A 70,467-nucleotide genomic window follows, 5' to 3' on the forward strand; every position below is an offset into this window, starting at 1 on the left:
TTTTTTAATGCACTTACCTTCATGTACATTTAAATGTAATTTATTAAATCAACCAGTTTAAATGTTTTCGTTAAATCGTGTCTAAGATATTAAAAATATCAAGATTGAGTTTAGTGAAAATAAGTGTGAGAAGTCCGCCACTAGGGGCGCTGTTGTCCCTCCTCTCTTCAGGAACCAAATAAGGAAATGACGTGCAGCGCGTGCAGAGATGGTCCCAAATAGAAAACTGAAGCAGTGACACCGGGACCGGGTCTGAGAGAGGTCGAGGAGGGTGCTGGACCTGGAGCTGACACATAAACGAGGTTAGCGTTATTATAAAGAATAACTTTCATACAGTTCAGAAACACAGGAGACGTTAGTTTCATGAGGTGAAATCAGAGCTGTCGGCGCCTAACTAGCTTGTCGGCTAACGGTAGTTACAACATCTAACTTTGCACGTGCAGGGCCTTCAAAGCGTCACTTACACTGAAATTAACAGGAGAGAAGTGATTTATAAATTGTCTTGTTATTGTTAAGTGTTATGGTGAGGGTTCATGTTGAAAATTAAATGAATAGTTGAGTAGTTTGTTATTAGCTAATAACCAAACTAATACAAGTTAGTTAAATGTCTTGTATATAACGGTTCCATACTTAAAACTATTCACTTCAACTTTTCCTGACATTTGAGCTTTAATAGCAACTAAGTTTAGTAGGTTTAAAATAGCATGAACTATGTGTTTAACACATAATGTAGCTTCTATGGTCTTACAAGGACCATTCTATATTGTATATTTCATTAAAATTAATTTGATTTGATTTTATAATCGTGTCATGCATAAAAGATCATATCAAATATCCCAAAACAGTATCAAAAGACACCATTACTTACAAAAACAGTCCAGAAACCTGAGTTTCAACATGCATAACAAATCATACAATTAATACTGTTTCTAATAATTATATAATTAAATTACACCATGTGTGTAAAAGCTCAAAGTAATAAAAATAAATGTAATAAGCTCTCAGTTTTCTAAAAGAAATATGACTTGCATCTAAACTTTAAAGAAAGCTGGTGCCTTAAAAATTTATTGAAAAAATGTCTTTTAAAATTAATTTTAAAGACTGAAACCCTTCTGATTTTTTTTCTGAGCTCTAGAAACAAAAAGTAGCCAAATGATCAGCATTAAAAATTAAACAACCCCTCTGCTCTGTGTCAGTACAACAAAACATCTCAACATATTAAACATACATTTAATTTATTAGAAGAAGATAATGTGATTAATTCTCAACCTTATTTGCATATTTCAAGCAACCTGTGGTCCTCTTATTGACCCTGTGTTGTAACACAAACACTGTTTACTTCATGTTGTGGATGTTGACCCTTTGTTGTATGAGATACTACACAAATAGACTGTATAGCAGCCTCAGTCTCATTCTGCTCAGCTGTCTGTGATGTTGGTCAGAGTGTCAGGGTAAAGTATGCCCTCTGCGCTGGTCACAAGACGGATGCTGACAGCTGAATTACTGCCAAGTGTTGCCAAATTTGGCTGCAGCTGGAGGGTATGTGTGAGTGTGTGAGTGTGTGTGTGTGAGTGTGTGTGTGTGTGTGTGTGAGTGTGAGTGTGAGTGTGTGTGTGTGTGTGTGTGTGTGTGTGAGTGTGAGTGTGTGTGTGTGTGTGTGTGTGTGTGTGTGTGTGTGTGTGTGTGAGTGTGTGTGTGTGTGTGTGTGTGTGTGAGTGTGTGAGTGTGTGTGTGTATGTGTGTGTGTGTGTGTGTGTGTTCGTCTCACTAAGCAGGTGACAGACCCCCCCTCCCCTCCACTTAAAACATTGCTGAAGTGGGAAGTTTGATTATACATCCATTCAGATACAGCCCTCCACAGAGCTGAATGAATATGGATGAATCACTCCTAATTACAGAGTTGAATGGAGCCACACAGGTGGCTGACGGCTCACGTTAAACAATCGAACATGTTAACACCACAGAGACAACACTGAATATTGTAAAGACCATCTGACAGGAAATACATTTTAAAAGCAGGGAGGTATTTTTATGAAATGGCAAAGACACACAGCACAAGTAGTAAAAACATGGATGCTGGATGAAAGATAAACATCAAATCATGCAGATGATGATATTACCACTCTGTCAATAATTCTGTATCAGACCTATACCTGAGCATAAGAACAAAACAATTGGATCTGGCACACCCAAACCAGAATCAGTAAGATAAAATCATGTTTGGAAACATCAGGAAATGTTGAATTTCAGCCCGAAGATAATAATAAAAAAATCATAGTGGATTTTAAATATTGACTTTGCAAATGTTTAACAAGGAAGGGAATGCATTCACTATGTTTGTTGATACGCACATTGAGCTTCCAATGGCACCTTTTAAGAGACCGTTGGTGTTCATTAATAAGCATACACTTACAAATTGTCTTAACTTTATAGACATCTATGTCAGTCATGGACAAACTACTGTGGAGCTCAGTTGAGGTTGACTTCAGCTAACTTCTGGTGTGAGGTGTTTTTTTTTCTGAGTAGCAAATAGTAGTGAACCTTGTTATCTGTGGTCTATAACAGGATGGGTGACATAACAGAACATGAGGGCCGCTTCTACGCCAATGCAGAGGACTACTGGAGGGAGGTTCCCCCCACAGTGGACGGCATGCTGGGAGGCTACGGCAGCATCTCCAGCATCGACATCAACGGATCCAAAGCTTTCCTGCAGAAGTTCCTCGGTGTAAGAATCTCTGTCAGCTCACACAGCGATAACACATTTGCTGCAATCACCAGTTTGATGCCTTAAGATCTGACCTGGAAAAATTTAAAGAATTGGAACTTGACTTTAACACAACTTGGAACTTTGACATACAATATTCATTTAAAGCATATTGCTTTTTTTTGTCTGTTTTCAAGGAAGGGGAGGGAAAGACGGGGACGAGCTGTGCTCTGGACTGTGGCGCCGGCATCGGGAGGATCACGAAGCGTTTACTGCTGCCTCTGTTTAAAACTGTGGACCTCGTGGATGTGACCAAGGAGTTCCTGGACAAAGCCAAGACGTACCTGGGAGAGGACAGCAAGAGAGTGGGGAACTACCTCTGCTGTGGGCTGCAGGACTTTGTACCTGAGAGTGGACGCTATGATATCATCTGGATCCAGTGGGTCATTGGTGAGTCTGCCACAATAGTTACCATCAGTGGAAATTATAATAAATGCCTTGAAATATATCATGTTCTGGGTGCCGGTTTAGCTCAGTCGGTAGATCAGGCGCCGCATGTACAGAGACAAAGTCCTTCATGCATCGGCCCAGGGTTCGACTCCGACTCGCAGCCCTTTGGTGGATGTCATCCCCACTCTCTCTTCCCCATATTTCCTGTCACTCTTCACCGTCCTATCCAATAAATAAATGAAAAATAATCTTTAAAAATAAATATGTAATTGTCTTGCTTGACTTGGCTCTTGTTGGTCTAGACTTGGGACCTTACCTGAAATGTTTTTGTCTAGGTGTAGGACTTGTTTGTCTTGTTATGGACTTGTATTGGGATTTGTGGTTCTCGACTTAGGACTTGACCTGAGAGATGTTGGTCTGACTCAGGCTTTGTTGATTTAGACTTTTATTGGGGACTTCATTTGGAATTTGTTGGGAGGGTCTAGGGAGTTGTTGGAAATGCCTTACCAAGGTATGTTTGGTCTGACTTGGAACTTGACTTGGGACTTGTTGCTCTTGACTTTGGTCTATATTTGGGACTTGTTGGCTATCTGGGACTAAGGACTTAGGTCTTGACTTGGGATTTGTTGGTCTTGATTTGGGACTTGACTTGAGCTCTGGACTTGTTGGTTTTTACTTTGGTCTTGACCTGAGACAGGATGGTCTTGTCTTTGGACACGCTGGCCACAACTTGGGGGTCCTGACTTTGGACTTGTTGGTCTTACTTGGGACTTTACTTGGGACTTGTTGGCTAGCTGGGACTTAGGACTTAGAACTTTGGTCTTGATTTAAAGATTGTTGGTTTGACTTGGGACTTGTTGGTTTCACTTGGGACTTCACTTAAAACTTGATCATCTTGATTTAAGATTTTTTTGGTCTTGACTTTGGATTTGTTTTTCTTCACTTAACTCTTCTTTGTTTGACTTGGGCCTTCTTCCTCTTGACTTGGGACTTGACTTTGGATTTGTTTGTCATGACTGTGGTCTTTTGTACATTTGACTTGACCTGAGATGTGTTTGTCCTGAGTGGAGACACGTTGAGACACGTTGAATAACAATAATCTGGTCCTGACTTGGTGTTTGACATGGCACTTGTTGGTCTGGACTCTGGACTTATTTTTTGGGTCTCGACTTGGACCTTGTAAGTCTTCACTTGGGACTTGAGACTGGTTGGTCTATACGTTGGTCTTAACTTAACCCTTGTTTGTTTGACTTGGGATTTTGATTTAGATTCAATAGTCTTGACTTGAAATATGTCTTGACTTAGGACAGGCCCATCTTCTTCATTAAGCTCCTTCTTCACTTTTTCCCTCCTCAGGTCACCTGAAGGACGATCACCTGGTGGAGTTCCTGAGCCGCTGTCAGAAAGCTCTGCGACCGAACGGCCTGATCGTGATAAAGGACAATGTTTCGTACGAGGGCGTCGTCCCTGACGAGGTGGACAGCAGCGTCTGCAGAGACCTGGAGATCGTCCACCGTCTGGTGGGCAAAGCGGGTCTCCGCATCGTCCACGAGGAGCAACAAATGAACTTCCCAAAGGAGATCTACCAAGTCCACACTCTGGCTCTCAGATAGAAGAGGGGCGGCGTCGTATACAAAGTGTTTCTAATGTGGAGAGGATGTTTTTCTAGTCGGCAAACCATCTGTTATCTGTGTGGAAAGGACCTGCTTTGTAAACTGTTAGCATCTTCTGCTCTGAGCTTATTGAGTATTTCTGGGCTACCAGGCCTTACAGGAGAAATCTATTTTAAAACTGAGCCTTATTTTTTACATATTTTTGGGTCTTAATGACAAATGGGTACCAAAGTTTTGGATTTATCCAGTAAACTGACATTACAGAAATGATCCCTTGTGAGATGGACCTTAATTTCATCATCGTTCCCTTCAAAGCCACCAGACTTAATGGGAAAAAACAGCAATTTTACCTTGTAAAACACCTGAGTTGTTGGTCTACAGCTGCCTTGATCTGTTTGTTTGTTTGTGTTTTTGTGACTTTGGCGTTTTAAAATGTTAGCTTGGATGCAACACAATATTTGTGTTACTCAAAATAACACATTAAAACCTAACTGATGGAGGCAGCTGTAGACCAGCAGCTCCTCTGTTCTGTGAGGTAAAATGACTGTTTTATCAATGGAGTCTGGTGCCTTTGCAGAGAGCGATGTAACGTCTGTTTCTGGTTAAAACAATCATCTTCCTCTGTAACAAAAAGGTCTATCTCTGTAGGGATCCTTTCTGCCATGTTGTCACACACTTAGAATAACAGTCTGGATGTTGCAGACGTTACAGCCTGTTGTGGAGCTGAAGCAGAATCCAGGACTCTTTTTGAATATTAGTTATTTGGACCCCCAGATATTTAAAAACAGGGCCCAGGATTGCAGGTTAAAATTCCTGTCTCTTGCTTTTGGACGGTCGGCTAATAGAGACGCTGATGCTGTTCGGACATGAAGAAGTCTTCAAGCTGCTGTTTCATCACCAGACTGTAAACTGCATCATCAATCTAACAGACTGTTTACAGACTGTCACCACTCGGCCTGATATTTATTTATTACCCACGTTGAAAGAGTGTCTGTTTCAGAGCTGAGTGCGATCAGTTTCATTGATCAGGAGTCTAATGTGGCAGCACCCTCACCCCCTCAGACTCCACTGGAGGCGTTGCAGAGAAGCAGTTTGAGTTATTTATGGACACTGTCGATGTTTTACAGCTTATTGAAAACGTGTTTGCAGGCCTTTCTGATCAATATTGCTACAGACTGAATGGTTGTATTTTACAGGTTTTTAATTGAAGTGTCTTTGGCCCAAATCCAAGCCATGAATATTGTGTGTCTAATGCAGTGTTTATATTCACCAGAATGTTGATTAAATGCATCAGACAGATTGGAATACCAACAGAATCCGGCTGATTTTCACAAACGTTTTGATCCAAATACAGAGGGTCCTGGTTCAGAAACATTTATTGTTTATGATACAGAATGTAATTTAACCAGTAAAACAAAAGGCTGCTGCTGCTGCTGCTGCTGCTCTGTTTTGTACTCTGATCTTTATATGATATAAAAGGAGAGATTTGTAATGGAGGTCGTATGCTGCATCTTCCATGTTCTCTTCTTCACTCCGAGCTCCAGTAGAGATCGGCTGGTGGAGCCGCAGTATGAACGTCCCGCCCCTTCCTCTACCCGACACACACCTTTACCTTGTGTCCTTGGCGTGTTGGAGCCCTCAGGTGTCCTTGGTTTGTTGGAGCCCTCAGGTGTCCTTGGTTTGTTGGAGCCCTCAGGTGTCCTTGGCGTGTCGGAGCCCTCAGGTGGGCTCAGTCTGCAGCAGAACAGCTTCTTGTGTCGGTCTGAAGCAGATATTCACGCTGATGGAAAGTTCAATGACTGTAGTGTTAGTGTTAGTTACGTCTCCTCTCGCCGTTCCTCCTCTACTCTGCTACTCGGGAACAGAACGCTGCAGGAGCCCCATTTGTCCACAGAGCTGTCAATCATGAGGCCATGCCCCCTTTTTATAGCATCAAATAACTAGTTAAAAGTAAACTTGTCAGAAAAATGAACACTTGGACATAAATCAGCATGATAAGTACTAACTATAATGACAGAAACCATGTTGGAGATCCATCTGTTAACATGGAGGAGGCGGGCTTTATGAGCTATACTGCAGCCAGTCAGCAGGGGGCGACAGAGAGGGTTTGGCTTCACTTTTAGGGAGCTGTCATGTCAGCCATTTTTTTATACAGTCTATGGTGGTCATTTAGAGCAACTATTAACACTTTAACCAATTATACAAACCACAGTGTGTCTTTTATAAATGCACGCTTAAAAGAAAATCCAGCAGTTTAACTAAAATTTAAAAAAATGTGAGGTGATGTGAGGTTTCTACTGGGAGGAATGACTACTCTAGTTGCACCGATCACCACATGTAAAGTGTATGAGAATGAACCTACAGTTTTTAGTCTGTGTGACACTTCACTAAATGTAGAGATTAAATCAGCTTATTCAAGGTTAAAATAAAGTGGAGACGACCTGAATCCTGCAGAGACAGTCGGACAGTCGGGTCTTGATATTAACGATAGATTTGCTAAACAAAGTCTAATTTTTAAGTCATATAAATAAATAGAAATTTTAATTAGAAATGACTATTATTAAACAAATATTCGATCATGTTTAGTGGGCTGTTCTGTAACTAATCTTATCAGATTAGAAGGTTGGCCGCTCCATTTTCAGTGAAGTACAAGTAAAGTAAAAAACGATCACAGCCGCCTCATCATGTTTTTATCTGATGTTTATTATATTTCATACACTCACATGTTTACTGCTTCATCATTGGTCCATTACAGTGTGTACTGTGTATGTTTTCAGTTTAACTTCACAGCATTATTAAGCTAGAATTCAGTCATTCTGTCACTTTCACTTCATCAGTTCCCTTTGCTCATTATATATTCAACATTTTGGCAGTTTTATTAAACCAGTAAGTGCATTAAATAGAATACGATTCTCCTGTTCAAGGCAGGTTAACTTTTTAGCTTTATTTATTGAGGTTTTTTAGGAGTCTAAATCTGACGGTTTGCAGTCTGAACACGTCTTTTGTCTCACTTTAACTCTGATGTTACTCAAACAGGAACAAATCACTGTTTCAAACCGCTAACGTGTATGTTTAGAATAAGTTACTAGATAAAAAGGTTTGCTGGAGTTTGGCAGAAGAGGAGACATCTGTATAAACATGTCTGATAGCATTTAGTGATTGTGAGACATGTTGATAAGGCGATATATGAGGTTTTACTTTGTCCATAAACAAGACACAAATCGAAGGTGAAAGGTTAACCAATGATTGATGATATCAGGAGGTCGTAAAGAGTGAGGATGTCTCTGCTGTTGTCCTCACACGGTGCCACAAACGCTGTAACACAGGTGTATGATGGATGAATCCGCTTTGTTTGTATCATGCAGTCAACACAGCAGCAGCTTAATGTGACTGAGGAGTACCAGGCTGAGGTCATGTGATCAGGACCAGGTCTCACTCTGGAACCGGCCCGTCCTCTCCATGGCCTCCAGCATCTGCTCGGCGTCCTCTGAGGACACGCCTCCTTCCTGCTGGAACGCCTCCTTCAGAGCGTCACACACACTGGTCGGCATCTGTTTGGCACTGCTGCAGAGGAACAAAACAAATCCACACTTAGTCTCAGTGTTTGTGCAATCTATTTATAAAAGAGCGAACAGAACATTTCAGCACAACAACAGAAACTCTGAGTTTGAAGAATGGGTCCAACTTAGTCAGGCTCTCACTGAGTCTGCCAGCTTTGGTGAGTCTAGCTGAAAACTACAGTGACATTAACCATTTGAAATCAGTTGGGCTTGGAAGGCACAGTTCTTTTTATTCAGCCCGGAAAGAATCAAGCAAGCTTTTTGGAATCAAGTCAAAGTGAGCCGGACAGCCGTGGGGAAGCAGCACTCTGCAGCAGGACTTCTTATTCGGAAAAATCTTAAATAAAGTTTAGAAAATAAAGCCGCACATGCCGAGTCTTCATTATGTGGAGTCAGGCAGGCCCAGTGTTTCTGCAGATTCAGAATAAAGTCTTCAAGAAGCTGAAACTCTGAGAGCTGGTTAAGGCCAGTCAGTAGAGCAGGCGGCCCATGTTCAGCGGCTAACTGTCCTCGATGCACTGATCGCAGGTTCAACTCCCCGTCGCTGGCCAAATCCCGATCTCCCACTCAGACTCACAGACTTTGAGGCGCGTTCCCGAGAAGTGTGTGAACACTTAGTGCCTGAGGGCTCTGATTTGGACTTTTCTACACCAAATTGCAGACTTTCCATGAGTCCACATATCCGCAGACTTTCCTTTGGTAGTTACCCAGAGTTCATAGCCAACTTAAGGTAAGATAAGGTAATCCTTTATTTCATCCCACAACAGGGAAGTTTACTGTGTTACAGCAGCAAAGTGGACAGTGCAACATTACAACAAAGGGCATATAAAAATAAGTAAATAAGCGTATCCTAAAAAACCATGTACAGAACTAATAAGATGAGTGAAGAGTTTCGCACATGTTGAGAAGAGAGATGAAGTTTTGCATTGGTGACGGATACAAACGTGACTGTCCAGCCCCACACTGAACGTAAAGTAGTAGTTTTCAATAAAGTTTGAACAAAAAAAACTACATTTAAAAAAAGCGAGCATGGAAGTGACGGGAACTGCAAATACGTTTATCTGTCAGTGACGACATGTAGGTCATCACTTCGTGGTTATTTATTGCACATGTTTAGAGATAAAGAAAGGATGAACATTAATGATAGTTTTCATAGTTTGTTAAAATATGTAAACACTGTAAGACATTATTATCTTATCTCTACCTCCCTGTAATGTTTGTTTACATTAAGTTATGTTTTATATTTTAGATTTACTTGAGTAGATTTACCTTTCAGATATGTTTATATTGTGATATATGTTAGTTTATAATTTAGATTAATATAGTTGAGGTTATTATTTATTATTGCTGTTAGTTATTTTTACTGTGTATTTATGTTCTCCTGTGCTGTAGTCGCTTTGATGACCTGCTGCTGTAACGTACAATTTCCCAGTTTGGGATCCGTCCATCCATCCTACATTTCTGGGCAACGTGTGATGTCATGATAGTCCCATTCCTCATTTTTATGCAGTTCTCAAACGCTCGCAGACTCGCGCACTGCACGCCTGACGTCGTGAAAGTGTGTGAGGGTTCAGCTGTTAGGCTTTAGGGTGGAGACTGGGATTGGGCCTTCGATCATTTGGTGCATGTCATCCCCGTCTCTCCTCAGCTGTCCTATCTAATAAAAGCAAAAGCCAAAAAAGAATCTCTAAAAAAAAAAAAGAGGCTGATTCTCCTCTCTCTTTTTTAACTGAGGCACGTTTTAACTGAGGAGATGTGTTTGGAGATTACTTCAGCGTTTTATGATGACTGTAGGTTTTGTCCATTTCTTCACCTTTAAGCCGTTTAGGACAGGGTCCATTAATGGCCAGTTACAACAAGCAAGCTTCACTGCTTCTACAGACACCTGATTTTAAAGAGTGAACATATGCTGAATACCCAGAGATGAACAGAGACACTTCGGACTCACCCGGCGATGTAAAAACAGGCGTTTTTATTGGCGATCAGGTCCCAGAGGAGCTCAGCGTTCTCCCTCACACGGTGCTGCACGTACACCTTCTCCTCCTGACACACAAACATGTTTACTTATTAGAAACAAAAGACACACAGCTTCAGGAGGAGTCAGAGCATGGAGCAATGATCAAACATAGTGGTGTGTAATGAGAGTGTGTGTGTCTGACCTGATCCCGTGAGAAGGCAGTGAAGAGCGTCAGATGTTCGGCCTTCCGCATCTCCTCCCACTCGGTACTGAAGTAGAAGTCTTTGTGCTCGGAGCGACAGCCGAAGAAGAGGACGTTTGCTGAGCGGGAGGAAGAGGAGGAGCGTGAGCTGAAGACGTTTTCATTTAGAGAATAAGAGAGAGAGTCAGAGAGGTAAAGCTCTCACCGTGTTTCCCCTCAGACATCCTCTCCTGCAGAGCCGACCTGAACGGAGCCACTCCTGTTCCTGGTCCGACCATGATCACAGGAGTGTCGGGATCTTTGGGGAACTTCATAGTGCCCTTCTTCGTCCACAGAGGAACAAACACCTCCTCTGTGACAAAGATTACAACACTGAATAAGAGTTCACAGGGCTTAATCAGATTCAGGTAACCTCTGTTGCTGTAACACAAGCACGTGTAAGCGTGTGGAAAGACCTCGTTCGGGGTTCAGGGAGGCTAACCAGGTGGAGCAGAGGCCTGTTCGGGGTTTAAACATCTTTGTTTTATAACGAACCACAGCGACCACGATCTGAAGTCTGTGTGGGTGAGCCTGTGAGGAGAGGAGGGGTTTATTTTGAATCTTTTATTTTGTTTTACATATTTTGCCGTCTAAATGATTTATACTTTTGCAGTGAAACAGGCTGTAATGGCTGCAACATAATCCTTCATGGGTCAAAGTCTCTGTAGGGATCCTTTCTGTCATGTTGTCACACACTTAGAATAACAATCTGAGCCTGTCAGTGGAAACAACAAGAACTTTTAGTGGACGACCTTTGACCCATCAAGGATTATGTTGCAGCCATTACAGCCTGTTTCACTGCTGCAGGATGAACACATCGACTGAGACATTCACACACTGTTTGTTTGTTTTTGTTATTTAGACACCAAAATATGAACAAACAGGGCCCAGGTTTAAAAATGCCAGAATAACCCTTTAAATAGCGACTAATGAATAATGATCTACCTGCAGAGAGGAGGCGATGGAGAAGGAGCGAGGCTGGATCTCAGGGAACAGATCCAGGAGATAGTCTGCTTTGAGTTCAGCTGTGGTGTGAGGGAAATCTGCCAACACCTGCAGCAGAAAGACGAGTATGACACACTCGATAAAGAGGTTAAATAACAGGTTTATATATTTTCATAGCTGCACAGAGGTTTTAAACGAAGCTAAAAGCTGAATTAAAAGCAGAGTTCTAACAGGAATCAATGAAAAGTGTATGAACCTCGAGCGCGGTGCGTCGGGGTCGGTTGCAGTAGCTGTGCAGCTCGTCCTGTCCGGCCGCTGAGCTGAACTCCAGCAGCTTCTCCTGCTCCAGCTCGTTGGTGGCGAAGGTCGACAGCAGCTCGAAGAAGGAGCGGCGAGGCACGGCGGCGATGTCCAGGTAGCTCTCCACCAGGTGACGCACAGAGCAGGGCTGAGGGAGCCGGGCGGGAACTGAAAACACAAAGAGAGAGATTGAAAGTCGAGGATGTTTTGTATTTTTTAATTTCACTAGAAACAAACAGTCATGGATAAAACACACACACACACACACACACACACTCCTACCTGCAGTGTTGTCTGACGCCCGCAGAGTGAACTTAGCCTCTGGATCAAGTCTCAGCAGCTGACAGAACTGCTGGACGTCCTCTGGTGCGTTACACGGACGCATCATCACCACGTCACCGGCAGAAAACCTGCACAGCAAAAATCACAACCACTAACAGGGTCAGAAAGGCTTTAACCTTTCACCTCGGGTGCAGCAAAAGAAAAAATGGCAAACTTTATGAACATTTCAACATCAGATGGTTACAGGTTTATTACTGATTTTTAGTAACTCTTCTGCTCCGATCCCAATGGGAGGGGAAAAGTGTTTTATTACAGGTATCAGAAGTTTCTCTCTGTGTGTTAATAAGATCATTCTTTATCGATCCCCGGGGGGGGACATTCAGGTGCATCAGCACAAGTCAAAGTAGCAGGAAGGTAAATACAAATAGAAATAAGAATAGATCAAATAAAATAAGAGGTATATACAACTGTCACAATCTAAAGTGACATGTGTGGTTAATAGCAGCAGCATTTATGGTACAATAGAAGCTCCAGCTTTTACATCAGTCTAACATCCTTCAGCTCAGAGCTGTGTGTTACTTACTCTATCGTTGATCCGGAGATGTCAAACTCGATGAGCCTCACTTCCTGAAAGTGTGACACGTCCGTGACTCTCCTGTTGGACACCAGTCTGCAGGGAAAGGAGGAGGACTGGGAGGGGACAGCAGGAGTCTGTAGCCGGTCCTCTGTTATCCCGTTTACATGAACATCATCCAGGAAGTGGAAAGTGAACGTTGGAGGGAGTCTGACATAAATGACATGAGCAAAGAAGAATCCAACTGAGCAGGAGTCGATAAAGTAACAACAGAAAGAGACACGAGTCAGATCAGGAGGAGACTCACGCTTCCTCGTCTCTCAGAGGAATCACGTCAGACAAAGACGGATGCAGAGCGAAAACCTTCTCCCAGAACGATGTGAGCCACGGGTCGATCACAGCGTCCGACCTGGTCAAGCAGAGTGTTAGGTTAGTAAAAGCAGCTCATGCCACCACCTGGTATTCACCTCTTTATCCGCACAGTAGAGAGAGACAGAAAACGTGCAGAGAAAAAGAGAAATTCTGGATGAAGTCAAATCCGACAGCACAAATTCCAGCACTGCTCCGTGTTTCAGGAACAGGATTCTTTTTTCCAACCACAAACTTTAATGAAACGCGACACTTGTTCCTGTATTCTGGTTGTCTTTGATTGTGAAATATGAGCCGGACGTTTTGTGCTGATTTTCTGAGGCTGCAACTGCACACTGTCAGCAGAAGCAACAGTAGTTTATGTCAAACAGCAGCAATTAAACTAAAATAGATTTTATTAAGTTTGTGCAAAAAATAAAATAAAAAATCTTTTTTTTCAGTTCTTACGTGACTAATGGCAAAAACCGAACACAACTATTCACTAAAATCTGTGACGTAGGTTTGAACAGAAGTTAAACAAAGAAAGGTTGAACAACATTTGACATCTTTTACGAGCCGTTTGTCTTCTGATGATCTAAATCAAATTCCCAATAAGCAGCAGAAGGCCTCAGAGGCGAATTCTAACCTGCTGTGTGCAGTTTTTACAGCCATTACAGCTCAGCAGAGCACTGTGTATTACAGGTGTTACAGCCGAAAGAGCTCAGTGAAGAGAAACAGGATATGTGAACTCAAACTAATGTTTTCTTTCACAAAGAGTGTAAAAAACACACAGTCACAGATTCAAATGTGGGGGGAAAAAATCTGTAAAAACTTAAAATAAGTATTAAACTTCTGTAAAAACAAACAAACTTGATAAAAAAAAGCTTTTTTTAGAAGCCTCTCACCCGAGGTCATGTTGGTCGTCTGCCAGTCCAGCAGGCAGCAGCGCACTGGCTCCCAGCTGCAGGAGACGCTTATGAAGCTTCTTCGCCACAAAATTGAACCTGAGGACAAAAAAGTTTGAAGCTTGTATAAAAAATGAATGTGAGCGGTGAGAACTGTTCACTTCAAAAGAGGACTGACTTTGGATAGGAGGAGTCCCCGAGGCCCAGCACGGCACAGTCCAGCCGACTCAGAGAGCCGGCAGGTAAAGACTTCCTGAAGAGAAACCTCCAGAAGTTCTGGGAGGAAACACAGAAGTGAACATCTGAACATGTTTGGGTGTTTAGGTGTCGATGTATTTGATCTGTATTTTTACTGTTAAAAGAACAAGGACGTCACAACACAAGACATTTATCTGTTTATTCACCTTCATGTTGTCGGGGGGGTCTCCTTGGCCGGTGGTGGCGCAAACAAAGACAACGAGAGACTCTGAGATCAGGTCGGCCTGTTTGAAGAGAGCAAAAAAAAACACGAAGGATCAAAACTTTCACGTGATTCTCGTTAAAAATCCTAAACTAACAGGTGATGGGGTTCATCACCAGTGCAGCACTTGGATTCCTGGATCTGGTTATGTGATAATAAATTGTCAGAGCCGTAACAGTCTCCTCTCCTTGCTGCTCTTAATAACAACGCTCACCACGTTGTAGTTGTCCAGAGGCAGAACTTGAACCTGCAGCTTCCTCCTCTGAGCCTGACGGGCGATCCTCTGAGCCGTGTCCTGAGCCGTCCCGGTCTGACTCCCGTACAGGACCAGCAGAGCGGGCTGAGACATGATGACTGGAAGAGATTCAATCACAGTTAAAACGAAACCTCACTTTTCTGCTCAAATCAAACCTTTGCTGGTTCCAGCTTCTTACATGTGACAGTTTGTTTCTTTTCTTTGTCATTTATGACCGTAAATAAAAAGTCTTTGTGTTTTCGGCTGCTGGTTGATCAAAAATAAACATTCAGACAGCATCACTTTGGGCTTTAAAGGGTAGGTCAAATACGCTTCAGCCTACGACTTTTAGTTTTACTTTTTTATCTAATCTCTTAATTTGTTATATATATAATCATATATAACTGCTTTGTGCTTTGTGGTGGGACCGAAATACACTTCTTTAACCCTAAGATATTGTGATGAGCATTTTCCCAATTTTCAGTCATTTTTAAACAACAACAACAACAACAATCGATTAATCATGAAAATAATCTGCAGATGAATCCATACCGAAAAATAATCCTCATTGCAGTCCTGCTACTCGTGAAAATAATCTACAAATGAAAGAAAACACATGAAGAGTCTGTAGTCTCTCAAACAAACAAATAGAATAACTCCATCTGTCTTACAGACACATCTATATCTCTATCTATTTGAATCTGTTGCTCTAAACTAAAAGTATATTTTTATAGTAATCGAAAGTCTTTTTAATCTGATGTAAATTCAGTGAAGGTTATTTATGCTATTATTTCACCTGGTTAAGACTGTTGCAACTCTTTCTGTACCTGCTGCAGCCTTCAAATCAGTCACACGTCTTCAGCTTGTTCAAAATGCTGCAGCAGGAATTTGAACTGGCACAAAATGGAGAGACCACTTTACCCCACACCTGCACCGGCTACCAGTAAGATACAGGATTGATTATCCACCATCCAGAGTCCAAACTAAAAGTGACAGTGCTTCCTCTACCAGGGCCCCTGTACTCTGGAGCGACCTGCCAGAGGACATCATGCTGAATGTTTCATCTTTTGAATGCCTTTTCAGAAATCCTCTTTAAACAGGGATTTTATGTGAATCACTCCCTATGCAAAACAACACAGCTGTGTCTTTTTGACTCTAATTTAACCCTTTACTTCTATTTTATTTTAAAATATTTGAGTTGTATTTATAGAGTCGATATTTTGTCAGTTCGTGTCTCTATTTGTTTGTTGTGTTTTTAGTTTTATTTGCCGACCTCATATATCCTGTATCATGATTTCTATTTTTTGTATTCATTTGTTGCAGGTTTTTTTGTCTTATATTTATTATCTTTGCTACGACTGTTTTACTGTTTGTTTGTTAATCTAACATTTCCATATGATGTAATAATAATGTGTCAGTGAAATCATGTCCTCATGTAATAACGTTTACTTTCACAGACGTAGAGAAAAAGATGGATTTATAACGTAACGTTAGTATATTTTTTCAGTTACTTGTTAACTTAAACGACTGACTTAAAATTCACATACGCTCTCTTTTACTTACATACTCATTTAACTTGACATTACATGACTGTGTGGCTAGCTGCTAGCAGGCTAGTTAGCTGGCTAGAAAATAAGGTCAGTTATTTTTGTTTGTATTTATTTCTCTCCACTTTAAATCCCACATATCAACAAATACAAAGTAAACAAGATACTTACCGCTGCTGTCTTTGTCAGAAATAGTTTTAAACGATGATAAAATGAAAAAATAACTCCACTGAGTACAACAGGAAGATCCTCATTCAACACATGAACGTTACACTTTACGGCAGCCGGCCCGTTTCGAGCTGTGATTGGCTCGTCCGTTGGTGCTGCATTCAAGTACTACAAGAAAGGTAAGGAAATTTGGGTTTCATAATTTTAAATACGTTCCAGAAATAAATCGCTTTCAGTGGATCCCCAAAATGTTTTTGAGTATCTTATTGTTGTGTTTGGTGGTAAAATCAACAGCTAGTTTTAATTTATTTGTAATAATATTTAGATTCTAGGTTAAATGTCTATAAATAAATGTGCATTTTTTAAAAGGTAGCCTTACATTTTGTGACATGTTTAATCGACTTTGAAATATTATTTTAATTTTTACAAATATATATATATATAATAATGTAAATAATATTTACATTAAAATCCCCTTGAAGTTTTTCATATGTCGGTTTGTTATTGGACGATATTTAATGAGGGTGTTGTCAGAGTCTACATTGTTGAGCCCTTTGGAATAATGTTTGTGCAATACTCCTTTAAAACATGGGCTGTTCTGAGATCAGACCTTAAACCAGCAGGTAACAAATATAAAATGACAGCAGATATCCAACTAGCAACAATAGGTTTGTATTCTGTTTATTAAAGTACATTTCCAGATGTGTCTGCCTGTGTAGAAACAGTGCATATTTTTCAACAACACAAAGCTTTAAATTGACCACAGGGTGAGTACATGAAATTACACATATGTTCAGATTTATATTGAGGTGGAATCTCTTATACTTTACGTTTAATGGACATACAAATAAGTACAGATATTTCCTGAAACATGCTGAGATGTTGAAGTTAAGAGCACTTGGTTATAAGAGCATTAGTGATGGCTGCACACAGGTGGTGTGTTGTTAGGTCATACATATGCACCATAAATAGCATTTTGTTTAGAGATATGTGACAGACAAGTGGTAAAGTGAGGTCCAAGACTAGCTAGAGGCCCCCAGGAGCCCCTAACAGGTCCAGCTGGACGGTGTAACAAGTGATTGTAGTCGTTTGATTGATTGTAACTTTGTTTGGAGTAAAAAGGAACAGATGCATCACAACAGCACAAAACATGAAAAGGGCACAAGCTTGGTCCTGCTTTCCTACATGATCTTAACTTTAAAGGGTACCTGTGTCAATATCTAGTTTTAAAGGACCACGTCACAGATTTAGTATTGCACGTTCATAAAGCAGAGGGACTGAGTGTGACTGGAAGACAGGGCAAAATAGTCGACATCAAAGCAGCAGAGGCTGATAAATCCTGAATTTTACTTCTAACAACGGTGTAGCCCCGAATACACTGGATCCTACAATTCCCACAATGCATATCAATAGTTTCGTTAAAATAGTAACCTAAATTAAAAAGCTCCTGCAATCAAAAAAAAAAAAAAAAAAAAAAGAGCTCCTGCTACAAGTATGTAAAAAAAAAAAAAAGAAAAGAAAAAAGAAAAACATAAAATAAATAAAAATTAAATGAAAAATAATTAAATGAAAAAAATAAAATAAATAAAAATAATACAATGAAAAAATTAAAATAGTAAAATAAAACAATAAAGTTTGAATAATACAATTAAAATAAAGAGCTCCTTCTAAAAATAAAAAAATAAAAACTCAAAACTTCCTCTAAAGTCACAGAAAATAATATTAACCGTTTTCCAGCATGGGTATTTCTCACAACCAAAAGAACATGTCTGTAAACAGACCTGGGGCGTGTACTTCAGGGGGTCCAGCAGCTCGTTTGTGACACAGGCAGGAATTTGTTTCACTTCAAATTGTCTTGATATGAATTTATACGTTATACAGACATATGAACAGTAGATTGATTTCTCCAGCAGACACAGAAGGACCTGGATCAGAGGAGAAAGAAGCCTCTGGCAGAAGGGAAGAGACAACAAGTGTTATAGATTAAAGAAAACAACATTGAATGTGTGATGCAATAAAACCCAGCAGTGACAGCAAAGAGTTATAACAATCAATATTTTAGTTATAAATAAGAGCCTGACCGATATATCGATCAGACGATATGGGCCTACAACAGAAATATCTGTATCTCCGTATATGTTTTCTGATATGAATCTTCCTACAGAACATAACAAGCAGAAAACAATGTTTGGGGTGATTGAAAAATAGTGTCATTACATAGTTTGAGTGCGCGCTGACTCCACAGCTGTCTGCAGCACATGTAGCAGAGCATCACAGCTGAGCTGGTCGACACTAGAATTTACAATGTATACTCATGGTTAATATAATTTTCTGAAGTTATTTGTCTAAGAAAGCAGCCTTCTAAGGAATTTCACAGAGCATTATTGGTGCAGAATCTGCTGAAAAATTCACTATGTCGGCAGTGATGTCTGTAATCTCCGCTTTTTTCCCTTTAAAAATCACGATGTTAACGCTGTCTAAAAATCCCACATCGGTCGGGCTCTGATGAATGTTGGACAGGAGTTGCTTTGGTTGACAACAGACAAATAATAGAGTTTAAAAAAAGAGATTTCCAGAAAAAGGCACACATCATTTTAAAGTCTATAATAAGGCAGAGAACAGTCTTAAACAGTGCGTGGTGTAAAACACTCTAAATATATAAAACAATAATAGAGCAACTAAATACAACAGGCTCTGACAAACAACTCTGTGACAAACAAAAAGACACTAAAAATAATTATTTTCATTTCTGCATAAACATCACAAAGTACTGTTTGGTTAATACAGGAAAGTGGCTCAGCTAGAAGCTCTTCTACACATGACAGGTTAGCTCACAGCAGCTTTATGATCATGCATAAATACAGAGAGCTGTGGTCAGAGGAGGTGGAGCACAGTGGTGCAGGTGGTTCAGCTGTGATAGAGGCGTATACGCTGGGAGATGTTGCTACGACACAGAGGGCAGTTCTGCAGGGCGTCGTTGCACACCTGGCAGCAGCACACGTGACCACAGGGCAGGAAGATCACCTGAGACTGAGAGACGACAGGAAGAGACACAGTCAGTCGGCTTCTTATGTTTTTCTAAATAATATTTCTGATTAAAAAAAAGCATCATTTCAATAATAATAACTGTGTCAGTGAATTTTTCTTACCCCTGTCTCCATGCAGACCACACACTCGGAGCTCCCCGGTCCCTCCACAGGGCTGGGGGCTGAGGGGGTGACGGGCGTCCCTGGGGTGTGAGGTGGGCTGGGGATGTGAATGTTGATGGCTGAGGTGGTGGCAAGTGACGGAGGGACGGAAGGAGACGGAGCGGAGGGGGCGACTTCTGCTTCCTCTTCCTCCTGGACAGCCTTACACACTCCTGGTGGAGGAAGGGATAATCAGGTGACGCTCTAAAAATGACTCTGCATCTAAACATGAACTTCTCCTCTTTGTTTCAGCAGTTTGTGTTTATCAGGATTGTTGAGATTTAAATGTTGTTGCTTATTTGTGACAGACTGCAGATTTCTTGCACTATCTACGGTATAATGGTAGAGTACACATTTAGACATGGAGGATGTGTGTGACGTACGTTCAGGCTGGTGATCACGAGCCCATTTCAGGAGAGCTTTCTGGATTCCTACTTCAGTGATGCCGAGCTGAAAAAAGAGAAATGAACAATGCTGGTTATTCTGAACATTCATTAGCAGTTAAACCTGCAGGAATCCTTTTGACCACTTGGGGGCAGCAACACAGAAACAAGCCACAGATGAGTCGAGACGAATCCGATGTGAGCGGTAACTGATGTAAATGTGTTATTAGTGAAGTTGAAGACAGACCTTCTTGAGGTCCGAGGAGTTCATGTGGTAAAGCGCCTCAGTCGTCACTCGATGATGAGCGAGGATGGGCAGGTAGTGCTGAGCTGACAGTCTGCACAGCAGGTTCACCAACTCTTTCTCCACTCCAGCTTCCTGCAACAGGAGGACGGGTTAAAGGGGAATGCTGGTATTAAAAACTAGACACAACTTTTGAAATATTTTGGGGTCTAAATGACTGTTAATAAAAAGGCGTTTTGGAATAACTCCAGTTGATTGCTCCTCTTGAAATGCCTTCAACGTAATTCTTAGGGCCAAATGATCAAAGGTCGTCCACTACAAGTTCTTGTTGTTTCCACTGACAGGCTCAGATTGTTCTTCTAAGTGTGTGACAACATGACAGAAAGGATCCCTACAGAGATAGACCTTTTTGTTACAGAGGAAGATGATTGTTTTAACCACACACAGACGTTACATCGCTCTCTGCAAACACACCAGACTCCACTGACAAAAACGGTGATTTAACCTGACAGAACACCCGAGCTGCTGCTCTACTGCTGCATAGTTTGTTTTTGTGTAACTTTTGTGTTTAAATGGTTAATTTACAGAATATCCAACGCAACATGTGTGTGGAGCAGAGGAGCACTCTTGTCCCCAAAGAAGTGTTGTAGGACTCGAGTCCAGGACTCGGACTCAAGTCGGACTTAAGTCCTGATTTTCAGGACTCGGACTCGAGCATTGACAGCATTCGGATTCAGAAGATGGAGAGGAGGACTCAGACGTGTTTATGGTTAAGGACTGTTTTATTGTTTTTGTTATTTTTTTGTTTAAGGCCTGAATAATTTATTCCGTTTCGAGCCAGGGCTGGCACAGTTCCTGCCACGAATCGTTTTGCTTTCACAGATTTTACGGCAAATGTAGCGAGAGCCGTGTGAGTACAGTCCATTTTAGGGATGCATGATATTGGATTTTTTGTGGATATCCGATATGCCGATATTTTACAACTCATTTAGCCGATTACCGATACCGATATTTTTTTCCCCGCACACCTAATTGCAGAGATCATCAACTCTCTTCTGTATTGGACTTAGCGTACAGTATAATGGTGATACTCTTATCACATCTGTTACAGCGGTCGGGGTGACGGGTCTTGAGATGGTTAATCAAGTTTGTAGTGTTGAAAGACTTTGCCTTGGCTCGTCCTCATATCACCGAAGCTGAGCAGTCATTGCAAACAGCAGTTTTACGATCTATTTCGGACACTTTGAAAAACTTCCACACCACGGACATTTTGGCTTCTAACTCTCTCATGCTGCAGGTAGACACACATGACGTCATCACGCTGCGCAGCGGGGACATTTAATCAAGTATGCAGCAGCCCATTAATTTATCGGTTAATTATATCGGCAGATATCAGCGTGTTGGCCGATATCCGATAGTTCATTTTTAAGCCAATATCGGCCGATTCCGATAACGTGCCGATAATATCGTGCATCCCTAATCCATTTACCGTGCAACATGTTCGAGGTGTCAAAGAACCATCGAGGAGTCGACGGGGACAACCTAAACTTTAACAGACATCTGTCCAGGTGCTCTCAGTATAGTAAGTGAGATGCTAAAGTTACCTGGACTGTTGATAACGCTACGGTCAGCTAGCTGCTCGGACTCAGGCAATGTGGTCTCAACACAGACTCGACTCAGATTCAAGGTTTGGTGACTCAACTACAACACTGCCCCGAGGATTCAGCTGCAGCCTTTGCAGCTCCCAGCTAAAACAACCTACCAGAGGAATTCCAAAACTTTTTGCCTTTTAGTCATTTAGACCCTAAAATACGTAAAACTGTTGTTTTAAACAGACAACACAGTTCTGTCTGAGATGTCCGTGCGCCCTCTCTGCTCTCTAACTGTACCTGCATGCGCAGTGACAGAGGTTTGGCATCCAGCAGCCTCTGGTACTGAATCATCCAGTAGTTCTGCTGGTTGGACTCAGACTTCTGCTCCAGCTCAGCCTGGACACACAAAAAGAAAACCAAACTCATGTCACAATTTGATGTTTTAGCTGAATCACACTGAAGACATGTAACAGAGGGAAGACGGAGCCGCTGAATCCTGGTCCGAGCCGGTGTTTCCTCACCAGAACGTGCCGCAGCTCCTGCTCTCTCTGGTCTCTCTGCTTCAACAGCTGCTGCAACAAATCACTGAGAGCAGAGCGCTGCTCCACCAGGACCTCCTGCACACACACACACACACACACAGACAGACACACACAGAGACACACACACACACACACACACACACACACACAATCATGTCAGGTATGAGTAACAACAATCTTGTAATCATGTTTTAAAGGGCTTTTCTTCCTGTTTTCTTGCAGCTTGTTGTGTACAACGATGAATCTGTTCTCATGGAGTAATGACATGAAAACAGCCAAAACAAAGTAAACAGTAATCAACAGGAAGAGGAACATAAATAAGGCCATGTGGGAGGGCAAAGAAAGAAGGCAGTGACACCCACCTGCAGGTTCTCAGCATCCAGATTCCTTTTTTTAATCTCCAGTTTAGTCAGCTGCATTAACTCACCCTCTATGAGCTTGATCTGGGGACAGTGGAGAGGCAAACATGAAGCTAGCAGGGAGTCAGGGTGAAAATACTCATGAGATGGTTTTCTGTCTGTGGGAAATATTTCACCAGACTGGTGCGGAAACGTTTTAAAAACTGCACAGCAAGTGAAAGTAAAAATGAGTTATGGGCGGGATGCGGCTGAAAAAAACAGCAGAAGAGAAAAAAGAACTCTTTTCATCTTGAACAGAATCATTTTATCTCTCTTAACGAGTGAAAGAAGCTCAATGAAACCTTCTTTAAATCCCTGAATCACAGTTTGGACTGCATGCTGCCGTTCTGAACCTCATACGCTTCCTACTGAAAATATGATTTTAAACAAATGTTAAAAGATTATTTGTCTGTTTCAGTATTTGTTTAATTTCGCCTCACACCCGCCCTCTTCGGTGTCGACGTGCATACAAGCTCCATTTATTACCCTACACTCCCAAAAATACAAAGATGACGCCGACCTGGTTGCGGATGTACCCGTGGACAGCATCTTTCTGCAGCTGCAGCGCCTGGAAGGCTGCTTTCTGCATCTCCTCCTGCAGAGAACAATCAGAGGACATGACAGGTCAAATGATTCCCTGTGAGTTATATTTGTGCGGGATGTTTTCATGACATCAACCCCGCCTTAACGTACCTCCTGTAAGATGTGGGCGATGGCCTTTGATTTGTCCAAAACTTGGAGGGACAACATCTTATCGAACTTCCTGTCCAAAGTCTCCATACTGTTAGAACACAAGGGAAAGAGTTTAGGACATGTTCCTCGAGGCTTTGATTTGTTCCACATCAGCAGTGTGTTGTGCTGTGAGTCTGTATGTTTGCATGTTTAACCTCCTGTACGCCTCAGACACCAGGCTCTTTCTGCGGAAGTCGCTGGCCTCCTGCAGGAGGTTCATGGCACAGCTGTCTGACAGCATCTTCTGCATGGCCGCTACAAACACAGAGAAGAGAGGGACGAGAGGAGCAGGTTACACGGTGCACTGCTCAACACTTTGTCTCCACAGTCGCTCAAGATGTTTTCTACCTGCTTTAATACTCAAAGATGAAGTAACTGTTCACACAGAGGCACATTAATCTACACACAGAACACGTTATCGGCACACTGGCCGCGCTGCTTACCTGCCACATCCCTCTTCCTCAGTGAATCAGCCTCTTCCTGTGTGATGGCCGTCAGATGCTCCATTCGGATCCTAAAGGAAAGGTAAGCACTTTCAGGCACATTGCCCCCCCAAGGATTACAATGCATCTACAGAAGCCCCCAAATGATTTTGTACCTGTTAGTTGTGTAGACCCCCAAAACATGTAATTATATATATGTTTAAGGAATACCAGAAACACCCTTTACCAACCTAACCCTAATCATGTTAGCCCAGACGTCCCTCTCCCTAGCAACATATTCCAGCTCCTCCTGGGGGATCCCGAGACCTTCCCAGGCCAGGTGGGATATACGTGCCCAGAACACCTCCACAGGGAGGCGCCCAGGAGGCATCCTAACCAGATGCCCGAACCACCTCAACCGGCTCCTTTCGATGCGAAGGAGTAGCGGCTCTACTCCGAGCTCCCTCCGGGTGTCTGAGCTCCTTACCCTCTCTCTCAGGCTGAGCCCAGACACCCTGCAGAGGAAACAGCCCACAAGCTCCGGACCACAGGTGAGGGAACGTAGATCAACTGGTAAACTGAGAGCTTTGCCTTCAGGCTCAGCTCCCTCTTCACCACGACGGTCTGGTACAACGCCGACATTACTATTGACACTGCACCAACCCGTCTGTCGATCTCACGGTCCATTTTACCCTCACTCGTGAGTACCATGTCCTCAGACTCGGACTACTGACTCTCATTTCACTCCACTTCCGCTTTGCACTCAGCTGCCCCAGTGACCAACCAATAATATGTTGAATTTATTTTTCTATGACTGTATGTGGTTCCAAAACTCCTCTAACTTCTCCACGCTGAAGTTCTTTAAGCCTCTTGTGGTATTTGTCCCTTTCTGCTGAAAGCGTTGTGTGTATCTTACATGGAAATGGCTCTATAAATAGACCGAGTCTGATAAGTGGAAGATGATTGGATGAGTGCTGCTCTGTGTTTGAGTGCCTCATATATTTTGCTGTACTAGATCTGACGTCATGGATCAGTCCACTCACCGATCTTCCTCCATGGACTGAAGAAACTCTGCACTCTTCTTCTGCCTGCAGAGACCCAAACAAACACACTGCAGTTAGCTGGACGCCGTCCGTGGGTCATGTACGCATAAAGAATGTTTTGTTTTTTTTAAAGATTATGTTTTTGGTCTTTGTCTTCATTACATAGGACAGTGGATCAGAGTTGGAAATACAGGAAAGACATGCAGCAAAGGGCCGATGGTCAGAGTCGTGGGGCCACTGCGTTGAGGACGGTGCCTCCAAACATGGAGCACGCGCTTTAACCACTGAGCTAAACCAGCGCCATTAAAGAATCTTTCAAGTGACAAAGACCATCCAGTCTCGACTCAAACAGCACACTACATAACCAACCTGTTTTTGTCCATCAGCATGTTGCTGATGCGGCTGCTGATGTTGTCTTCAGCGTATCGGACTCTCTCCAGCACCAGCAGCCGCTCGGCCTCCTGAGTCCTCTGCTGCTGGCTGACGCCCAGCTCCACACGCTCCTGCTCCTGAATATCAAACAGAATACACAGTTTATGTAGCTAAATGCAACACAGAACCGAAACGCAGCGTTCAAATTAAACAGAATGAAACCCTCTCTGAGTTGTTGGAGGTTAGCGGTTTTGGGTTATAGCTATAGGTTGTTGCTGTCGTAAGCTCTTAGTTCTGAGTTCTTCCAAATTTGTGAAAGGGTCCAATATGTCAGCAAATGTCCTCCCGATACTCACAGTCGAGTTTATAAACAGCATGCTCAGATTATTATTCAGGATTTAGCTCCGTCAAAGAATAGATAACAGTCATGGCCATAGGTTTGCTGCGTACCTGTCGCACTGAGTGGAGCATGTTTTCCTTGCGCGAGGTGTTCATGAGTAGAAGCTGCGTGTGCTCCTTCTGCTTCTCCTCCAGGTGGCGCTCAAAGGCCAGTTTCTCCTGCTGCTTCTGCACCTGAAGGACGGAGAGACAAGTCGTCAGTGAGTGTCTCCATACTGCACTCTGTACAAGTCTATGTTTCTACTTCTGAGCTGTGCTGGAGGCTTGAAAAGTTTCAGCCCCACCAAACCCTGTAGATTCACAAACTCTACTTCGGAGTCATTAAAAAAGTTTGGAACCACAACCTGTTGCCTCCTACACAGCCATGCAGTATTTAATATAACCAATATTCTCTTAAGCTTTTAAAAATACACTCCTAATAGTTATTATGAATCTGTGCTTACATGTAAACACACACAGTCTCTTTACAGTCGCTTTAAAATGTTCTTATGGCTATGAACGAGCTCCACGTCATCACAGAGGGGTCATTCATGTGACGGACTGAGAACATGATTAGAAATGTGAGATGTAGTCAGGGAATAAAACCAGCCTCAACCCCTGTCAGCATTTCTGTGCTTTTATTTTGAAAGGCATGTTTCCTTGTTTTGTAGACTCATCAAATTCCAGCATGTTGCTCAATCACTGCTGTCAGCACAGGTCCTAAATCAGCTCTCAGTAACCTGCTCTTACATCAGCAGCCAGTCTCTGACTTTATGTGTCAGCTGTTAAGTGCTGAGCAGGCAGTGTGTGGTGGATTTAACTGTATGTTGTTCTCCTAAAAGAGATGCCTGCTGCTTCGACTAAACAATGCTTTAAAAAAACCGCAGTAGAATGAAGGAGAACTGTAGTTTCAGTGATAATTCTCTGTGGGTTTACCTCTGTGTATGACCGCTTCACGTTGCACATCAGTGCACGCTCAGGGCCTGTGTCCACTAACGGTGTTTTTCTGTGCTGGCAGCTCCTCGTTCTTTACAAACAGATGCAGTTCAGCGCTGCCAGTGCGAACACGCCCTCTGCATCCGCTGTTTTTTGTCGCTGCGCTCTCAGTTAAAAACAGTCCAACTTTTGGAACACCGCCGCATTTGTCAATGTCACTTCTCCCTCACCGACCAATCAAAATCAAGAAGGGGCGGGACTTCAGATATCAACTTTAGCTGTGTCCCAAGTCAGGCGTCATTTGTAGCCTGTGTAGACCTTAACGTCGAACTGTAATGAGACGGTCTGGTCTACGGAGGATTTGCATCACCAGCTGTTCCCACCCTTACCCTTGCGTTACCAAACGCCGCTCTTGTCGCCTAGCAACAGGTAGTTAGTGGGCCAACTAGCTTACGTCATGTTTCTTAACCTGTTATTTTAAAGATAATTTGTTTCAAGCCCCTTTTGTTTTTAAATATTCGAATGTGAACATTTAAAGTGTATTCCTCGGCCGTTTAAAAGTCCACCATCTCGTTTGAATTGGCGTTCAATGAATCTCCGGATATGTTGGGCCACGAAGGATCCGTCAGCTGCATCCTTCGTGGCCCGGGAAAAGGAGGACGTATTTGTCATCTTCGACAGCCTTCGACGCGCCGATGTGACGCAATCGTTCTTCAAACACACCCTTCGTAGGATGCAGCCCCTGGATGGGGACACGCTGTCTTTGTCAACAACAATGGCGGAGGAGAAGATAATCCTTTCGTTTTTTACAATTTCCATGTGTAGAGCTGCTGCTGATGCCAGGACACGATTCCTCTCATTGTTTTCTTTGCAAAGTGTCGTTGATTATAAGCAAATGTTAAGCATACAGAGCGATTTAAAACAGACTTAACGGTCACTACCAAGGGAAGCGGAAGTGCCATCACACAACGGCCAGTAAGCAGCGCTATGAAAGTGAGGTTTGGGCGCTACCAGCACAAAAAGCTCCGTCAGTCAACACAAGCAAGTACAAGCATTCATCTTCATTCATATTAGGTATCTGGAAAAAAACGGTATTTTCAAACGTATCCCCAAGAGACTGTGCTAAAGAGAGGGGACTGTCATCAAAGCGGTCCACACTGCTCATTAAACAAAATGAAAACACAACGTGTGGATATCGACAGATGAATGAGTGCAACAGAGAGTTTAACAGAGGACGTGTTTGTGGAGTCACTCACCTTTCTCTTCTCGTAGTCGCTGAATTTGTTCTGCAACAGAAAGTGAAGAAAGAGTGAATCTTCTTGTTTCGATGGCTAATCGAGTTAAAGCAGAAATTATAGCAAGTATAGTGCTGTGAGAGTCGGTGTGTCCTGGACTGTACCTGCCAGGCCTCCTCCAGACCATCCAGACAGTCAGAGTTCTGTGTGCCACAGTCGGTCTCCAGCACGGGCAGGAGGTACTGGGACGGGGGGCAGTACTCCTCCCCCAGCTCTGAAAACCACATCAACAGACGAGATTTTTTTATACAGTGATAAAATGACATTCATGTTTGTTACGGATGACATGCTCCTCTGTGCTGTAGTGACAAATACATACAACAGATCCAGAATGAGCAGCACCAACAAAGGCTGTCTGAAATCACTGTCAGTCAGGGCTAACGTTGTTCACCTGCAGCACCAAGTTTTAAATCTTCAGTGAAGCTTTGCTCTGCGTTCTACATTGTAATCTATGCTTTCAAGTACAGTGCGTACTGCAGCTGCCCGTATGTCATTTACTTAGCATGATTAGAACAAACCACGTCGTCGTGCCCTGAACTTTGACCCTCCTGCTCATATATCTGTCTCTGTCTGTGGTGGAGAATTGAATTAAGTTGAGAAAGATGATTCACTCAGAGATATAAAACATGACTCGGCACGCTCACCAGAGACACACACGCTCTCTGCTGTTGTTACTTTGTAATGTTTGTGGTTTAAACTTCATTTTAGATTCTAACATGAAGTATTAAATTAAGGCCAGACAAATTATATCTACATTTCTCTATCACTGTTCTTTTTATGGTTGTGTGATATTATTACGTGACGTTTGTTGTGCGGTGCCGAGGATTGTGGGTCAGATTTGTATACTGCAAAATACAACCATAAGTAGTAGGACATCCTGGAGCCGAGGGCACCAACCGGGGGTACACCTGGGTGTAACGTTACCTCCGACCTACAGCTTAAAGTTACGATCCTGTGCACCAGTTAGACTGAAGCCCAGTTTGTGTTCTCTCTTTTACTCCTCGGACGGAGCAGGCGTAAGTTTAGAAAGTCCGACTTAAATCCAAAGTAAAACAAAGTAACAAAAGTCACAAAACAGAAAAACAGTATTTTTCTTTTCTTTTGTTTTGCATTATCTTTTATCTTCTGAAGAGAATTTGATGGGAGAAGTTAGAGAGTGGAGACGTGTGTCGCGTGGTTAAAGTCACCACTTTGTGTTAGTACGAGTGTTAACGTGAGGCTGATGTTAGGCTGGGTGCACTCGCTGTAAATTTGAATCAAGAAGTCGAATGTTAGAGAAAAGATCTATCTGTTTACGCCCAGCTGCTGCACTCGGCTCCGGATATTTTTTGCATATTATTTGCAGACTCGGGGATGGAACAAAGCTGAAGAAGTTGTTCCTGTTCCTCTGACAACTTGAAGAAATGTCTTTACTTATCTAAAAAGCTTCATAAACGTGTGTCTCTGTGTGTTTGAGCAATAATGAACATGAGTAAATCCTCACCGCTGCAGAGGAAGCGTTGGATGCTCTCTGTTCCCTCTGCACACACAGACGCAGGTGGGTATGACATCATGGCAGCATCGAGTGTGAAGCTCTGTTACAGCACACACACACACACACACACACACACACACAGGGTTTGAGTAAAATAATATCACATGTTTTAGCCTTCCTTTGTTCTGTAAGTTTGTATCCAGAGACCTCACCTCCAGCGTGCGGATGTAGGCCACAGCTTTGGGCAGCTGGCTGACGTTGTTGTCACTCAGGTCGAGGGTCCGCAGGCTGCTCAGAGAACCCACTGAGGCTGGCAGCTCACTCAGACAATTACCTACACAGATACAAACATAAGCCATGTAATTTGGCCTGTACATGGTCTGAGAGTAAGCAGGAAGCAGAAAGCAGCATACCCTTCAGATTAAGAGTCTGCAGCAGCCGCAGATCAGCGATGGAGTCCGGCAGAGTCTTTAAACGATTCTTCTCCACATTCAGGATCTGACAGGAGAGAGAACAGAGACATGTGGATGATTTGCTGCATTTATACACACTCTGATCCTCTGTGCCAGGAGTTAAGTTCATAGTGGATTTACCTGCAGGGACGCCAGCTTCCCGATGTCCTCCGGGAGGGAGCTGAGCTTGTTGTCGTGCAGATCCAAAACCTTTAAAGCAGAAGATTCAGACATGTGTCAGAGACTTGTCATCCAGCAGTAAATGAGCAGCAGAAAGAGGAGAGCAGCTTCGACCAAAGTCCAAACCAACAACTTGTTTTAACCTTTTATAAATCATTCCCTTAGATATCTAGGCACTTTAATCTCCCATCATGCCTGTGTTTACTTGAAGCTACCTTTAAGGTGAAGAGATTGGTGATGTCACATCCTTTAGGCACTATTGACCTCAGCTCGTTGTTGTGGAGGATGAAAACCTGAGGGAGGGAAACAAAGGTTTAACCAGAGACACACACGATAAACAGTGTTTATTACTCAAACAGAATACAGGAAAATAAATATCCTATTTGTTTACAGGGAAGAAATTGCATCTATAGACCTGTAAATATATTTATGAATGGAATAGAAACAAACGTATCTCCATGTGGATTTCTCACCTTCTTCTGCAGCACCTTGCAAATGGAAAATGCACTCGAGGGAACCTGTTAGAACAAATCATAAACATCAACATCCGCAGGTGTAAACAAACACTGAGAGAAGCACTTTATTTTGTAATAGGCCTTTTTCCTGTCCTGGCACACTGTCATGGCTTACTGTGTTAATGTTATTAGTATAAATAAACAGTCTTAACTAGCCGCACCTGTGTCAGATTTTTCAATGAGAGCTGCTCACACATGGAAAAGTTAATGGATGTTCCAACGTCTCATGGAAACGATCACCAGACGCTGTGACACGTGTTGTTTATTTCAGTATCACTTTTAAATCACAGTTTAAAGACTGTGACTGTAACTTCTCGTAATAACCTGAAGAGTGCTTTGTTTTATGCTTTATGAATTGTTGTCCTTGCATTTAAGTATTTCTTATGAAGTGCTCTGCTATAGGTACAATACTGCTGTTTGTGTTTCTATGTATTTAATGTGTCTTTTGTAGCTGTCATTACATCGACGCAAAGGTGGCTTGACTGGCACTTTTTCAGAGATGTCTATTTATTTGCAGTGTTGCTGTAACTTTAAACTGCACAGCAGTCCCTCCAGGATTTCACAGATGTCTTTTAAAAAGTTGAAATAAAAGAAGTGATGTTTTTTCAGGCTTTTTTTGTGTGCAACACTTCACACATCCACTGTGAGCTACAAACACTCCAATACAGCCATCTGTTGTCTATCTATTGTCTTCTGACAATCATATCAACACTGACTGAGGTTTGTAACAGAGCCTCTGATTGGTGGGAAGTTAAAGGCACAAGGAAGTGGCTAAGTGAACAGCTAACAGTTTTAAACAGGGACAAATAATCAGACATCGAGTGTTGAGTCTCAGTAAAGACTCTGTAGTTTGAGGATCAGGACGCTCATGAAAGAGAGACGACCACACCGGAGCCTCGTTAGAACGGATCAGCTGTTTGTCTCTAGCGTGCAGCGTTCTCATATATTTAAATCTCAGTGTATCACGGATCATTTATCGAAAGCTTTTAGCAGAAAAACATCAGCAGACGTCTGCACTGTATGAGAGCAAGAAGCACCTTAAACCACAGTGAAAGCCCTCAAGCGTTTCACCATGTGTGTCACAACTAACGGTCAGCGAGGCCTGTTGACAGTCACACGCTCACCTCTGAGAGCTCACACGATGAGATGTCCAGGATGTCATCAGCACCAGCTTCTTTGGACTGAAGGCAAGAGAAGTATCCATACAGCACATTTCAGCAACAAGGCAAATCAAAGCGCTTCACACAAGACGTTAAAAGCATCACGACGAAGCGCAAAAGGAACGCATCATGAGAGAGCATTTAAACATAATTAAAACAGGCCATTAAAACAGCAGCAGGTTGTCTCAGTGATATCAAGCGGGTTGCTGCGCTGGCTGAAAGGTTAGCCGGTCCCCACTGCATCACAAACAAACTCTTCTTACCCGGCAGATCTGATGCTCCAGTCTCTTTTGGGAGTCCTCGCTGGGCTTCCTCTTCCTGAAGAACAGGGGCATCGTGATTCCTGCCTGATGTCTCTCTGCCTGCTAGGTTTCCCTCCTGCCCGCCCTCCACAACAAAAGCCGCTCCACGGGACAGATGGACAACACTGCCTGCACACTGAAAACTAAGAAAGAACAGAAGAAGAAGAACACTTCAATCACTTGGGATTGTAGACCAAGCTAAAAACAAATGAAACATTGCTATGGTGAATGTGTGTTAGCCCCCCAACTGTCTATTTACACATTCAGAAAATGCAGCACAACATTAGCATTCATTTGGAGTCCTGATTCTGGCTGAACTCCTAAAAACGAGTGTCTGGCTCTTTGGCAGCTAAATGCTCCTCTGTGTTCACCAGCTGCTCTCTAACTGTGTGTGCCTGCTGTTCTGTGCAGAGCAGACACAGGCGTCTTTGGGTCATTTAGAAATGGTGTCGCCACATCATTTGAGGGCGCTCTGACTCCAGACTTTACAATCCTATCAACACTGTCTGCAGCACATGTAGCAGAGCACCACAGCTGAGCTCATGGATAATGTTGGATATTTTATTAAAGTGGAAGAAATGAATAACAGTACTGACGTTACTGTAATGAGTTGCGTTTTTGTGTACTTGTAGTTCTTTGAGAATTTTTCAAGTAATTTTACTTTTAGGCTACTTAAGTACGTTTTACATGAAGTAAAGTAATTCGCTGCATTTGTGCATCCATCCGTTACTGAATAGGATATTTATCTACGGATATTGCGAGGTAGAAAGAAAAACTGGATTGGACCAGACACCAATCAAATGCATCGCATCAAGCGTCATGCAGCGAGTCTGAAGCAAAGGAGAGCTGGGCTGCAACTACTAACCCGACGCATACCGTTATACCGTTATACCGAACCATAAATGGGACAGAAGAGAGTTCAGAGGAAACACCATCTTTGACCCAGACTGAAGGAAGTTTATTGTATAACCAGAAACGGCTGTTATTATAAAAGTCAGCAGGGTGGGAAAGTAACTACTAAGTAACTTTTACTTCAATTTCTTTTTAAGTGACCAACGTTTTACTTTTACTTGAGTACGATTTGAGTCAAGTAACAGCACTCTTTATACCTCTGCATGTCAGTGCATAATCTCCAACAATAAGATCTATTTTCATTTAAGATAAAAAAAATTATATCGGTTGTGCTCTGATAAAAATACAGATAAGTGCAGCTTTTAATGATTTTAATGTTTTACAAAAATAATCTAAGAAGCTAATTATTCCCATTACCTCTGAAACAGGAGACTACATACATTCAGAATAAATGTCCATTTTCTCAGTTGTAGTATTGTTAGTGTTTCACAGCGAAGATGGGGGAAAAAAAGGAGCTCTGCTATGATCTTTAAAATGAACAGAACAGCGACACTTTATCAGAGGGCCTCTTAAAGGCAGCAAACGCCATATACTACAGTTATGAGCATCTAGGGTACAGCAAACTGCTCATGAGACAAGGAGACCAGAAGTCAGGATTAGCGTGGTCTTTCATCTTTCCACTACCTACTGTAGCTTCCATAAATAAAGATTAGTAGAGTCGACAGATTATCTTGACACTGAAAAGCAGAAGTAGATATAACCACTACAGCTCCCATGCAGCTATTAACCATGACAGCAGAGGATACAGCTTCCTATCAACTGGTTATGTACTAGCTCTTAAAAACACATCATTACTACTTTTTCTATTTTCTATTGAAGTCGGCAAGCTTAAAAATATATATTTTTGGTTTTGATTTGAAGCTGAAGCCTTTCAAACGCTGGATTAAACTTTTTGGAAACCGGTCACTGATTTCAAAGGTGACCCACATGTCTGTAGGTGGCCTACAACTTCAACCTGCCAAAGCAAACATTTATCCTACATTGGCAGGTGTCAGGGGCCAACAAAAGTATTTATAACCCATTCACTCATTCAAGTATTTTTCATCTGAGATGTTTATCCAAAACAAAGTCTACTCAGATATGTAATTTAAAATCTCGATGTATTTCCATATTATAGATGATTAAAGCTAATGTTGTATCTGTGTCAATTATATGTGACCAGTGGTTGAAAATGTGGGCGGGGTAGTTTACCGTAAATCTCGTAGCTAATGTTACAGTTTACGTGGCTAGCACATAAACTGCCTAGCTACACAGTACACCTGATAACAACCGCTCTAAGCTTCATATAACAGTGTGAATATAAGCTAGCTGGGTTTAATATTAGCTACCTTCACACCGATTAGGTTTATAATGTTAGCTTACACTTACAACTTTCCAGCAAAGCTACATCTCGAAAACACGAGCTAGCATGTAGCATTGACAGTAAACCACCATGTAATACCGTTATAACAACAGGACAGTTTAAGCTAATTGCTAACATTAGCTTCTGTACTTACAGGCTGTGTTATGATGTTGTTTCACTGCTCTTCACTCTTCGAGGCAGCTGGAAAAAATAACTGGCACTTCCTTAGTTAACTCACGTCCTACATCGACATTAAACTGTAGTTAACGTTACAGATTTACCGAGTGAATCGTCAAAGGCAGAGAGTAAACCGAAAGTATATTTTACGTCAATTTCCTATTTTAGAAAGATAATATGAATCTGACAATATTTCCGATATGTGTCACGTCCAGCTGATTCATCTTCCCCTCCGGAATGATATCATAACAAATACAGTAAGTGCTGCTTATCTTCTTCCTTTAGTTATTGGAGGATTTTTACCAGCTGTAAAATGCGCATCGCCCCCTACAGGACGGATTGTGCAGTACATGACCTAACTGTGTCAACATAATCCAAAGAAGCAAAGGCGGCAGAAATGAGACAGTTTTAAGTCCATATATTGTGTTTTCTATACTAAAAGGAAGCACTTTATTTTACTGATGCAATCGATTTTGATTTGTATAATTTTGGAAGAAGTATCAGATCCTTTAATGAATTAATAGTGGTACCAAAGAGTACCAAATGTTGTCAGAATAACATTTGTTATAAAATTCAGTACAGTAATTGTATTAATTAATGCATTAATGTGCATCGCTTTAATTTTGCAGTTTGTAAATGTTGAGCAAATTCTAATATATTGATATAGCATATTATATATTATTTCTTAGGGACTAATAAAGCCTTATTGATATTCTAATTCATAATTTAATCATGGATTATAATTGATACTGTTAGTATGACAAAAGTGGAGTAAAAAGTGTAATTTTTGCCTCTGAGATGTTTTGGACAGAAATATAAAGTAGCAGAAAATAGAAAAACTCAAGTACATGTTAGAAGTTTATTTCCAGCTCTTGTTATGTAAATGTTGATTTACAGGAAGATATTCGGTGTTTTACGTCCGAGAAAACTCCAGTTTTGCTTAATGAAGTAAAGAAATGAAATTACTTAATAAAGATTTATATTTCTGGAGAGTTGTTCTTATTTCAGGAGACTAAGAACAGTGGTCTGGTCTTCAGAAATAAAAATGCGTGGACAAATTGTCTAGCTTTAACAATGTTTCTCTTTCACTTTCTATGAACTTCCTCTCTGTTTGAAATATAATATAAAATAAAGCCAACTTTCCTGCCTTTATATTCTACATTATTTACATTTTATTTATCCTCCTTATGAAAAAAAACTCGACATTTGACATCATGATATTTGAATGTGTGGGATTGATAATGCACTGAAATGTGACTGGCTTGCATCACAGCACTTTGTCCAGCAGAGGGCGCACTCTACAAATCTTTGCTGGTTAAAGCCAAACAACACGTCTGCATCTGGTAATGATTACATCCCTGTTTTCGTTCTTATTTACCAGCGTGACAAATGAAGTAGAAATGTGATACATCCACCCTTTAATAGCTCAGAGAGCTCATAGATCTGAAAGTGTTTGAATGTGGTTTAAAGTCACACCACATCTTAATGTTTTAAAGCGTCCCAGCTGTTTGCATTTAGGTCAAATACCACAGACAGACAGTTTCACATGTGCTGTATTACTCCTGCCCACTAACTAAACAGATTTGATCATAAGGGTCTTTGTATTCAAGTTAATTCTATGACCATTAACAGAACCAGATAACCTGTGAGACCGTGGATCCCTGAGCAGTGAAACCAGACCTCTGCAGGTGTGATGTACGGCTGTGGTCCAGGCTGTAACCTTAGTTAGACCACAGGAGGATCAAACAGACGACTATAAATAACCACACAATTAGAGGCGATGACAGAGAGCTGTCGATGTGCTCAGAACAGTTTCCCCCTGAGATCACCTCACAGCACTGAAACCTTAAAATCATTCATGTGTTTTTAAAAGATGTGTCGGTCAATTAGAACTCTTATCTGGTGTTTTGGCATCACAAGAGCCCGATTAAATCTCACAGTAACACAACTCTGAATGTACAGGAACCTCTTAATGAACAGAGGAAGGGCAAAAAAAGCAAAGAAAGTCGACAGGATGACCCTTAATTTCATCTGTTGGCCTCTTGGGGGCAAAACAAGCTGGAAACACAAACCTGAGAGATTATCACCTTAAAAGGTGTCTGTTTGACGTCTAGAAAACAAAACGCTGCATTAGCATCCATTTGGAGTCATGTTACTGACCTATGACGATACACTCAACTCACGACACAATATATACGATGCCGGGTTCACGATACTATTTTTTAAGGGAACGAGGTTAAAGTCAAATTATGAATTAATATGATTCTTTAATTTAATTATCAGAAGAAAAATGTTGAATATATTTTCTCTTATGTTTTCTTTATAAAATTAACTATCGCGGACGGCGATTTTGTGCGGATAAATAAAAGAAAAATGCTCAAATGTACGCCAAATGTACCTGAGCGGGCGGGCCGTTGTGAATCATCCCTTATGTGTACCGATTAACTCTCTCCCGAGGTACCATTACATCCCTGCAGCATTCACTCTCCTTTTAGCTAAGTTTTGGTCTCCACCACCTCCTGAGAAATATGCAGCAGTATGTTCACCAGCAAGTCTCTCACTGTGTCGGTCTTGTATGTGCTTGGCAGGTATCTTACATTGAGTTTTTTAAGCTTTCTTGCTTTCTAGCTCTGTAAAACCAAAACAATAAGCTGAAAGATGCAGAAAAAGTTTGGTAGTGTTAAAGGAAGTCAGAAGAATTTATCACAAATGAATTCAAATATCCACTGTTGATGTAAAAGTCAAAATAAGTTCAGTTTAATTATTTTTTATTGAAGAACTTGGAAGATACTTTCTACTTTCAGAGGTTGAAACTGTCTCTGTTCAAAGATGGCCGTTGCATGGCCCACAGGATCTTCTTGTTTTCCTCCACTGGCTCCTTAATGGTGACCTTTGACCCCTTTTCAATGGATGCTGTAAGTGGTTTGGTTTGTCATTTAGGAGGCTAATAAGACCCTCCCTGGTTGGGGATTTAAATACCTACCTTTGGAGTTCAATGTCTACTGAATTAAAAGTTATTATTAAAAGTTCCCATAACTTTTGGGCTGGGCCATTTTGAATTCTCATTGTATTAAAAAATAGATGCAGACATTTAAAGCGGTTGCAGATTTGCAGATCATAGAAGACTGGACTGTCATGGCGGAGGTCTGCACGCTCCCAGGGTTTTGTTGCACAAGATATTGCTCAAAGAAATTATTATCTTGTGCCAGGTGGATAAAGAAAAACTGTTTTGGAGCTTCTCGGTTACTTTTATATTTAAAGGTCAAAATTTGGGGCGGTCAGTTAAGTTGGAAGTATTTTGTTTTTCTCGAAGCATCTAAAAACGTCTTTTCCGCCTGGGGATAAAACCTCTTTGGAGACTAATCCACCCTGTTGTTGCAGCTACAAAGAAAACGATTATGCTTGATTTTGAACATCCCAAAAAAGGGTAAACTCTCCCCCAGAAGTCATCCATTATCCTGACAGGAAACAAGAGCCACGCCCCTTCCTACGTCAGAGGAGGAGTGAGTTATAAACGCGTTAAAAACTGTGAATCCTTCTGTTCTCCGTGTGCTCTTGCAGGGACTGTCAGTGATCTGCGGTGTCTGAACACAGAGCTTCGCAAATGGGAGAAGAGGAGTTGTTTCACGCTGCTCGGGGTTTATTCACGCAGACACACCGGAGAACGAGCTCGAGGAGGAGTTAAGAAGCTGAAAAGTTTCGGGTCTTTCTGCTGCCACGTCTGGATCTCTGCTGCGGGAGAGAGGAGCTGTGAGCCGCCGCGGATTCAGAAACTAGTCCTCTAACTACAGCTCCAAGTTCCCAGCAGTGAGGTGAGTTCAGTACTTGTTCTAAGTGAGGTGAGTGAGGTGTATCTTTATATTTAGGCGAAGCAGAGCAGGAAGGAGACAGATGCTGCGACAGGATGACCTTTCAGTTTTTGGAGTTAACGTTTAAGCTCATTTAAATTTAGACATTTTACAGATATTTGTGTCCTTTTAAACTGCTGTAATACTAATACTAACAATAATAATAACACCAATAATAACAAACAATAATACGCTATAGTTTGGCTATTTAATATTTATTATCAGCAGGAGGAGGAAAGTTAAATTAATAAATATGTCTGTATCATGTGTACATCTTCTGCAATGTGAGGATATGCTGGAAATATATGTTTTCCTATTAATATTATTACAAACTTTATGGTTGGGGTTATTTGTTGTTGTGTCTTGGAGGATTTTGGACAGTTTTTAGATATTTAAAGCATCATATTTGGCCATCCTCTGTAGATCCTCTGCAGATACACTTATTAATCAAGTTATTACTAAACCTGCGAGATGGCCAAAATAATTATCCAAACTGCAGAAGCTTTAATGTTTTGCTAAAATGTGGTGAAATGTGTGAGTTTTGTATATAAAATATTTAAGTACAGTTGAGCTGCAGAGACGCGCAGGTTTACGTATCTCATTTTACAGTTTGTACAGACCCAAACAAAAGTCATATCATTATTATTTTAAATATAGTTTTTATGATAATTAAAATATGTGATAATGAAAAATGATTCCAGCTGTTTATAAATCATAAACCGACAGCTAATGAGCGCGTCCCGGACTCAGTATGAGTGAGCTTGAGGTGCTCTTTGGAAAGGGAAAAATGTTTGACTCAAACTGTGAACATCTGTCAAAGTCATCTCAATATGATTTGATGCTTTGTGTTGCAGAATATTTCACTGTCCCTTTTTTAAACAACTGTCCATATGTAACATTCACTGTCCCTGTGTAACATAATGCACTGCCCTCCTTATGATAGCGCTGAGTTGTTGGGTAGTTTACTGGACATCAGCACAAATGTCTGTAGCGGTTTCGCCTGAACCTCAGGACCCTAACTCTCCTGCAGGAAGGTCAAACTGTTGATGCAGGATGTGAGTTGGGGCCGACACTGACTATAAATCCTTTAAATGTATACAGATGTTTTACATTTAATACACAACACAATGTCACAGTTACATCACTGTCCAGCTGGACTGCAGGTGCACCTCTCTAAACTCTGATAACAGGCAGATAGACAATAAAGAATGTCACATCCTCAGGATTTTACTGGTTTTTACTCTGCAAATAAAAATTATGATGCAAAAATAATCAATGACAAAGTCGTGAAACAAATCAGGTCACTCACAATCGAAGTATCAGTCACAATAAATGTTAAATATTCAGTAAAACAAGCTGCTCCTCCTCTTCTGATCAAACATGCTGCAGATTTACAAGCTTGTTTTCTTCCTCTCGTTCATTTTTCAGACGTTAATCATTTTGCTGTTCATGCATCTTTATAATTTGACTGCATGCGAATGCTCTGCAACAGAACCTGGAGCCCTAAAAGAGAAACAGAGCAGGAAACTGACTCAGCCCCACCAGCGCTGTCCCAGTCTGACCAGTGCTCTCTGTGGTACTGGAGACTGCGGTGTCTCTGCAGCCTGCGGTCATGCTTACTTAGTTAGAATCTCTCCCCTCAGACGTGACTGAGCCGAGGTTATTTGTTAATTATCCCTCAGAAGAGGAGCGTGTGTGTGTGTGTGTGTGTGTGTGTGTGTGTGTGTGTGTGTGTGTGTTGGACGGAGGATTCATGACTTAATTAGTGTGTGAGAGAAGGAAAGGGTAATAAGTTCTGGAAAATGAGCGGCTCACTGCCCAAATTTCTTCATCTCAACATCTAACAGGCTTTAAATTAAGACCAAATCCTGCTTTAAATATCAGGGAAACACAGAGGACAAGAGAGGCCGATAAAACGAATCAGACAAACCTTTAAATACACGTTAAAGCGAGCAGTGTTATACCTCTGTCCTTCTAAAGACTCCAACAAATCACAGGAAGAAAAGTGGAACATAAACGCAGATCCCAGTTTCACAGCCGTAAAAGGAAGTCTTTATATATGTAGACGAATCATTCATTCAAACCTTTGTTTTCACTTTAAAAAGGTTTCACTCATTATACAGATACAGAAAAATGCACAATTAAAATAACCAAAAAAGGACAGTTTCAGTGAAAATCATGGCAGACTGAGGTGAAGCGGTTTGAGAAGGTCGTCTGGACGTGTCTGAAAGAAATGAGAGTTTTGTTTTCAGAAGCCTTTTTTGTCTTTATTAGAAAGGGCAGCTAAACAAGACAGGAAATATATTGGACGATGACATGAGCTGTGTCCCAGTTCAGGGGCTGCCTCTTTCGAAGGAGGTATTTCAAGCCCCATTGCGTCACAGCGGCGTATCAAAGGCCGTCGCATTTCGAAGGCTCCTTCAGATGTGGCCGACAAATGCGTCCCCCTTTTCCCGGGCCACGAAGGATCCATCGGGTGCATCCTTCGCGGCCCAACGTATCCCGAGATTCATAGCGCCCCAATTCAAAGGATATGGCGGACTCTTAAACCGCCGATGAATACACTTTTAATGTAAGGATTTTGGTTTCTCAATCGAATAGCTCGAGATACAAATGTTAAACTTCAAATGATCTTAAAGTAATAGCTCAAGTTACATGACAGTAATGTTAGCTAGCTACGTGCTGCTAGGCAGCAGGAGCAGCGCTTGGTGATGAAAGACCAGACCGTCTCGTTTCAGTTCAGCCTTAGCGTCTACACAGGCTTTAGATGACTCGTCCTTTGTAGACGGCGTCCTTCGAAAGATGCAGCCCTTGAATTGAGACACAGCTACAGAGCAGAGGGATGGAGCCGAACTAGGAGCAGCATCTGAAACTAGAGATTGAGACCATAAACTCGTTAGGAACATGTTTGCTGAGGGAATACATCAGGAGAGGAGGAGGACCATTTTGCAGCAAGTGGAGTCGCCCCCTGCTGGTCACGGAGCATGCAGGTTAGAATAAGGTGTTACTGTTATCATGAAGTCTTTGTTATTCCTGTTAAGAGCTTCAGTTTCAGAGAAATCAGTGGGGAAACGAGCCTCTAATGTTTCTGTCAACCTGAAACAGCCTGTGATTCATCAGCGCGTCCAGACCGCAGCTAAACTGTGTCTCTCTTCATTAGCTGCTGTTTTTATTGACCGCTCCATCAGTCAGTTTGTAACTCGAGCACAACACGAGCAGTTTATTCAACAGCACTTTGTTCTGCATGGGGAGGGCACAAGAGTCTAATAGAGACACAACAATGGGGATGAGAACAGGGACCGTACCAACATGTATTATAACTGGATTAAATGCTATTTATTAACATATCCAGGTTTTACTGAGTCACCAGTTAATGCTGTTTAAATCCTAACACAGCCCTAAATATTTTCCAGCATTAAAAACAGTATTTAACTTCAGCAGACAGAAAATCAGAGTAACAGATTAACGTGAAGGCAAAGAGTCCCAAAGGGCTGCATTCATTCCTGCGAGGAGAAGAGCAGGACATGAAGTGTACAAAAAATGACGACTTTTTCTGACAGTCTCTCTTTAAAAGTGTTGATAGTGTTGCTACTGAAATAAGGGAGAGGGTGCCCCATGTACATGTTGGACTCTGACCCTCGGCCCTTTGGTGCCAGTCAGCCCCGCTCTGTTGTTCTGTCATTAAAGGCAAACCCCAAAAAACAACCTTAAAAAAGACTTTTTTATTGTGTCATCAAAAGGAAACAAAGACAGCAGCGAGTCTTCTGGTCAGATTTACTGCCCCTTGTTTTACTCCGTCTCATATGGTCAGTGTTCTGTTATCGTAGACATCTAAATGTAAAATGAAATACATTTGCAGTGCATAATTAAAATGACAGTTTGTAGAGTGGAAATAATCACATGTTAAGTGATATATTCTTTTATTTCTTTATTTTTTTTATTGTGTAAGAAAAGTGCTTCACAGGAACGATAAACAAACACGACCAGTACAGAGACAAAAGAACAAACAAACAAAGACTAGCGCAAGGCACCAGGGGCATGGCGGCATCGGGAAGGTGCAGCGACAGGACCGCAACGTTGGAGACGTTTATGTCTCAATTCAAGTCTTTCTAATTTATCCTTTATACCCACCCCCCCGCCCACCCCCCCACACACACACGCGCGTGCGTTTCCCCAGCCCCATTGCACCGCCATGGCCCCTGCCCGCCACCCCCCTCCCATGGAGGATCACAGGAGGGGGAATTAAAATAGAAATAAAATAAATAAATACGGCGCTCCGTCTGGAACAAAGTCCTCAAAGAAAAGTCTTTTTATTTCTAAGTGAGTCCTTTTCCCAGCGTTTACCCCTCATCCTCGTAACACAATTCTAATAAGTGACATCATCACAGCATGCACAACATCGTGACTGAAAGAAGGAGGCCTCAGTTTTAACTCTAAAGAATAAATACAGGAGCGTGGTATTACAGCTTTTATTTAGATCGATTTAAAATGTATTATACAACACACAGTCTTCCCTGGCCGCTTGCTGGAGATCCATTTTAATTTGAAATGTGGAGGATTCAGCCTCTTTCTGTGCTGTGCATGAGAGATTTAAATCATGCAGTGTACCTGTGTTCTGTGTTCTGGGGTTTTAAAGGTTTTTAACCAGCCCTACCTCAGTTATAACGCCATACACACCTTATTTATTTAACTTGACAGCCTCTCGACAGCCTGGATTCAGGACTCGGTTCACACTGAAATATGGATAGCACTTCTTTCTGTCCCTGAGTCGTATGAAACATAAAGACGCTTTGAGTTGCAGAAGATGATTAAAAGCAGGATTTGCATTTTAATTGGATAAGAAATCAGAGTTCTGTTTGGCAGATGTGTTGAATTAACGCAGGTGTTTGCATGAAGATTACATTGGCTGCTTTCCTGCAGTCAGTTCATGTGGAACAGAATATTTAACTTTAAGGAGAAGTTTGTTGTGTTTCATTACGCGGGGCCTCTGTGACGCTGCCGTGTTTTGAATGGCTAAAGGACGGAGCGAGGCAGAAGAGGTCCTCATGTTGCTCTTTGACTCAGGCAGAAGCAGCTCTGGTTTTATCTCACAGCGTTGGAAGCTGTCGTGTTCTGCCCTCGCTCGGCCCGCTAATTGATTTCTCGGCTGGTGATGTGCCGCTCAGAGGAATCTGGCACTGAGGACAGGAAGTGGATTCAGGAGAAACAGCCGGAGTCCACAGAGGCACAGAGTGACATCAGACATCCTGTGTTCACTTTAAACTAACATTCATGTTACGTGATGAACACTTCATGAGAACGAGGGGCTTAAAGTTAGTTGTCACAGTGCTCGTGGTTTTATGATGAATACAAGAATACAAATAGATTCATGTGTAGACTTTGAATTAATTCAGCAGCTAGGGTGGTGCAGATTCTCTGAAGCTCATGGGAAGTGTAGTTTTAAGTGCAGCCCGACACACACAAAGTTCTTTCATTTATAACCAAGCAGCAACCTCTGCTGCTGAAACATGAAGAGCTGCAGTTCCTCTGGTGTCCACTTGAGGCTGCCTCCAGCAGTGAGTCAGTCCCCATAGAGCCCCATGTTAAACTTTACAGCAGAAATAAACATGTTTACAGCCTGGTACAAAAAACAGTTTGGGTCTCTATAGCTCATTTCTCTCTTCATGACAACTGTACGGGGAGAATCTTTATACAGCTCACCTGTTTACATTATATTAAGGCTTAAAGTGATGCAGCATTAGGGGCGTGGCCTCTTTGAGTGACAGCTGGGAGCTGCTAGCTGTCTGCTAGGTGTCCCCTCAGCTAATTCAGTCACTGAACGTAACCTCTGGGCCGTGTTTGTGCTGTTGGAGCCGTTTGGAGATTTGTTGATGTAAATATCAGACAGATAATCTGTCTTATTTTTACACTCAGTCACATTCCATGATTAACATTTACAGATTAGCACTAATTAGAAGGTACTGGGGTCTGCACTCAGCGTATACCTGACTCATTAGCTCTTTCTGTTTATCATGCATGCAACATGCAAAGTCTGGCAAACTTCAGATGTTGCAGTGACCCTTCTTTCTTTAGTAGTTTCCTTCAAGAAAACCAGGAAGAAGTTCAGTTTTCTTTGACTCTAAGAGAGACGCTGATGTAACGACACAACAGATATTACTTAATTTTAAACACTTAAGGATGGTGACTTGAGCCAGCGTTTTTCAGGATGTGTTTCCTTAATTTGTGTTGTCCTGTTGTTGCACTGTAAAATAGTAGAAACGCCTTCAAGGGATTTGCACCTCTAAAAAAAGAATTGAATGTTAAAATGGTGCAAAACAGGATACAAGAGGTTAATTTTTAAAGTTTAAAGTTTTAAAAATGGTCTGTAAATCATTCAGAGATCGTCTCGTTCATGAATAATCTTAACTAACAGGAGGTTCGGTCCCGGTGCCTGAGACTGTCTGTGGTTTAAAGCAGCCTTGGGCTTCTTAACATGGTGTTCCTGTGTCTGATCAGAGCCAGGTGTCTCTGCAGAGCGAGGGTACTGAGGGCGGCCGCCTCGCTGCAGAGAGCAGCTGCTGCAGGCTCACATCACGTCGTAAAGCTGAAACGAGGCGCTCGGAGAGGACGAAGAGTGCTGCTGCTGCTCGTTTGGAAAATCAAATCTAGTCCTGCAATTATTTTATGTTGTTGTTGGCACTAATTATAAATCCTGAGGAGGCAGAGCTGCTGAGTCATGGCTGAACACACACACTCTCGCACACACACTGATGGTTGGACTAAAAGCAGTATTATTCCCAGCTGTGCATGAAATCAGCTCGGTTCTGTAATGGAAAAACGAAGGAAGCAGGATACAGTACATGTTTCCGGATGGCAGCTATAGCAACTGTACGAAGAACTGGGTTTGTTTCACAGCCACTTTCTCTGTTTCCAGGATGTTTGAAGAAACAACATGACGAATAAAGTGGAGCAGGAAGTGGCAGCCAGTAGAGCCGCACAATAAATCACATTGTCATAGTGATCGTGATGTAAACATCCACATCGCTAAAGACCGGAATCACAATGGATGAGAAAGAAACACGAAGGAGGCGTTCGCACTGAGCATGTGAACATTTTACCAGACAGAGCGTTGAATACATCAGCCGTCCATTCACACAGTCTGACCAATCAGATGAAGCCATCAGCTTCCCGCTGATAAATATGAGATAAATGAAACACAATAGATGAAAATCTTCTACGATTTGGATCAGGAAAGACACCAAATATCTATCTCTGTCTATATCTAATTATCTCTATCTATCTCTCTATCAATCTATCTCTGTTTATCTGTATCTATCTATCTCTATCTATCTCTATCTACCCATCTACATATATATAAATACTATATATAGCTGTGTCCCAATCCAGGGGCTGCAGCCTTCGAAGGCCGTGTTTGAAGGCCGATCGCGTCACAGAAGCGCGTCGAAGGCTGCCCCAATTTGAAGGCTCCTTCAGATGCGGCCGACAAATGCGTCCTCCGTTTCCCCGGCTGTGAAGGATCCGTCGGGTGCATCCTTCGCGGCCCACCGTATCCGGAGATGCATTGCGCGGCAATTCAAACAAGATGGCAAACTTTTAAACGGCCGAGGAATACACTTGAAAATGTAAACGTTTTTGGTTTCGACTCAATCGAACAGCTTGTGTTACACATGTTTAAGAAAACGAAAGGGCCCTTGAAACAAATGATCTTTAAAATAACAGGTTAACTTACGCGATGTAAGCTATGCTAGCTAGTCAGCCTGATAGCTTCCTGTTGCTAGGCAACAGGAGCTGTGTTTGGTGACACAAGGGTAGACCAGACCGTCTCATTTCAGTTCAGCTTTAATGTCGATGCAGGCTATGAGTGGAGCATCCATGGACCGCCTCCTTCGAAGGCTGCAGCCTGTGGATTGGGACACAGCTTATATCTCTATCTATCTACAGTATATCTGTCAGTACCTCCATCCATCTATCTTGATGTTTATCTCTATCTATCTCTATTTATTTCTGTCTTTATCTCTATCCGTCTTTTTCTCTACCTATCTTCATATCTCTAGATGATATTTTCCTGCTGTATGTTTCTGCTAGTTGGTCAGTTTTTGACATTTATCAGATAAAACATTTTATTTCTAATGCATCTAATTCATCAGTTTAGTCGAGTGAAGAGCTCCAGTTTATTTCCAAACACAGCCATGTGCGATACACCTTACAGAAACTAAACTATAATTAATTTAAACATAACATCTGAATATTTGTCTTTCAGGTTGCCATGGTGAACAGCAGGGTGGAGGCGGTGATGGGCGGAGGCGGGGGTGCGGCGGGCAGGTCGTGTGCAGGATGCGGAGGTCGGATCTCGGACCGCTTCCTGCTCTTCTCCATGGAGCGGTACTGGCACACGCGCTGCCTGAAGTGCTCGTGCTGCCACGCTCAGCTGGGAGAGTTCAGCAGCACCTGCTACAGCAAAGGAGGCATGATCCTCTGCAAGAACGACTACATCAGGTCAGACAACACGAGTCCTGAGTGAGGCTTTCTCATCCCGCATGCAAGCTCCACGACCAGCACTGTGAAGCTGCGTCTCTTTCTCCAGAGACCACACTGTCCCCTGAGTGATTACAACATCAACGGTTTTTACAGATTCTGCATAAACATGTAGGACTGGATTTTGGTTCAGGAAGTGTTCTGGTTTCTGTTTGTAGTTTGTTTGTAGTCTGGGTAGCATTGACCAATCACGTATCGGCAGCTTCAGTGTGTGCAGGTAAAACAGTTGAATGTGTATATATAGATGGATGACGCGTCTCCATCTGCTCTCATTGTACAGAATTAAAGCCAAATTAAACCCTCCGTGATAGGCGCTGCCATCTTGCGCTGGTGACGTCATTTAGAGCCAGAGTTGCGCAGTAGCGCTCGGTGGGTGGAGCCGCCGTAGCCACTTCCACTAACCAAAACACACACTGCACTCGGCGTGTTTAACAGCAGAACAGCTTCTTGTGTTGGTCTTACATTCACAGATACGGGAACTTTAATGACTGTAGAGATTGTTTTAGTTACATCTGGTCTTAGTCGTCGTCTCGCAACTCCAATTCCATTCTCGCTTTTCAAGTTGTTAGTCGGACTGTAAACAATGCAGCACACAGTAAAGGAAGTCTTGGCCGAGTCCTTTATCGCTAACCGCTGGCTACACTGGAAGCCCTGAAAAGTTGGCCATCGCTCTCGATTAGTTAGTCGATGATAGTCGAGATTGATAACAATACAACGTTGACACATTATTTTAGCTCAAACTAGATCTTTCCACATTTTGGTAATGTTTAGAAATAGGTCCTGGTTGGGGCTTAGACCTCTATAGACCTCCTACACTGAGCTGAGAAGTAGTTTTGTTGTTAGACATAATTAAGTTCATATAAATGTCAGTATATTTAAGATTTAGTCGTCCATATGTCAACAGTCAGGTAACTTTAGTTTGAAAATCTGCAGGAAGTCTCGTCTTGGTTGTAGCTTTCAAAAGTCTAACCCTCAAATTCCACTGGATCCGTCTCCGGCGTGTTCCGTGTGCGCCGCGGAACGCACCACACCGCGGTCCGTCTCCAGCGCGTCCCAGAAGCGTCTCTCCGCTCTGCTCCGCTAAAGATACGCGCCAGGTCTATTTTTGTTGGAGGCCGCTTCAAGCACGCGTCAAGCTGAACAGAGCAGATCGTTCCCAACAGGAAGTCACACACGAAAACAGCATAGAGCATCCTGTCATTTCAAAATAAAACACCATGTTCAGACCGGTACAGACTCCCAGACATCAGACACACAACGCTCTGTGTGACCCAGGACGTAAGGCACCTACCACAGGTTAAATAGAGTCTGCATGCTGGGCTGAGCAGCGACCACAGCGATTGTGATGGATTCAAAAAAAGATGTTTTTCCTTTTATGTTGGATCAGCCAGACCTTCTCCAGTGCTGGCATAGCACAACGTAGAGTTCTGGCCATGCAAGGCTAAACCTACAAATGACAAGCTCATGCCAGTGCTAGCAAGGTTAGCCTGTTAGCGGTTTACCTGCAGCAAAGCCTTGAGAGGCTGGCTATTTTGTGTCAATGCACAGGGGAAGGGAATAATAAGGCTCTATGCATGCACACAATGGATACCACACAGAAGGGTCCGAACGCAGCCAATCAAAGCTCTCGGAAACCTTAATATTAAAAACAACAAACAGTTTTTAGTTATTTGGTTATTTGCAACCTTCCACGTAAAGATATCTTTGCAGGAAGTCATTCTTCTTCCTTTTGTCTTTAACCTTTATCTTACAAATACTGAACCGTTGGATATTTAAAGCCTAAACTTTACATGCACACGTTTGTCATCACTGATTTATTTGGCCGTGATAGTGAAATATCAGGAGAGAGAGAAACCAACCATCAAACCCATGGTGAAGACGGTTCAGAAAAGAAAGCTAACGTTTTAAGGTGTGTGTTAAATGTGTGTGTGTGCTAGCTTGTGCTATTTGTAGACGGTGTGCTGTTCAGTCTATATGAGGCTAATCGATGTAACACAGACGGGTTTCTGTGGTCGCCCACGTCTCCGGGGCAAACAGCGAGCTGGATGTGGAGAGCCGCAGCTCGAGGTCTGCTGAGGAGAACCGGGACACAGCAGGCTTTGTGCAGCAGGCCAGGAATAATACAGCCGCTCTTCAGGAGATAAATTAATCTCAATCTGGATCCTCTGCACGCTGCACAGAGGTCGGCTGTGTTTGAAAATACAGATGTTTATTCAGGTGGATTTCAAAATGCTCCTGATTAACTTTCATGCGTGTTACAGTGGCGGTTTTTCAAAATAAAAGTTGGATGTAGCGAGACTCTTGCAGCCTGTTGCATCAGCTTTCAGTAAGTTCTCTATTAGATTAGGGTGCAGAGTCCACACTTTACCATATGTTGAAATTAGCATGGTGATAAATTGAATCTGTCTGGAACATGTGGCCTTTTGTAAAGGTGTTGGGACCAAACCATAGACTGTATATAAGAAGCTGACGTAGCCGCTGTGATGTCCACCTTTTGGTTCTTTGACGACCGTTTTTTGAGACCTTGATTGGGGCATTTGGGCCGTCGCCATCTTGGTTTTTATGGAGCCAGAAGTGACCATATTTGGACAAAAGGGTGGAGCTTGAGAGGAACGAGGAGCTAGCTAACGCCAAGTTATCAGCTAGCTTGGTTAGCAAGGAGCTTCATAATTCACAACTACTGTTAAAAAACAGGACTTAAACAAAATGTTTGTACAAAAAACGTTTACATCCGACTCCTCAGAATCAGAACTGGGGTTTAATGCCAGGTAGGTTTACACACAAGGAACAGTTATAACAGAACTAAAATAAAGATCAGTAAAAGCAGTATTAAAACAATGTGCACCAATACACCGAGGCAGCCATCTTGGATGCAGTGTCCTCAGACTCACTCAGAGTGTCTTTAAGTGCAGCAAAAGTTAGCGCTAAATGGTTAGCAAGGTGCATAACTAATGCTAATTTTGGCTAACAAAAAAACAGCATTTGCTTACAGGAAAAAAAATGAACAACCGACTCCTCAAAGTGTCTTTAAGTGCAGCTGAACACTGAACAAGATATTTTCCATGTTCCCGTAGCAGCCCCTTGTCGATCACAGGTAGCCCCGCCCTAAACCCCCCCCCCCTTCCTGGTCTGTGTGACTCTCAATGGGAGCATCAGTGACTAAATGAACATCATGCTGTGTTGAAGAAGACTTGAAACTAGAGACTGAGACCATAAACTCGTTAGGAACATGTTTACTGAGGGAATACATCAGGAGAGCAGGAGGAGCATTTTCTCATAGACTTCTATAGGATCAGATGTCTTTTAAAATCAGAGGAGTGGCCCCCTGCTGGACATTAGAAAGAATGCAGGTTTAAGGCTTCGTCCACCTCTTATATACGGTCTATTGACTCAAAAGTGCTCGCCAGGTTCAGGTCAGGTCTTCAGATTCTCACCTTTTGAGTTAAGCAGGATTGGATGCAACTGAGCCTGTGTGTGTGTGTGTGTGTGTGTGTGTGTGTGTGTGTGTGTGTGTGTGTGTGTGTGTGTGTGTGTGTGTGTGTGTGTGAATCCTCTGGGTGTGCTCATTAAGTGACTGTTTGGATTAAGATAAAGAGAAATCATTAGTCTGCAGACACTGACAGAGACACAGAGAGTTAAGCGAGAGTCACAGGAGGCTGTGAGGATGACAGAGACTTCCTATTAGAGCTTTAACCCGCTGCAGCTCAGGTGCTGACACACCTGCAGCCTGAGATCGGGTCAGGATTTGTTAAATGTGCTCTTTTGTTCTGGACTGTTGCTCAAAGCTGCAGAAGTTTGATTTGGCTTTTTGACCAAAACCAAAAAAATACCAGCGGACTTTATTGTTACTTCTTTTTCAGCTGATAAACCCAAAAACAGTCGTGGTCATTTAAACGCTGTTCTCGCCCAGGTGCATCAGGTGTACCTCAAAGCTAGGATAGCTGTCAAATGACGCACACACTCCACCTTCTCTGTTCCAGTTCCAGTGACACTTCAACCTGAACCAGTATGATGTGTTGATGATGACTGTTGCCTTGGTGTTATTTGCAGGCTGTTCGGACACAGCGGAGCCTGCAGCGCTTGTGGACAGTCGATACCTGCCAGCGAGATGGTGATGCGAGCACAGGGAAACGTTTACCACCTTAAGGTGAGTGTCATTATGTTACTGTATCACTCCAACATTTATATAACCTCATCATGCTGTCAGCGAGTTCAGCCTGATCACATGACACCCTGACTCTTATTTGTTCCCAGTGTTTTACGTGTGCGACCTGCAGGAACCGCCTCGTCCCCGGGGATCGCTTTCACTACATCAACGGGACTATTTTCTGCGAACACGACCGGCCGGGTGGAGGACTGCTCAGCGGACACCCGACTCCACTGGGGGGCAACAGCCTGATGTCTGACCAGAAGGTGAGAGGACACGAGATGCTAAACTAGTTCGGATATCTCAGTGAATTAAGGAACTGCTGTGTTTGTTGTTTGTTGAAGGAAAATTCCAGTATTTAAAAAATGGGCCCTATTTTTATATATTTTGAGTCTAAATGACTTTCAGGTAAAAAAAAAAACTGTTTGAATGTCTCCAGTAGATGTGTTCATCCTGCAGCAGTGAAACAGGCTGTAATGTCTGCAACATAATCCTTGATGGGTCAAAGGTCGTCCACTAAAAGTTCTTGTTTGATTGTTATTCTAAGTGTGTGACAACATGACAGAAAGGATCCCTACAGAGAAAGACCTTTTTGTTACAGAGGAAGATGATTGTTTTAACCACACACAGACGTTACATCGCTCTCTGCAGACACACCAGACTCCATTGACAAAAACAGTCATTTTACACAGCAGAACACAGGAGTGGCTGAACTGCCTTTCCCTTGATTGTTACATTTTTTTGTGATTCGTTTTTGTTAGGCAAATATTGTGTTGGATCTGCACAAACATTTGAAAACACCAAAGTCACACAATAACACTAACTAACTAAACAATTGAGGCAGCAGAAGACCAGAAAGTCCCCGTGATCTGTGAGGTAAAATGATGTTTTTCTCAATGGAGTCTGGTGTGTGTGCAGAGAGCGATGTAACGTCTGTGTGTGGTTAAAACAATCCTCTTCCTCTGTAACAAAAAGGTCTATCTCTGTAGGGATCCTTTCTGTCATGTTGTCACACACTTAGAATAACAATCTGAGCCTGTCAGTGGAAACAACAAGAACTTTTAGTGGACGAGGATTCAAGGATTATGTTGCAGCCGTTACAGCCTGTTTCACTGCTGCAGGATGAACACATCTAGTGGAGACATTCAGACACTTTTTGTACCTTTTTGTCATTTAGATCTAAAATATATGAAGATAGACTCGGGTTTAAGAAGTCTGTTTCTGTTGAACTTTAAATACTAACATTCACAACCTCACCATTAACAGGTCTGCTGAGGAAGAGGGTGAACCTCCACTGTGTGCCTTCTCCTCCACCCTTCTCCTCCGTCTCTTCATCACCATCCTCCTCTTCCTGTAAATCCTGCCACTGGTTGACTGAACACTCTCCATCGTGATGGACTAGTGGCTTACTCTTCAACATCCCGACACAACCTGTTGTGAGGAGTGAAATCTGGACGCGTGTTGCTCTGTTGGAAGGATGAAGATGCCGAGGATGGTGGAGTTTATTTATACAGAAGACTGATTTGAACTCTGCCAATATGACTGATAAGAACTGGTTTGGGCAATTGGAGGAAAATTACTGTTATGGAACCTTTAGCCCAGCTAACCAGGTTAAGTGAGCATCATCAAATAAGGAGTGAACACTGACGGTGACTCCTGCAGGAACTGAAACATGTTTCCAGATTTACAATTAAGGACAAAATGGAATTTTCTCCTGAGTCGTGACGTCACCTGCTGGATGTTTCCATCCACACTCGGACGGGCAGCTGAACAAGAAGACTTCATCTTTACTGATTCTGACACTTTCTCTGTGTGATTCTTTGTGAACCTTTCAACAAACACGTGTTTCTGGATTGTTTTTTTACCACACTATGTTACAGGAGTGCTCGCCGCCCTCTGGTGTTAACGTTCCTTCAGAGTTCCATTCGCAATTTTTGTACAGAACTCGTATCTCAGGCTTAACCACAGTGATAAAGAACCCTGCCAGGTTGTCCCCTCTTGTTTTGGCCCATTAGCCACAAATTGTGTGAACTGGTTCTGTCTCTAAATTTGTCTTTCTGAGAGGGAACCAGCCTTTATTAGAGAGAGGCCTTTATTTGAAGTCCCCTCTGTTATATATCCCACTTCTATAACTTAGATTCTTGATAAATTCAGTGTTATGTCCAGATCCACAGCGCACATGACATTCACACAAGAGTCGACTAATGACAGGGTGACATGTCAGTCAAAGCTGGTGTTCTCTGTAATCGATAGAAGCAATACAATTTGAAATTGGCGCCATAGCTGTGGAGAAAGTTGTACAAAGAGTTTGTGGTTTCGCCCATTCTACATTCCTACAACACCCAGCATGCATTGCGGCCCTCTCTCTGAAAGGAATGGCCCAGCGAGAGACGCTGGAGTGAAATACTACAGTTTCCCTGCAGGCGACGGCTCAGAGCGGGACAGAATCTGAAATACGACAGGAAAATATCGGCGGAACGTCTAAAACATCTTCAGGTCTGCAGTCGACATTTCAAACCTGATGATTTTGAACGAGACATGACATCGGAGGCGGCGTCTTAGATTGAGGAAGTGTAGTTCAGCGTCCCTCCTACGTAAAACGCGTCATCTGGCGGTTTTCCAGGGCCCATTGGAGAAGCAGATAGCGTCCTCCAAAGGCACAGAGCCAAATTGCATTTTTTTCCTACCATAACAGCATGATAGGACTGAGGTTGAAAACTGGCAAACTGGCCCTTTAATGTAACAGATATCAGGTACAGGTGAAAGCCAGTGCTGTGACCATAATAATTGCTGCCTGTGTTTACATGAAAACCACGTCTGTATTTACTTTAACCACAACTTCTCAGCATCAAACAAAAAACCAAACCCTGCACTTTGATTCTCTTTCAAAGCTCTTTAAAGCTGCAGGTATGAGACCCACCAGTCCTGTTGGTTAACCTGCTCTTAAAGGCAAAACCACCAGCATTGTCCTTTAAGGCACAAGGCCCAATCTCCACCCTAAAGCCTGAGCACTGAACCCTCACAGACTTTAATGACCTCAGGCGTGCAGTGCGCGGGTGCACGAGTCAATTGCTTTAATTCAACCTTCATTGTTTCTGTGTATGTGTTTATGAAGATGTTTCCCCAAAGGCCCGTGAGTCCAGTAACTAAAATTTTCTCATTGACTGTTGACTTTGGTCGGAGTGCAGCGACAGCACCACAGGGCAAAGACAGTCAGCGCTCTCCCCTCATACCAACAACTTTTCTCCATCGTTTCATCGTGACTCTTTTTCAGGTGTTTGTAGTCGCTCCAGAAATCATGAATACTTTTTAAGGTTTATTCCGTATTTGTAATTGTGCTCGAAAACATATGGGAGATTTAGCAGCGGTAACATAAACTTTACAATCTAAATGTTAAACGCAGTAAAGTTTTTACAGTTTAACTCGTCTGTTTCTAACAAGTGGAGGAAGACTGGGAGAAAATCTGCACTAATTTCTTGTTTTGTTTTGTGCTCCAGTTTCATTCATGTTTTTATTGCTCCAAACTGTGTAAAGAAAGTAAATAAGTCCCCCAAAAATAATTGATCCATTCAGCTGTGTCTCACATGTGATGAGTGTTTGATTGTGTTGGCTAAAGCTACAGTTAGCCACGAGTTACCGTTAGCCGCTTCAGCCTGAGTAAGAGGTAAGAGCGCTCTTCTCCTCTCAGACAAACATGGCTGATTACCCACAGGAATGGGATTTCAAAGGCCCGAGCCGAGGCCATTACAGAAGCAATTAAAGCGGGATGCGCTGCAGGCCTGCATGGGCTTTAGCTGCACTCAGTGTTGCAGCCTAATGAGGCCTAATCTGGTGAGCTGGTCTAATTAAAAGGGAGGGAGCCTTTTCCTGTGGGCACCAGGCAGCCGGCAGTTTGTGCTCCTGAAGCTGTCTGAGGGGAAAAACAAAGTAAAAGTCAGAAAATACAACCGTAAAAAGCTCGGTCCATTCTCTGTCCTTTCAAAATAAAACATTTAACTCCACATTTTTAACATGTTTGATCTTTCCCAGCTCTCGCTCTCTCTCTGATTGCTTTCTGGCATGAAATCTGCCTTCTTTTAAATTAGCCTTTTTTATAAGGGAGTTTGGCATGGAAACTACAAGCTCATCTGTTCCACGCTAATTTTAGGATCACTCCTGTTCCACATTGTCGGTGTGGCTTTCCACAGAGCAGAATTAGAGGCTGAAGCACACATGAGTAGCCAGCTGTGACTCTTCAAATTAACGGGGCCCGGAGAACCGAGCGGCTCCTCTCACAGGGTTAGTCCAATTAGCTTCACATTCACAGCAACAATGAGGCTTTTAATGGTCCTGTTTCAAAGTGCTCTTTCAGAACGACGGCGGCTCAACACATTCCTCTGCTTCTTCACTCATGACTCCAAACCTGAGTCACACAGTGTTCCCTCTGAGACGCTGTAAAGGTTTGATTTAGTCTGGATTTTACTTCACTGGGGAAAGGCTTTGAGTAAATAACGTGTGAAAGAAAACACAGGCTGTTGCTTCGTGTTCAGCATCATTGAGGGTCTTTTTATTCGTGTTTTAGAGAGTCTCCTCAGCTGACAAAGATAGAGAGGGGACAGGAGTATATTTATATGTCCACCTGTATCTGTATATAAGAAGCTGCTGAGCTATCTATTTACAGTACATGTTTGGATGGTTTGGTACTTAAATGTGATGAGTTAATCAAAAGGCAATATGACCACAGTCTTGTTCTGAACCTGAACGTGTCGTTTTGGTGCCTCAAACTAACCAAACTGCGACGTTCAAAGTTATAAACCAGGTTTCACACCTGACTGGGAGCTGGGCAGATGATCGGACCCGCTCCGCGTCTTAGCCTACGAGCTAAACGATGTTGCTGATTTCCAAAACACAGTCTCATCCCCTCCCCATGCTGGACACGTAGTGTATTTGCCTTAATGTCTTAAAGTTAACTAAAAGACTGCACTGCACGGAAGAGGAGAAGTCTCAGCTTAGTTATGTGCAGGCACCAAAAGAACTCAGGAAACTGATCATGCTCAGGCTCAAATGATTCCTCAACAGTGTGTTTTTTAGGGCGAAGGGGGTGATGCATGGTGGTGCAGTGGTTAGCGCTGTCGCCTCACAGCTAGAAGGTTCCTGGTTCGAATCCCGGTTCAGACGACTTCCAGTGTGCAGTCTGCATGTTCTCCCCGTGCATGCATGGGTTCTCTCAATGCAGCATGCAAACAAAAGCAAAGTGTGCAGTATGCCAAAAATACCCAGATGTCGTACTGAGTAGGCATCGGACCAGTCTACCTCGCCAACTGTATCCCACAATGCAAAGCGCTGGAACGTCACAGCGGCAGATGAAGTGACGGACAGCAGCAGCATTCCAGCAGAAGGGGGCGCTATAACTAAAGAAGCAGCGGTTATTGTTTACTTCCGCCTGGTGTAGCATGCTGCAAAATGAAAAGCTCCTCCAGACTACAGACTACCGCAGAACACAGTATGTAGTATGTATGTAGTACGGCATTTCGAACACAGCATATGTGTCAGCCCTGTGATTGACAGGCGATCAGTCCAGGTGTAACCCCGCCTCTCGACCAATGACAGCTGGGATAGGCTCCAGCCCCCTGACCCTGAACAGGAGTAACGGTATAGATGACGAATGGATTCTGTTTTCTGTTTCACTCCGGACTCAAACTCCAGTTTCCTGGGTAAAAGTTTGATGTTCATCTCATCCGTAAATCTCAGTCTGCTCCCTACTTGGACTCTGTGGTTCTTTATAACAGTGCACACTAACCTCAATGCAGATGAAGAAACAATGCACACAATTATTGCGTGAGTTTTACTCATCTGAGGACCATCTAGACACGACTGCCTAGACACAGAGCTCATCAGAGCAGTTACAGTACATCAGAAAGATGCTTAAACATAGAGAGCATACAGTGCACGTCATACAGAGAAAAAGTAATGTGACCAGTTGTCAATGGAAACATGTTCATGAGCACAGCTTTAACGCTGCAGCATTTTCAGCCTTAAAGAACAGACTTTTAAACCCTCCTGAACAGGCTGCTGTCCATAAGGAGAACACAAGAAAGCCCTACTTTAACATTGTTACTCTACTTAACATGTTTATATTTGTGTCCTGATACTTAAAGGAAACTTTTATTACAGCAAAGACATTTTTAATCCATAAAAAGAACAAAAAGTCAACCTGAAGCTGAACTTTAAGGTACCTAAAGAGGTAAAGATGATCATGAATGAACCCTGAATGACCTCCTCACACACACACACACACACACACACGCACACACACCTGAACATCCTGTTTTCTCCTGTGTTTGGACTGTGAGTCTGGCCCTCTGAAGACGTCACCCTCCTCGTCTCGTCTCTCTGCTCTCTGGCTAATTGCTTCTTGAATTTGTGGGCTAATTACTGAAATGCAGATGAGGCTTGATTGGTTGGAGTGCGGGATCAGCCCCGCACCATGGAGGGAGACTGGGAGACCCCCCCCTCTGCTTATCAAGATATGGAGATAATTGCAATTAAAGTCATTTGCATGCGTTAATGAATTTGTCTTCAGCTTGTCGTGATCACAGACAAGCAGTAAATAATTGATTTTCTATCAGCTCTGAGCCTTTGTCACAATGTGTGAAGTCAACTGACTGAAAGCTGTAATATTCTATTATTACAGGGAAACTCTTCTAAAGTTACTGAGCCAGCTCCTCCTGCAGCTCCTGTTGTTCACCGGGTCAGTCGTTAAGGGTTCGGCTGTGCTCATAGTTTCATAGGACCCAGATACAGACATTTATTACAAGAAGACACAAACAAAAGGCTTACCGTCAGAATCCAGGCAAACACAGAGGAAGAACAAGGTCCAGCAAAAGGTGAAAACACAGGGAGCCACGAGGAAACGAAGCAGGGTGGAACAGTTTGACCAACAGGCAAAGAAACACGGGAAGACTGAATACACAGGGAGGTGAGGATGATCAGGGACAGGTGAGACAATGAGGCACAGGGCGGGGCACACAATCACTTACACAGGAGGGAAAGGACACAAAGGCAGGAAGTAAAGCAAGAGGGCAGGGTGAGCGACAAAATAAAACAGGAAATGAAAACTAAAAACAGAAATAAAGGAAAAAACAGTCAAGCTAAGTCTTCTACACCCGGACATCAGGGTGGTAAACTACCAAGCAGGATTTAACTTCAGGGGTAACTCCGGGTTATCAGCACAACAAAGCTGGTTCACCTCTTACAGTGGTAGATCACCATGGTAACATATGCTGAACCTGCTCCAGAGCAGGTTATGTTTGAGATAAGAGATTAACCTGAACCAAACACCACCCCATCGTGAGAGAACAGTAAATCACTTTCTCTTTACCGTCTGATTTTTAAAAATATATTCATGAAAGATATTCAGTGAGCTTTACTGATAAAGGCCAACATCTACAACAGAGACTGATCACAGCGCTGAAGCCTTTTACTTGTTGTATTTATAAGATAAAAGTAAGCTTTAAACTGCTTTAAACTTTGGTTTTACATTTATTTTTATTTGCTCTGTAAGACCGTTTGATACAGCCGGGGCTGAGAGAATAAGTCAAGATCTGTCAAACTACATTTTAAAAAATACATTTAATGTAACACACAGGTGTTATTATAGTCAACATATCATGCTGTAATGACGCAGCAGTGATATTATAGACTTAATATGCACATTCACACAGTCAGTCATTTTTTGCCAGTTGTCCTTCCTGCACTAACCATTTTAAGCTAACACTTACTAACAGACTGAGGCGGCAGCTTTGGTGTTCTGTGAGGTCAAATCACTGTTTTTGTGAATGGAGATCAGATCGTTATTCTCAGTGTGTGACAACATGACAGAAAGGATCCCTACAGAGATAGACCTTTTTGTTACAGAGGAAGATGATTGTTTTAACCACACACAGACGTTACATCGCTCTCTGCAAACACACCAGACTCCATTCAGAAAAACACTGATTTTACCTCACAGGACACAGGAGTAGCTGGACTACTGCTGCCTCAATCGGTTAGCTAGTTTGTATTATTGTGTGACTTTGGTGTTTAAAATGGTTAATTTGGATTCAACGTATTAATTTTATAAAACAAAAAACATACCTGATTGAGGCAGCATTAGACAAACAACTCAAGATGTAAAATTGCTGTTTATGTCAATGGAGTCTGGTGTCTCTGAAGAGAGCGATGTAACGTCTGTGTGTGGTTAACAAAAAGGTCTATCTCTGTAGGGATCCTTTCTGTCATGTTGTCACACACTTAGAATAACAATCTGAGCCTGTCAGTGGAAACAACAAGAACTTTTAGTGGATGCACTTCCTAAACTTTTGTACCTTTTAGCCCTTTAGACCCCAAAATATGTGAATATATTATTATAATGAGCATGCTGCATTTCCATTCTCCTCTGACACACTTGAGGAAATGTAAAATCCAGTGTAAAATCTGAGTTTTCCTGTCTGTAACTTTGTCTCTGGGCCAAATGTCATTTTGTCGTAGTGTGGATGAATTACAGGACTTGTCTCACCTGTCCTCTTTAACCTCAGCTTTGTCCTTATCCTGGCTCTGCTGTCATTTGTACCCCCGATTTAAACTTATTTACCTGTTTTAACTTGTGTTTATACTCTTATTTAGCCAAGCGTTTCTAAACAGGGCTAAGCTAGTTTTAGGGATTGGCCCCGCGCTGCAGCTGTTGCCTTGATGCTGACCCCTCCTGAAGGTCAAAGGATCATTGAGCTTTAAGGAGATGTTTCTCTCTTAATCCATTAAAATCAAGCGTTTAAGGAGCACAGGCATCAAGATCAGAGCTGCCCCTCCCCTCAGCTCCTCTGATGTGAAATGGATCTGCTGTGAACTTGAGAGAGTAAAATGGGAGTCTGAAGGAGGGATGTTTTTGGTGGGTGATGAGGAGGGGGGGATGGGGTAGTAATTTCATCCAATCAGAATACTTTGAATAATTAAACTGATCAACTTAATTAGCTCAATTAAGTTGATTTGACCACGGAACATTGCCATATGGCGCAAGGAAACAAAAGAGGGGGGAACTAATTAAAAGTAAAATAATGAGGATTTTAATTAACCGGTTCCCCAGACGTCAGCAAGCGGGGCTGTGGAGTTGTAATTAAAAAGTCCTGTAGAGCTGGCAACATCCTCTGCCTCTCTGTTTTAATAACGGCGAGGGCTCCATCCATCTAATTAAATCTGTAAATGAATTAGCAACATTGAGGGTCCCTGCTTGAGTTTTACACCCCAAACCTCCCACAGCAGAGCTTCCAGAGACTTCTCTCCATCCTGGAATAACAGGGAGAAAGAGGATCATCAAGGAGAAGACAACTGACACACAAGTCATGCAAACATGTGAGTTCTTGTATGCATGTTCTTTAAATCATGTGCTGTACAATCATTAGGCAATAAAAGGTCACCTGAGGTTTAAATCAAGCAGCAACCTCCAGGGCTGAAAACTGAAGCCAACGCAAAAGATCCAAAAGCTGCAGTTCCTCTGGTGTCCACTTGAGGCTGTCTCCAGCAGTGAGTCAGTCCCCATAGAGCCCCATGTTAAACTTTACAGCAGAAATAAACATGTTTACAGCCTGGTACTGAGGTGTCCCTTCAGCTAACTCAGTCACTGAACGTAACCTCTGGGCCGTGTTTGTGCTGTTGGAGCCTTCTGGAGATTTGTTCATGTAAATATCAGACAGATAATCTGTGTGTGCGCTTCATTGGACTAACAGACCGTCCAACACGTCTCACACACTGTTTTTACACTACAACTCTAGTACAGCACAAGTCAGCAGGTATCAGTGTTACCACTCCTGGCTTGTAAGCTTGTTCAGTGTTTCTCATGCATTGTTAAATGAGGTGATCTGAGTGCTTGGATCAATGTACAACTTTTCTGTCTTGGACTTTTGGGAACGGGGTTTTAATCTGAGCATTTAGCAAAGTATTTATCCAAACAACATTCCTCCATTACCGTTTGCGTTATAGAGTTCTTTGCTAGCTTACTCTTGATCTCAAAATACATCGTATTTCCACTGCATGTGGATTTTTATAAGCACTACACATGGTGACATCTCACCAGAGTCAGACCTCTGGGAATCACTGCTATAGATGACCCTCATTTGTGTTTGTGTTGTACACTGACTGTTAACGTCACAGCCAGCAGCAAAGACAAACCTTCTTAAATAATCAATTTGAAATCTGTAGATTGATTGAGAATTATGGAAGTCCACATCTTTGATCCTCTGGGTCGAAAATCAAATGGTGGTGCTACAAAAGAGCGAGGGGATGGCAAATGCTAAGTTATCAAAGCTAAACAGTCAGTGCCCGTGGCTGATTAGTTGGCTGGTGAATGAGCTACTTTAACTTTGTCTTCCCACAGAGGAGATTCTTTTTGTGGTTATTTATTTATCAGATTAAAGAAGTGGGGTACTTTCCGAGAGCGGCAGGTGAACGAAACCTACCAGGAAACTTACAATACATAAGTTATGACAACTTAAAAGTCTTCGGTCCACCGTAATCTCTCCCAGGAAGAGCCAACAAGAACTCCTGACTCCTCCGCACTGGTCGACGAATAAATACATGTTTGACAAACACTGAACGAGCTAACAAGCCAAAAGGCTCAAACAGCACAAACACGGCCCAGAGGTTACGTTCAGTGACTGAATTAGCTGAGGGGACACCTAGCAGACAGCTAGCAGCTCCCACCTGTCACTCGAAGAGGCCACGCCCCTAATGCTGCATCACTTTAAGCCTTAATATAATGTAAAGGTGAGCTGTATAAAGATTCTCCCCGTACAGTTGTCATGAAGAGAGAAATGAGCTATAGAGACCCAAACTGTTTTTTGTACCAGGCTGTAAACATGTTTATTTCTGCTGTAAAGTTTAACATGGGGCTCTATGGGGACTGACTCACTGCTGGAGACAGCATCAAGTGGACACCAGAGGAACTGCAGCTTATGGATCTTCTGCGTTGGCCTTTGAGGTTTCTGGTTACTTCAAGGAAGGTTAACGGTGTCTGTTTGAGATGCCAAAGGCCCGTGTTAAAGCGTCAATATCAACGAGATGCCCTTATCCGTCACTGGTCTGTTGATTCAAAGAGAAGTGGTCCAACTACATAAAAAATTCTCATGTAAAGACAGCTTGAAATACATCTGTTGACTACACTCTGAAGAATAATCTATTTTGGAGTTTTAATGGAGACCTGCCAGCAGCCTGCGATGATAAAGCAGCTGTCCTTCAATGATCCCTCTATCTGCTGCTGCCCATCACCTCCCTGCCTCCATCACTCTCCAGCATGTACTGTATGTATTTCATTTTGTTTATGACTTATACGTGTCATCGCCCTCCTCCCTCCTCTGAGCGGCGGCGGCGAGGTGCCAAACCGGTCCTCAGTAGGCCCACCAGGAGTACAGGCTTTCATTAGCACTCTGTAATTAGGAACAGATGCAATTTGCAGCACGGCGCTCGGCTCACACAGCGACTCACACACAGGAACCTTCACACACGGAGTTCAGCTCACACATACTGAAGTTCAGCCCGGTTTCACCTCAGACTCAGTTTACAGTGAGAAGTGGTTATAATGAGAAAATGCTCCTCCTCCTCTCCTGATTTATTCCCTCAGTAAACATGTTCCTAACGAGTTTATGGTCTCAATCTCTAGTTTCAAGTCTTCTTCAACACAGCATGATGATCATTTAGTCACTGATGCTCCAATTTAGCTCCACAGAGACCAGGAAGAGGGGAGGGTTTAGGGCGGGGCTACCTGTGATTGACAAGTCGCCCGATGGAAACCTGAAAAAAAATCTTATTTAGTGTTAAGTTGCTCTAAAGGACAACGAGGAGATTGGATGATTCTTCCTGCAAGCATTTTTTGTTTAAAGCTTGTCTTTTGTTCGACAAAATTATGGATGCACGTTGCTAACCCTTTAGCGCTAACCTTTGCTTACACCTCAGTGTTATCCAGCTACAACCTCTCGTCCAAATATGGTCACTTCTGGCTCCATTAAACCAAGATGGGGAGAGTCATAATGCTAAACTCTTCAAAAACTTCAAAACAGTAGTCCACAATTGAAGACGTCCACTGAAAAATCTCTTGTTCTGTGTTTTGTTGTATTTAAAGAGCTGTGGTGCATTTGTTTGAGAAGGTTGTATCGCTAACCCTAACCCAAAATAAGTATACAGACCATTGCTGACTAAGTGTGACGCCCCATCCTAAGGCAGCCCCATGGGGCTAACAACTATCCACAATCTGACCCAGAATTAACAACATGAAACACCTTAAAACACTCAGATACATGGGATTTGTTTGAGGACAATCAAACAACTGAAACTTTAACTGAAGTCAACTGAAAATCAACCATAACACAATCACACAAACTCCCCACTGAGAGGCAGAACCACAGCCGTCCCCACTCCTGAAGCCTCTCATGACTGGGGTTTTAAAGCATCCATGAGCAGGTGAACCTCGTTGTGCAATCACCTGGGAAGAGCTGGGAAGACACAGCAGAGAGGAAAAAACATGGTGCAAGATAGAGGACAAAATTAGGACTATTGAGAGGCCATAGGAGGCTGTATCCTTGCCACCAGCTACTGAACTGGCCAATGATAAGCCAGCACTAACTGGCTTATCCACAACTATTAACTATTTAACTATTTAACATACATATTGGATGGAGATGTTTGTGCACATGCACGTTCTAAGCATCAATACCTTACATAAATTGTCAGCAAAGGAAAGAGGAAATTGACTAATTTAAAGAATCTAGATAAACGTGTCAACAGTTGGTAGCAGTAACGCACTGCATTTGGCTCCAATAAAAACAGAAGAAAATGACCAGTCATGTAGCTAGCTTCGGCGTGCCAGTCGCCAGTTTCAGTAGCTAATGACTCGCCGCCCTGGTCAAATGAATAGGCGGCTTTTCATTTACCACCACCGGCCTCTCAGGTACCAGCGCAGGCTTATCATTGGCCAGATCAGTAGCTGGCTTCGGTGAGGACATAGCCTCCTTAGCCTTCTCAACAGTCTTAATTTTGTCCTTTATGTGGCATAAACAGGACACAGTGCAGGGAACACATACAGCTGTACAGCTAGGCTGTGATGTACTGTACGTGAGTGAACAGCTCGTTCTGAGTATAAATATGCTTTATAGGTCAGAAGTCATATGACAGCTAATATCTTAGCATTTGCTAACCCCACATTTCTCTCCAGCTACCCTCTTTGATTGGAATCAATACTCGGTTTTCACCGCAAGAATTTTCCCCAAGGACGGGGGACTTAAGGAGGGACTCACTGCATTTCCATTGCAGGGATCCGGGTCTGAATAAGAGAGTCCCAGAAACTTTATCTAGACCCAAAAGTTCGGGGACTTTGGGGCTGGGACTTGCAGCATTCAGATAAATCTTTCACACGTCAGGAGACTAATTCACGTTCACTTCATGGACCTCAGTGGAAAAGCTCACCACAATGGGCTGTAGGAACCATTAAAACTTTAAGAAGTAGATCCTGGGACTAAAAGTTCTGGGTATTTTTGGTGTAAATGCAGCTCAGGATAGCGATGGACTAAATGCCTCATAGATGGACATATGAATAAGATAAAAAGTACTTGACATCCATATAAAATATTAACTGTACTTTCTGATATGATTATCTTTAGTGCCTGGACTGTCCGGTGTTTCCCTCTTCAACATTTATAATTAACATTATTTACTTCCTTCTGTTTAACAGCTGGTCGCTGCTGGAGCTGCACGAACACGTCTGTAACCCCACACCCCTGTCCTCCCTCTGCCCCCTCAGCCTGCACTACACTTCCCAGTTCCCCCCAAATCTCCTGATAGTCCAGATACAATATCACTAATATCCCTAATTGCCTCATTAAATTGACACACAAGCCTGGACCAAGGCTGAGGCAAGGACCCTAATTAGACACCTAAACATGAAGCCAAGGGCGTTTTATGGAGGGGCACTTTGGGGAATGTTTTAATGAGGACGTGGAGCTGAGAATAGCTTTAGAGTCATTTGTTGACGCAGGAGCTGCACCCGGTGGCCAGCACTCCCTAACCTTACTCAGACACACACAAACACACTGACACACCAACACGTGCTCAGAGCCAACCCGTCACAGGGAAAGAAAGGACAAGTCTTAAGCCTCGCTAAAGACTGCACTGTTCCTCACATATCAAAGTCGGATGGAGCAAAGTGAAGAGAAAATATGTTTTTGAAGCATTGAGTGAGAGTTTGTCCTGAGAGGCAAAGAAGAGCATGCAAGAAGGTTCATCCTCTGAGGAGCATCAACGTTTCAAAGGCCTTCCCACAGTTACTCAAAGGTCTACGAAAGGCCGACAGCAGTCCCCTCACCTGCTGCATCCAAACCCTCCGTTCAGGATACTTATCCACATCGATCAACTCCATCCTGGAAGCAGTGTTTCTCCTAGCCTTCTTTGTTTTTACACTGTTCAGAATTGACCACCTCCTCGTCCACTTACGACCCTTCACGGCATGCTAGTGTCCCCAACACTTCACGTAAATCTAAACAAACCTGCTGCCTTTCACCACAACATCCAATCGTCACTGCCAAAACAGACACAGACGCTGCTTCCTTCTGGTTCCACTGCCATCTCCGCCTAATTCACCGGAACTCTTCAGGCCATTCTTTCAGCATCGGTTCCACCGATAAAGGAATCCCTGACAACACCAAAAAGGCTCAGCGACACCAAAAGAGTGATCATCAATCAAAGTTTTCTTGAGGGAAGGTGAACCAGTAAGTGCGTCAAGATGTGCCCCCACCCTGAGTCTCAACCGGCGGGTTCCTGGCAGCTCCAACGACCTCCCTCATCCGACCTCACTCGGCCCTCTTTCCTGACTGTGTTCAGACAGGAAGCTAATATACGACCAGCGTTATTCAAGCTTATTCGACTCAGACTGTGTAAAAAGATGGCCGACATGTCAGCTCCCTAAAAGTGAAGCCTAACCCTCTCTATCGCCCCCTGCTGACTGGCTGCAGTATAGCTCATAAAGCCCGCCTCCTCCATGTTAACAGATGGGACATGAGTCAAACATTTTTCGCAAACATGGTTTCTGTCATTATAGTTAGTTCTTATCATGCTGATTTATGTCCAAGAGTTCATTTTTATCACAAGTTTATTTTTAATTAGTTATTTGATGCTGTAAAAAGGGGGTGTGGCCTCATGATTGACAGCTCTGTGGACAAATGGGGCTCCTGCAGCGTTCTGTTCCCGAGTAGCAGAGTACAGGAGGAACGGCGAGAGGAGACGTAACTAACACTAACACTACAGTCATTGAACTTTCCATCAGCGTGAATATCTGCTTCAGACCGACACAAGAAGCTGTTCTGCTGCAGACTGAGCCCACCTGAGGGCTCCAACACGGCGAGGACACCTGAGGGCTCCGACACGCCAAGGACACCTGAGGGCTCCAACACGCCAAGGACACCTGAGGGCTCCAACACGCCAAGGACACAAGGTAAAGGTGTGTTTTGGGGAGAGGAAGGTGCTCTGTTTTTGGGCTTCCCATCTCCTGAGGAGGTTGGGCTTTTATTCCTGTCTGTCCATCATCTTAGATTCTTACATTATTTAAAAAGCTCATTGATGTCTTCATAAATCAGCTGTGGGCTTTGTGTGAGAGAGGGACTGTCCCACTTGACATGTGTGACAATAAAGAACTTCAGACCTGAACTAATGGAGTCAGAGAGCTAAAGGTCAAACGATAAGCTGATATCTCTGCCAAACACAGCTCATTATTTCCATTTCCCTCTTCAACATCGACCTCCTCTGTCTGTCTGTTATCTGCCTCTCTGTCAGCAGCCTGCAGACAGAGTCCAGCTCGCAGCTCGGGATCCTTCATAGACGCGATCAGAGCCTCTGCAGTCGAGCGCAGGGCACAAAGAGCCCATTCACAGGAGCAAAACAGGAAACAGGCGGACATCACGCTTCCTCATGGAACCTGTTTCATCCGAATGTGTAACACAGTCAGCCTGTGCAGGAGCCAGCGACCTGTGTTTGTCTCACAGAGCAGATCGACTTTAAGGTGATAAATGTGTGATTATTAGATTTGGAAGTGATGCAGACTTTCTTCTTAACGAATCAGCTCCACATTTAGTTTCCAAGGCTCAACCTTCAGGCTTATATTCTGTGTGTTAACCCCGAAGAAACAGGACCTGACCCTGCTATAAAAAGCCATTAAAGAAATGAGGGAACCTGCAGGATCCAGGGAGGCACGTTTCATATTTCCCCGGGATAAGGCCGCCATCTGTTGAGTAAATAAACCTCTTGGTTGGGTGTGAGGTAATGCTGTTTAATTTGATGTAATGTGATCGTCATCTGTAGGAAATTGCTTTTGAGCATCAGAAGCCGCTGAAGCGTTATGAGGGAAAGCAGCTGTGTGACCAGATGAGTCTGCAGCTCAGGAAGAGCGCTCGGCTTCGATCACGCTTCCTGTCGCAGGTTTTTACTCATCAGCAACGAGTGGAATAATTAAAGCTGAAAAATACTGAAGAACTACTGTGGGAAGTTTACTCAGGTGTCCCTCTGGTTCTTTAGGAGTCATGACTTCCAAAAGGTAACCGTGAGAGAGGGGCATCCAAATTGATTTATCAGTGCCTTTTAATGTCTGCTTCCATTATCCCTCCTGTAAAAGAAAAGTATGGTGGCCATTAAGGTCAAAACATTTCATAGAACTAAACAACGTGGCCTGTGTTTTGACATTCAGGGCCACCGTTGTTTAGTTCAGAAAACTAAAGCTGAGTCCCAATCCAGGGGCTGCAGCTTTCGAAGGCCGACTGCATCACAGAAGCGCGTCGAAGGCTGTCCCAATTCGAATTCGAATCCTTCAGATGTGGCCGACAAATGCATCCTCCGTTTCCCCGGCCCCAACGTATCCCGAGATGCATTGCGCGGTATCAAACGAGATGGCGGACTTAACAAACAAAAACAACTTTTTTCATCTTGAGTTGTTTCTCTACTGCTGCCTCAGCCAGTTTTGTTTTTTGTGTTATTTATATTGTAAAATAAATATGTTGAATCCAAACTAACCATTTAAAACACCAAAGTCACACAATAATACAAACCAACTAACCGATTGAGGCAGCAGTAGACCAGCAGCTCCTGTGTTCTGTGAGGTAAAATCACTGTTTTTCTGAATGGAGTCTGGTGTGTGTGCAGAGAGCGATGTAACGTCTGTGTGTGGTTAAAACAATCATCTTCCTCTGTAACAAAAAGGTCTATCTCTGTAGGGATCCTTTCTGTCATGTTGTCACACACTTAGAATAACAATCTGAGCCTGTCAGTGGAAACAACAAGAACTTTTAGTGGACGACCTTTGACCCATCAAGGATTATGTTGCAGCCATTACAGCCTGTTTCACTGCTGCAGGATGAACACATCTACTGGAGAAAATGCAAAACTTTTTATACCTTTTATTCATTTAGATCCATAAACATTGAAATATTAGGCTTCTGAATTGTCTGCATGATAGAGGGTAAATAATAAATGTTGGAAAGATGACACAAACAGATCTCTAAATGAAGACTTCTGAATAATTCCAAAAAGCACTGCATGTGCTGCACTGGATGTTCTTTTATTTGTTACTCGTAGCTTAAATTCCCTCTTTAAGGAGCTTTAAATGGATCCAATTAAGTTTATTCCTCTAATCTTTGTAAAGCACCATAAAAAGTGGAGTTCATGTTGGACAAAGCGTTTCTAAATGCAGCAGCTTTAACAAGTCAGCTGTGTCCGCAGCGGTCACACTTTACGAGAATGTCTCAACGTGCTTTTCCCGTCTTAATTGAGTCTGAATACCAGGACTCACCAAATCCCCCTCTAACCAGCAACATTAAATTTAAAGTGTTTATTATTAGGCTTAAATGGGCCCTGTGTTGGATCTGTGTGTGGGTTTGTGCAGCCTTCATCCTCGAGGTTACTGAGATGGTTTCAGCCTGTGTAAGCAGCAGAGAGCTCAGTTTGGACATTTATAAATCTGGAAGCATTTAGAACACTTGTGTCAGTAATAGGAGCAGTATTTTATGTTGTGGCTAAAGGAGCAGCAGCTTTAATAGAAGTATTAGCTATAGATCTAAAAGTGGCACTTGATTTCATGTTTTTGTGCACCGTCCTGTAAAAGATGCAACAATCCTGAAGTTTATCCTGATACAGGTCCTTTCCCTTCATCCTCCAGGTGTCTCTAACAGCCAACCTGCAGAGTTTTTATCCACCATGAGCGCTGCAGAGCAACATCTTTACAAGTGGGTCACCATCTTTTTGTATGTGCGCCTGCAAACGGTTGCAAATGCACGCCTATTAGTACATGCTGCCCTTATGTTCATGTTACAGCCTCCTGCTGATTGAGTCAGTTCTGACCCGTCTTCTTCTTCTCTCCTGGTGTTGCTTAACACATTGTTGGACAAGCAGCCCTGCAGTTAAACATACTGATCAATAAGAGAGGTCACATTACAGGGTACAAGGGGAGCGTCTACCTCCATCGCTGCTGTGCGACCAGTCGAAGTGAGCACCGTGTGAAGCAGAGAGGTGATGGAATGAATGTGAAGAACTGGTTGGACACAAAAGCAGGCTGCACCATTGAGGCTGCTGATAAGGCAAAGGATGAAGATCTTTCCAGTCATGCATCAGTAGTTTGTCGTAGGGAGGAAGGAACTGAATCATTCCCACCAGACGACACGACTGCCTCGGCACAGATCGCGTCATGCCGTGCTGATATCGCTTAACGAATGAAAGAGCGCCACCTTCAGCTCAACCTATCCAAGACTGAGCTCCTTGTCATCCCAACCAGTCCCTCTATGCCACCACAGATCAACATCCAGCTCAGACAAACTGAACTCATACCCACTAAGTCTGCCCGGAACCTGGGCGTCATGATTAACGACCAGCTAACCTTTGAGGTTTATGTTCAGTCATACCGATTTGCCCTGAACAACATCAGGAAGATCAGACCCTACCTGTCAGAGCATGCAACACACCTGCTGATACAGGCTCTCGTGATATCACGCATTGATTACTGCAGCTCCCTCCTGGCAGGCCTTCCTGCACGCACATTCAAACCTCTGCAGATGATCCAGAACGCAGCAGCGCGACTGGTCTTCAGTTGCACATATCCCTCCGCTGGCTCCCAGTCTCTGCTCGCATCAAATTCAAACCCTGTTGCTCGCTTACAAAACAGCAACAAAAACGGCTCCTGCCAACTGAACGCCCTCATCCAGGTCTACACTCCGTCCCACCCACGACGCTCTGCCAATGAAAGGCGCCTGGTGCTCCCATCACAACAGGGCCCTAAGTCTCTAACTAGACTCTTCTCCTCAGTCGTCCCCAGGTGGTGGAACGAGCTACCAAACTCCATTCGAAGCTAAAGACCCAGCTCTTTATGAACACCTCTGACCTTACTGATACTGATGCTATTGATGCACTTCCTGTCAGCACTTGAAGCTGTTCGTTGGCTCTTCCTGACTTCGTTCCCTCCTGTCTCAATCGTTGCTTGTGTTGTATTAACTCTCAGACGTACGTCGCTTTGGACAAAAGCGTCTGCTAAAAAAAACTGTAACACTGCATCACAAAAGGCCTGCTAGCTTGTAATGCT

General features: G+C 42.9%; 4 protein-coding genes across 7 annotated transcripts; 2 read left to right on the forward strand and 2 right to left on the reverse strand.

The window, feature by feature from the left end:
* The first annotated feature begins 213 nt into the window (after nt 1–213).
* ntmt1 (N-terminal Xaa-Pro-Lys N-methyltransferase 1) lies at nt 214–6,240 on the forward strand. The gene is made up of 4 exons (XM_069677296.1): nt 214–302; nt 2,566–2,725; nt 2,902–3,154; nt 4,511–6,240. Exons 2-4 carry the CDS (start codon nt 2,567–2,569, stop codon nt 4,765–4,767), a joined length of 669 nt encoding a protein of 222 aa, XP_069533397.1. The 5' UTR covers nt 214–302; nt 2,566; the 3' UTR covers nt 4,768–6,240.
* A 1,224-nt stretch (nt 6,241–7,464) lies between these two features.
* ndor1 (NADPH dependent diflavin oxidoreductase 1) lies at nt 7,465–16,378 on the reverse strand. Of its 2 annotated transcripts, none has more exons than XM_069677262.1 (15): nt 16,293–16,378; nt 14,554–14,693; nt 14,284–14,361; nt 14,058–14,155; nt 13,880–13,978; nt 12,934–13,035; nt 12,636–12,836; nt 12,053–12,180; nt 11,727–11,938; nt 11,471–11,578; nt 10,942–11,056; nt 10,692–10,838; nt 10,487–10,605; nt 10,276–10,370; nt 7,465–8,331 (listed from the first exon to the last, which is right to left on the reverse strand). In XM_069677262.1, exons 2-15 carry the CDS (start codon nt 14,686–14,688, stop codon nt 8,187–8,189), a joined length of 1,782 nt encoding a protein of 593 aa, XP_069533363.1. In that variant the 5' UTR covers nt 14,689–14,693; nt 16,293–16,378; the 3' UTR covers nt 7,465–8,186. The 2 variants fall into 2 exon arrangements, with proteins under 2 accessions (XP_069533363.1, XP_069533364.1); XM_069677263.1 differs by lacking the exon at nt 16,293–16,378 and adding an exon at nt 15,127–15,165.
* A 1,517-nt stretch (nt 16,379–17,895) lies between these two features.
* Nucleotides 17,896–34,525, reverse strand: lrsam1 (leucine rich repeat and sterile alpha motif containing 1). 2 transcript variants are annotated; one of them, XM_069677212.1, is made up of 25 exons: nt 34,306–34,525; nt 31,859–32,040; nt 31,560–31,616; nt 30,394–30,438; nt 30,136–30,213; nt 29,882–29,950; nt 29,702–29,786; nt 29,501–29,622; nt 29,298–29,388; nt 27,919–28,028; nt 27,776–27,805; nt 25,656–25,778; nt 25,203–25,342; nt 24,834–24,878; nt 23,812–23,882; nt 23,524–23,623; nt 23,330–23,417; nt 23,157–23,231; nt 22,601–22,681; nt 22,218–22,313; nt 21,994–22,092; nt 20,108–20,239; nt 19,861–19,927; nt 19,439–19,650; nt 17,896–19,319 (listed from the first exon to the last, which is right to left on the reverse strand). In XM_069677212.1, the coding sequence occupies exons 2-25, from the start codon at nt 31,928–31,930 to the stop codon at nt 19,197–19,199; spliced, it is 2,211 nt and encodes a 736-aa protein (XP_069533313.1). In that variant the 5' UTR covers nt 31,931–32,040; nt 34,306–34,525; the 3' UTR covers nt 17,896–19,196. The 2 variants fall into 2 exon arrangements, with proteins under 2 accessions (XP_069533313.1, XP_069533314.1); XM_069677213.1 differs by lacking the exon at nt 31,560–31,616.
* Nucleotides 34,526–37,898: 3,373 nt separating this feature from the next.
* lmo4a (LIM domain only 4a) lies at nt 37,899–54,849 on the forward strand. 2 transcript variants are annotated; one of them, XM_069677342.1, is made up of 5 exons: nt 37,899–38,140; nt 46,437–46,672; nt 50,762–50,858; nt 50,966–51,124; nt 52,125–54,849. In XM_069677342.1, exons 2-5 carry the CDS (start codon nt 46,443–46,445, stop codon nt 52,131–52,133), a joined length of 495 nt encoding a protein of 164 aa, XP_069533443.1. In that variant the 5' UTR covers nt 37,899–38,140; nt 46,437–46,442; the 3' UTR covers nt 52,134–54,849. The 2 variants fall into 2 exon arrangements, with proteins under 2 accessions (XP_069533443.1, XP_069533444.1); XM_069677343.1 differs by lacking the exon at nt 37,899–38,140 and having other exon boundaries at nt 46,348–46,672.
* Nucleotides 54,850–70,467: the final 15,618 nt, after the last annotated feature.

The sequence above is a fragment of the Semicossyphus pulcher genome, unplaced genomic scaffold (assembly GCF_022749685.1).
Source record: "Semicossyphus pulcher isolate SPU_LCO1_2020_fin unplaced genomic scaffold, fSemPul1.0.p SCAF_28, whole genome shotgun sequence".
In the NCBI taxonomy this organism is placed as follows: Eukaryota; Metazoa; Chordata; class Actinopteri; order Labriformes; family Labridae; genus Semicossyphus; species Semicossyphus pulcher.

Bases quoted from the DNA above. Each gene is read 5' to 3' on its own strand.
- ntmt1 (XM_069677296.1), top strand. From the start codon at position 2,567: ATGGGTGACATAACAGAACATGAGGGCCGCTTCTACGCCAATGCAGAG. The intron at 2,726-2,901 runs GTAAGAATCTCT...TCTGTTTTCAAG, and splicing joins TCCTGCAGAAGTTCCTCGGT to GAAGGGGAGGGAAAGACGGG. The intron at 3,155-4,510 runs GTGAGTCTGCCA...TTCCCTCCTCAG, and splicing joins CTGGATCCAGTGGGTCATTG to GTCACCTGAAGGACGATCAC.
- ndor1 (XM_069677262.1), bottom strand. From the start codon at position 14,688: ATGTCTCAGCCCGCTCTGCTGGTCCTGTACGGGAGTCAGACCGGGACG. The intron at 11,057-11,470 runs GTAGATCATTAT...CTCTCCTCACAG, and splicing joins CCATCGCCTCCTCTCTGCAG to GCTCACCCACACAGACTTCA. The intron at 10,839-10,941 runs GTCTTTCCACAC...TCTTTGTCACAG, and splicing joins CTCCCTGAACCCCGAACGAG to AGGAGGTGTTTGTTCCTCTG.
- lrsam1 (XM_069677212.1), bottom strand. From the start codon at position 31,930: ATGCCCCTGTTCTTCAGGAAGAGGAAGCCCAGCGAGGACTCCCAAAAG. The intron at 30,439-31,559 runs GTGAGCGTGTGA...TTGTTCTAACAG, and splicing joins CATCGTGTGAGCTCTCAGAG to GTTCCCTCGAGTGCATTTTC. The intron at 25,779-27,775 runs GTGAGTGACTCC...TCCGTCCTTCAG, and splicing joins GCGACTACGAGAAGAGAAAG to GTGCAGAAGCAGCAGGAGAA.
- lmo4a (XM_069677342.1), top strand. From the start codon at position 46,443: ATGGTGAACAGCAGGGTGGAGGCGGTGATGGGCGGAGGCGGGGGTGCG. The intron at 46,673-50,761 runs GTCAGACAACAC...TGTTATTTGCAG, and splicing joins TGCAAGAACGACTACATCAG to GCTGTTCGGACACAGCGGAG. The intron at 50,859-50,965 runs GTGAGTGTCATT...ATTTGTTCCCAG, and splicing joins GAAACGTTTACCACCTTAAG to TGTTTTACGTGTGCGACCTG.